This window comes from Magnolia sinica, chromosome 18, assembly GCF_029962835.1.
Source record: "Magnolia sinica isolate HGM2019 chromosome 18, MsV1, whole genome shotgun sequence".
Classification (NCBI taxonomy): domain Eukaryota; kingdom Viridiplantae; phylum Streptophyta; class Magnoliopsida; order Magnoliales; family Magnoliaceae; genus Magnolia; species Magnolia sinica.
The window spans coordinates 1,063,116-1,135,204 of record NC_080590.1 but is presented as its reverse complement, the minus strand read 5'-3'; the positions used below and the strand labels follow the sequence as shown (position 1 = coordinate 1,135,204).

The 72,089-nt window shown below is 37.4% G+C and overlaps 3 protein-coding genes across 3 annotated transcripts; 2 read left to right on the top strand and 1 right to left on the bottom strand.

Annotated features, from left to right (window-relative positions):
• Positions 1 to 19,123: 19,123 nt before the first annotated feature.
• On the bottom strand, positions 19,124 to 30,869 carry LOC131234011 (carbon catabolite repressor protein 4 homolog 4). The gene is made up of 10 exons (XM_058230961.1): positions 30,750 to 30,869; positions 30,423 to 30,523; positions 30,262 to 30,302; positions 28,598 to 28,647; positions 26,536 to 26,605; positions 24,483 to 24,604; positions 23,576 to 23,703; positions 21,686 to 21,833; positions 20,675 to 20,822; positions 19,124 to 19,524 (listed from the first exon to the last, which is right to left on the bottom strand). The coding sequence occupies exons 1-10, from the start codon at positions 30,803 to 30,805 to the stop codon at positions 19,216 to 19,218; spliced, it is 1,173 nt and encodes a 390-aa protein (XP_058086944.1). The 5' UTR covers positions 30,806 to 30,869; the 3' UTR covers positions 19,124 to 19,215.
• A 14,524-nt stretch (positions 30,870 to 45,393) lies between these two features.
• On the top strand, positions 45,394 to 53,426 carry LOC131234008 (pectin acetylesterase 8-like). Its single transcript, XM_058230959.1, has 13 exons — positions 45,394 to 45,532; positions 46,471 to 46,592; positions 46,742 to 46,824; positions 48,154 to 48,283; positions 49,026 to 49,105; positions 49,243 to 49,329; positions 49,409 to 49,533; positions 49,867 to 49,927; positions 50,145 to 50,198; positions 50,287 to 50,364; positions 51,022 to 51,127; positions 52,503 to 52,648; positions 53,080 to 53,426. Exons 2-13 carry the CDS (start codon positions 46,472 to 46,474, stop codon positions 53,206 to 53,208), a joined length of 1,200 nt encoding a protein of 399 aa, XP_058086942.1. The 5' UTR covers positions 45,394 to 45,532; position 46,471; the 3' UTR covers positions 53,209 to 53,426.
• Positions 53,427 to 65,697: 12,271 nt separating this feature from the next.
• On the top strand, positions 65,698 to 69,246 carry LOC131234010 (pectin acetylesterase 8-like). Its single transcript, XM_058230960.1, has 12 exons — positions 65,698 to 65,827; positions 65,987 to 66,069; positions 66,156 to 66,285; positions 66,470 to 66,549; positions 66,648 to 66,734; positions 66,809 to 66,933; positions 67,038 to 67,098; positions 67,332 to 67,385; positions 67,464 to 67,541; positions 67,809 to 67,914; positions 68,443 to 68,588; positions 69,043 to 69,246. Exons 1-12 carry the CDS (start codon positions 65,698 to 65,700, stop codon positions 69,130 to 69,132), a joined length of 1,170 nt encoding a protein of 389 aa, XP_058086943.1. The 3' UTR covers positions 69,133 to 69,246.
• The last annotated feature ends 2,843 nt before the right edge of the window (positions 69,247 to 72,089 follow it).

Below are 72,089 nucleotides of genomic sequence, written 5' to 3'. Positions count from 1 at the left end.
AAAAAAAATAATGACAAAATATATAACATAATTAAAGTAAATATGTGTAAGATAACATTATATTATATAATTAATACATAAGTATTTAATATTATTTATAAGATTATGTTATAAGTAACAAAATAGAAAAGTTTTATTTGATAATATATAAAAGTTGTAATAAATATAATTTATTATCTTTTTTTTTTAAAAAATTATGTAAATGATGATATTAACAATTTAACATAAAAGTAATATAATAATTATATTAAATGTATCAAACAAAAGTAAATTTATTAATTTAGATAGTCAATTATAAAACAAGGTTAATTATACTGAAATAATGTTGTAACAAATAATTTATATAATAATAATAGTATCCAAAGTCCAAACTAATATCTTCCTTAACCTTATTCAATTTAGATTTAAAAATAAATAATAATAAAATTCTGAATTTAGATTTAAATAGTTAGATAAAAATAATAATAATAATAAATTTTAAATTATTAAATAATAATTTAATTACATTATTAATGTTATATTATATAAATCAGTGTGATAATTTTTGTTCTGTAAAAATTAAAATCCAAATTTTAATTCTAAAATTTGAAGAGTTAATTAAATTAAATTTAAATGAACTTAAGTTTAAGAAAATTTTTAAAATTTTGGAATTGAAACTAAATTGATTAGATTTCTATATTTTGGAATTTTAGTGATTAATGTATATTTAAAACTTTATTAAATTAAAATTTTAATAAAGTATAATATTAGATTTTTAACTTTAAAAAAAAAATCTTTTCCTTGTAGTTCAAATTTTTTATTTAAATTAAAATTTAAATAATTTATCGATTAAACCTAAATATACATTCACAATGAATTATCAAAGAGAAATTAAAATTTGTTATAAAATAATCAAGTTATTTTAATATATGTGTGTGTATTTGTCAAGTTTATGTGATAAATAAAATAAAAATTTTAATTTTATAATTTAGTGAATAAAAATAATAAATATTTTGATGCTAATATTTAACATTATTTAAGTAAAAAATAATAATTTAATTAAAGTTAGAATTTAAATAAAATTTCTTGTACATTATTTCAGTGTAATTCCTAAATTAAATAATAGTAAAAATAATATTTTATTTAAGTATTTAAATTATTAAAGTTTTAATAAAATGATATCTAAAATTATTAATTAGAAATAAAAATTTATATTGTTGATATTTTAGATGGTAAAACAGTAATTTATCTTACATACCATATCAGCCCAACAACACGAACAGTAGAAAACCTTGATTGGAAACAGCTATGGTTAAATAGACTAACCTGAAATCCAAACCATTCATTAAATAGACCACTTAGGTGTTATTTTCTTTTGATAGATGGTGTCCTGAAACTCGACTTCTCACGCATCCAGCGAGTGTAGACAGCAAGTTAATGCTATGTGTTGCGTCAGTGGGAGAAACTCGTTGAGAGCGTAAGCGTGGGTCAGGTCTAGCATGCGACACTAAGTAAGTCGTGGGCGTATGGTTTAGTCCAGAAATCGACGATCCAAATATCAGGTGGGTGATTCTCCTCCATTTATAAACTTTCTGATTTTATTTATTTTAGAAAATTTATTTATTTAACATAATGACTTCAAATTAATATTGTCAAATTCCTTTATACGTAATATCTACTTTTCTAAATTTTAGCATTTACTGAATCTGATTAACTTGTAGAGTTAGATTTTAATCTAACTTTTATTTCTGAAATTTGATGTTGAGATTTAGACCTTAAATCTGTGTTAGAGTAATTGATTTAAATTAATTGGTTTAAAATAATATTAATTAATTTGATTTTAGCTTGATGTTTCAGTAAATTTTAGGAATTTAATTTTTACGGCATCGAATTTCTGCACATTTGTATAGAACTTGTATTGTTGTATCGAGATTTAAATAATTAAATTATTTCGCTACTGATTTTGGAATAATTCATGACATGCATTCATCTCTACTGATTATGGAATTATGGAAAAAGAAAGAAAAATGAGGAAATGATTGTGGTATTAGCAAGTAGGGCAATCGTGTCCCTTGGGTGAAAGACCCTAAAGCCAGCAAGTAGGGCAATCGTATCCCTTGGGTGAGAGACCCTAAAGTTAGCAAGTAGGGCAATCGTGTCCCTTGGGTGAAAGACCCTAGAACCCGTTGGATCCTTCGGAGTCTCCTTTGTGTACGGCGTATGAGTACAATTGTGTGCGCGGACATACGTCAGAGGTACAACTGGAGCAGTAGTCTGACTAGCTAACGTATAAATGAGTCCCTCACCATGAGGTACTGGTGTGTGGCCGTTAATGCAACGTGGTCATACACCTAGGTACGGTGTTGTAAGATGTGGTGATTATTTAATTTTATTCTTGAATTCATGATAGTGTGGCATTCAGTACGTATTTATGATTCCAGCATCGCATTCATGTCATATGAAATATTTAATATTTTGATTCATGTTTTGAAATTTCAAAAAGTACTTTTATTATTTATTCGTTTGATATAAATTTAGAAATTTCATATTTGGTTGGATAAGATCCCACGAGCGGTTGTGCTCATACCCAAAATAACAGTGTTTCAGGTCTTGGAGTTTAGTCGAGGCGAAGCAGAGTGAGGATCTAACCATCGACTTAGTGGTAGCCATATCTGTATTTGTATTTTAAAAAATAATAATAATAAATTGTATAGCAGGAACTTAGAAGTGAGTTGAGGCTATAATAGTTAAAGATTGTATTTGATGAATATTGTTTATTGTAATGAGTTTTAATTAAGTGTGGTTGTGAATGTTTAAAATTGAATCATGTCCTGAGATTCGGAGTCGGGTCTGGCCAACTCGGGTACCGAATTTTGGGGCGTGACACATTCTCTTGGTGAACCACTAATTCAATGGAAATTTAATAACTTTTCAGCTTGATATAAGCTCCTTGTGGCCCAAATAAAAGATAATAATAATCGTTCACTCATAGCTATTTTCTTATAATTTGTTCCACATAATCTAGGAATATGGCTCATTCTTTGGATCATAACCTTTTATAAATTGCCGAATTCCAATGGATTTGGCACATACTTGATGGTGAGCCCTATAGACAACATGCTCATAATGTTAAGGATTAGAATATAGGTCTTCATGAGTTAAGGGGTAGAGATTGTCATGTATTAAAGGTTGTGGGAGCCATCGTGGGATATATGTCGAATCGACTTTGTCCATTCTCGTCGTAATTTCATTAAAAGTTATGATTCAAAGAATGAACTACATCTACCAATTAGGTGGACCACATTACAAGAAATTAATTGGCAATAAATGATTATTGTTATCAATTATTAGATTTTGCGAAACCATAAAATGGTTAGCTATGAAGGAAATGAACAGATTGGAACTATCTTGCAGTTGGCCCGATGGCCAAATGGTGGCCACAATATATACCTTAGGGCCTGTTTGCCCAGGCAGATGGGATGGAATTGGAAGGGATTGGAAGATAGATCCCGGGTTTGGCCAGGCGTGCCAAACAAACACGGGATCCTAGTCCCGGATATAGCAATCCCTTGGATCTTAAGACAATCTACTGGCATCACCATCATTACCTTTAAATCCCATCAAATCCACCCTAATCCCTTCAAAATTGTCTGGGACATAGGGATTGGAAGGTTTAATCCTGGGATTGGCCGGACGTGCCAAACGGACCGGATATAGGAATCCCATAGATCTTGCACTAATCCACTGACGCAGCTATCATTACCTTGAAATCCATGCAATCCACTCTAATACCATCCAATCCCATCCAATCTGCCCGGCCAACCAATTCCATGGGATTAGGTGGGATGGAATGGATTTTAAGGTAATGATGGTGGTGTCAGTGTTTGTCCCTTGATCCCATGGGTTTGCGATAGCCCATGGGATATACAGCAGCTTGTTTGGACCGTCCCAAATGGATGGGTTTGCATCTACACTGCTTCTTGTGGTGTGCCCCACTCACTGTTTTATATTTGCCTTAATACAGATTTATTGCTAAATGTAGGCCCGTGAAAATAATGGACGGAGTGGATATCTCATTGATATCTTGGTGGACCCTTCATAGAGGTGAAAAATCACATCCTAGGATTGGCAGAATCCATGTTAGCTAAAGGACAGTGTTTACGAGGTGAGGTACATCCCGCCATCCCAAACGGGGGATGGGATGAGATCTAGCAAGATAACCCTCCTAATCCTAGGATAGCCCACATCCCGCGCCCGGCCAAACACGCCCTTAAGGATCAAAGCCATGAAGCTTCTCCCACATTCAACGTCCGTATAGATGCTGGGCTCCAACCGGAAACATTTTATTTTTAAGTAGTTATCAGAAGACAAAACGGAAAGGAATTAAAAAAAAAAGGCTTCGCAAGGGGAGGTCAAACATGTAAAAAACCCATAACTTGGCCATTATGATAAAAATCCCTTTATCTGCGTCAGATATTTAAAGATAGTACTGTAGATTTTTATCAAAGTGTGAATTTCGGACCTCATTTACAATAAAACATGACTCACCATACATTTATGGCTAAAAATGTTATAATAGTGATTGATGGGCCATCAAAACCAAAATGTACAAACTGTAATGACTGTAATAATTGCCTCGACTTCGATTTGGTAGTGACTCCTACAGTACTGATGTCAGTACTAGAAAGGCTATGTGGGCCCACCATGATTTTTGTGTTTTATTAGTCCATTTCATCAATCACTTCGATCACTTTAAGGCATGAGCTAAAAAATGAGGCGGATCCAAAGCCCAAAGCAGTGGGGATAAGGATGCCCGCTGTTGGAGCCTCCCAGGGTCCACGGCAATGTTTAGTTGCCATCCAACCTGTTCATAAAAACACAAAAAAAAAAAAATCAGCTTCGTCCAAAACTTTTTTGGTCCTCCGGAAGTTTCTAATGGTGGGTGTTTAATCCCATAAAAGGGATGAATGGTGTGGATAAAACACATACATCATGGTGGGGGCCATGGAGCTTTTCGAGCACCCTGTGGGGACTGGAGAGGTCAGTACCGAATCCAAGTCCCCAGTTGCCTAGCGAAACTAACGTCTCCACCACCTGAATGATCTCACACCCATTTTCCCTTTAAGAATTAAAAATAAATAAATAAAGATGGTTGGGATCATGCCAATTAAATAGATTTGGCAAGATTCATCCTCACCATCCGATCAATGGCTAATAAAATAGATTTGAGATCAATTGTACTGTCAATGTGCAAATCAATGTCTAGGTCTGGGGTTTGAGCCCAGCTTATTAAATAAATAAATAAAGATCACTTATGCTAAAAGATTCAATCATTGATCTGGATCATTAGTCTTTTGCAGCCCACCTTTAATTCCCTAACCCTCTCAAGAACTACATTGATCAAATGATTCTAAACATTTGATTAATGGTTAGGAAATGAAAACCCATATTATTTTTATGGGAACAGATCCTTGTCATTGCTCTAGACCGACCATCATGTGTGGGGCTGTCAGCAGGTTGGTTGGGGTCATTTCCTAGAGTTCGGGTCTAATCAGATTTGGGTCTTGTTGGTCCAGTCTCATTTTTAAGGAATTCAATTGGATTTTGGATACCCATCATGTCTTTTGACACAGTTTCTATTTGGATTCAGGTTGGGCCCACATCAAATAATGGCATTCACATGGTCAAGATGTTTGAATGGATGGGTAAGATCACACGTGTGTCAGTGTGACACATGCAAGGTGTTGTGGGTCACAAACCTCAATCATGCTAGATTAATTTAGACCCAACCCGACCAGATTTAGTCGAGTCCAGACCCAACTAGAGCCATTTTCAACCAGGTCCAAATTGGCAGGCCCCAACCCACCGTGAGAAAAAAAAAAAAAAAAAAAGAAGAAGCCATGGGAAGCGGATTGCCTGCTGCACCGGCCACTGGGATATCCTTGTGGCACGATGTGGCTCAAGCTCTGTGGGGCCCACCAAGATGTATACGTTTTATCCATGCCATTCATCTGTTTTGCCAGATCATTTTAGGGCACAGATCCTAATATCAAGTGGATATGACAGCACAGAAAACAGCAGCAATTGAATGCCCACCGTTGAAAACTTTTTGGAGGCTAATGTGATTTTTTAGTTGCCATCCAACCGATTCATAAGGTCACACAGACCTGGATAAAGAGATTATTATTAAGGAAAAAAAAAAAAAAAAACATGAGCTTAATCCAAAAGTCCTGTGGCTCCCGAAAATTTTTTAACGGTGGGTGTTCAATTCCCACTAGTTTCTATGGTATAGTCCACTTGAACTTTGTATCTGCATCATTTTTTATTTTTTTTGGCTTATACCCAAAAATGAACCGGCAAAATAGAGGAATGGTATAGATAGGGGTGTGGTCCTTCAATCTCCATCGCTTCATATGTGGGTGTGGCTCACTTGAGCTTTGGACATGTCTAAAATTAGCTAGCAAAATGAATGGACCAATCGATATAACACATACATCACGGTAGGCCCTACAGAACTTACCGCTGCAGGCAAACTCCGAACCACTTGTGGGGGATAAGTTGCCACGTACCGTTCAGTAAAAACTGTCATAAACTAACACCTTATATATCTAATAGTCCAAAAGAAACCACGACCATTAGCAGGGTCCCCAAGAAAATTAATAGTACCCAGGTGCATGAGGTGGGCCACGAAAACAGTGCAACAGTCTCATGAAGTGGGCCTAAGAAAACTGTACAACAGGTGCATGAGGTGGGCCCAGGAAGAAAGATGATCACCATCCATCCGAAAGAGACAGAATGATGTCCTTTTAGTCTGCTTTTTCGTTTCGTATGAAATCTCATGCATCTGGAATCTACGCCAAATAACCAATAGGATCTCTGTAGCATCGCTTTTTTTCCTTTCTTTTTTTTCTCGTATCCAAGCCATCCATCGGGTGGACCTCATCTTATACATGTTACTACATAATAATAAAAATGTTCCATTCAATAGGTGATGCATGATATTAGAAATAATCTGACGCGTTAGAAAACTTTTGACTGATTTTTCACAATGGTATATTTATTCAGTTAATAGTGGACCACCTGACAATTGGACCGTCCTTATTCTTCGGATAGGGAATCTAGATAGTGGTACCCATGTGATGGATGACTTGGATACTGCACGTGTCTTCCATGCTGGCATATGTGGTGGGTGTGCATTAGCTGGGCTGTGCCCTTCTTGAATCAGGGAAATTCGTTTCAAACGAGTATTAAACGGCGTTATGAAGATTGAAGCGTGGCAAGTAACTGGGCCCTCATTGAAATGGAAAAGAAAATTGAACATTCAGTGCGGCCATCTCGTTCCCACCATGTAGAATATCTGAACCATTCCAAAGGTGGGCCACACCGTGATGATCACCTGGTTTAAAAATCAGGCCAGATCTCTAACGTAAAAATCATTGAACAGGTCGGATATTCTATATTTGTGGGAGTTGTTGACCCAGAGCATGTGATCATAAATCCATTACACTCATGAGGAATGGATTTTACCTACTAAACATTGTGCATGGTAATTCGTGGGTGGTAACTATCATGTGTACGCTACATCCATGGAAGTATGTCGTATATAAATGAGTGGTTCGAGTATACCTACACGTAGCCCCACTATTAATCGGCTAAAAAGTAGGGTGCGGCTTGGGTATTACCCTCGCCAAGACCTAGCTACCTAGGGATGGACGGTCCGTCAGGGGCTCTGTGGGTCCACCATGATGTATATGTTTTATCCATGCCGTCCATCTACTGTGACACATCATTTTTGGGCATGAAAAGGAGGTAGATTGAAGGCTCAAGTAGACCACACCACAAAATTGAATTCCTATAGTTGAAAACTTCTTAAGGCTCACCATAATGTTTATTTTCTATCAAATTTATTCATAAGGTCACATATACTTATACGGAGGGGAAACATATATATTAGTTTAATCTAAAAATTTTGTTAATGAAATTTTCAATGATTAACTTTCAATTCAAATTGCTAAAAAGTATATTTTTGTCAACTATGATAATAGAGTGAAAAGTGATATACCGTATGACTGATTTAACAAAAAATCATCTAAACAGTCACTGGTAGTCTTCCCAAATTCCACCAAATTTTCAATTAATTGCCATGTGAAAAGAAAAAAAAAAAAGAAAAAAAAAAATTTCTGAAACTTATGATACCGCAATTAGTTGTGACTCATGGCTTATTGAGCTCCAAATTATAAAAAATAAAAAAAATAAAAAAAATAATAAAAAAAAAACATATACACTTTTATTAATTGGCAACGAATTGAAATTTCATATTATTTTTCCTAAAACTAAGATGTTGCACCAAATTTCATGAAATTTTATAATTAATCAATCTAATTTGGCATAATAAAAAAATCATGATATTCGGTGCAACCAATTGCACCCATAAATTTTTAAAAAAAATAAAAAAATTTAAAAAAAATAAAAACATAAGTAAAAATAATGTTATTATCATAATGAGAAAATTAAATAAACCAGTTCACTTGTTGACCAAACACTAGCAATTAATATTGTAATTTATTTTAGAAGATTACTTACAATTGTCGCGAAATACCTTAGCTAATGTCAAACTTATATCTTCTTGATACGACTTAGTACGAGACATTTGAGCATAGCGAAACTGTAGAAATATTGATAACATCGCATTTTCTTCACTAGCATCGGATATTCAGCGATTTACAAGTATCGAATTATGTGATAATATGGGGTCCTCCAATGAAAAAAAGACGTCCAATTCCCTATCAGACAATTGGGCCAGGAATTGAGAAATACGGTTCCAAATGCTGTACTTCATGTACATGTCCGGCACCATCCAAGCCGCAGCTACGTGACAGTACATGAACTGCTTTTGCCTTCCTCAGGAGGTAAGATACAAGAGACTTAACGCCTCGCGAACCCAATCGTGTCGAACTCCTCGCCTTTCCAAGCTGGACCAACGGTCCATTTTCTTTAACCTTGGTACTCTCCGGATGCCGAGCCACAACAGCAGAAGCTCGAGCTTTGTGTGCATGGGGAGGATAGTAGTTTGAATCTGGATGGTAAGGTAGAGGGAGGGTGATCACCACATTGTAGGAAGTTGTGGGGTCAGCCAATCCAAGGGTGATGATTGGGTAGGATGTGGGGGCCATGGCAGGAGGTCAGGTATGGAGGAGAGACTGAGAGATTGTGAATGGTGGGGAGGGTGGTCGAGAGGAAGAGCTGCTTATATAGAGGGGAGGGTAGTGGAGGGGTAGAAAGGACAGTTGAGGGTTATCAGGATTTTGTTTGTTAGTAGTCAGGAAAGCACGTGATGGGTGGGACCCAGATGTTGATGAGGGTAGTTTTGTCATTTTCAGATGGTGGACATTTTGGCCGTTGAGGAAGGCAAGAAATGGAGAGTCGTGATTGGCTATTTCGTAGGGTCAGGGGCATTTTCGGAGTTAATTGAAAAAGCAACGACCACAAGTTCATGAGCGTTCCCATTAGAGAAATACTTTTATACTCTGGCAGAGTATGATGAATGATATGCAGGCACTTAGAAATTACGAAAAAATGGAGTATAAGTTTAGATGTGTCATGAACTCATAATTATATTCATTTGATTGTGTGGCGATTAGATTGGTGGATATTTACTGGACAGTTAAAATGAAAATGTCCAACGGTCTTATTTCCATGAACCAAGTGTCCAAGAATCAGAGCTTAGAATTATTCAGTGAAACTCATCTTAACATTGTGAACAGAAGAAAGTGGTCTGCACAATTTAGTTGGTTTTATTTGAGTTAATATATTTCAAGTGTATACGTTCCAAGTGGCCGCGTATCAAGCGTCATACGCAGCCTGAGTATATTATATATAACTCCTCTTGGGATTTTTCTTTTCTTCTTTTTCACAACCGCCTTCGAGTTCAAGGCAGTTACAGTACCTAACCCGTCCACTCCCAGCGACCTCAAGAAGAATCCTGTGGCAGACAGCCATTCGTGTATGATACGATTGATGTAGGATTAATCCAGTTCGTTCATCCGATGGGCCCATCAATATATGCACGATGGTCCACATATCCAGTAAAGCTGGGAGATATGGATGAAAAAAGCAGACTGAAAAAACGATTGATGAAATGTCCACATTTTATACATAAATAGAGTGTCATTCTCTATACAATGGTATATTCACAGTGGCCCAGCCTGATGAATGGCCCTGATCTTAAACACTCAAATAGACACATTCGCACAAGTGGAGGGAGTAGGATTCATACTCACATAAGATAAGCATCCAATCACCAGGTGGGCAGAGCATAAACACAATGTACACATTCAAATATCTCCAAATTCATGTGTAGCCCACCTGATGATTTGATTGGTTGAAAAATAAGCTTGGAAAGTTAAATGAAGTGAGGGGAGCTGAAAATAAGATTCATATTTTTAGTGAAAATAAATTAAAATTTTCAAATAATTTGATCATTGAAAATCATTAAAAAAATCAAATTCCAATGATAAGGGTTGAAAATAAGTTTAATCAGATGGCTCATTTTCAAAACTAGTCTTAAGAAGACCATTGATTAAGCACTTGAAAGAAATGGAGGCATGGTTTGGTAAAATCAGATTCATAAAGAAATCTGCAGTAAAAATCCTAAAAATCTAAAACCATTGTTTTGTTTTGCATGAAAATGATGGTGAATAGGGATGAGAAACAAGTGGGATTACATAATGACTTGTGGACCACCCAAAGTGACATACCTGGAAGATGTGTGGCTGTCCATGTCATGGACCTTGTACATTTGTGATTAATCGATACGGCAGCCCATAATAAGTCAAGAGGCCTGACAACATCAAAGTCTCTACCACATTCTAATTGAAATCTCTGTTCAATAGAGACCTAAAACTCATTTCATCTCAAATCATTTTAATCAACATAAACAATAAATTACAGATCTCTGATAATATATAATTACTCAAGCTTCTTTGAGCACAGAGGTGTAACCATGCATAATCATAATGACTATTTTTTCCAGCGTTGTAACCCACTGGATTAAAAACCCAGAAGAAAAAAAACAAACAAACAAAAAGAGAGAGAGTGAGAAGTGATGTTTAAGTAGCAAGCAGAAGTCACTTATTCATTAGTCTATAGTCACCTTATCTCTTTCACCACTACAAATAATTCCAGTGACCGTCCACTAGATATCAAGATTTTTCCTTGCATGTTAGAAAACATAATGTCAAGGGAGAGTAGGGTTTTTTTTTTTTCTTTTCTTTTCTTTTCTTTTCTTTTTCTTGAAGAAAACATCACATACAAAAACGTTTATTTCCCCTTCGATTCCTCATCTAATCCATCATAAAACTTATTACAATCATAAATATAATAAAAATTAAATTTGGTTAATCAAACATGCCATCGTCACCAACCAAATTAAAAGGGAAATTTTATAGGATGGCTATAAAACCAATCATACTTTGTGAGACAAGATGTTAAGTAGTGAAGGAACAAAACACGTTCATAGCATAAGTGTAACCCAAAAGTGGATAAGTGTAACCCAAAAGTGGATGTTGAGATGAATGAGTGGCAAGACAGCAAATGATAAAATAAGAAATGACGGCATTCAAATATATATATCACCAAAGGGTAATTAGACGAGGGACAATAAATTTAGATAATTTGGCAATATGTAATAGTAACCATGAATTGTGCTAGCTAGAAGTAGTGAGTTGTAGGAGTTACAAGGTTCAAAAACTGCAAGAGGAATGCCGAAAAGGCAGTAGATGTACGGGTCTCTTTGCCGGGTGTTCTGCCCGTGGCTTTAGGCAGTATTCACATTTGGCATATGCACCCTGAAGGAATAAATAAATAACTTAAATGACTTATAGTATAATTAGAGTATGGTCCTTAATAGAGTAGAATAATGGAAAAAGGATTCATATAGATGACCATAATTACTGGCTTGGGATAAGACTCAGATGATGATGACGATGATGAAATATGACATCTTTTGAAAAGCAATTGCATGGAGTCTAAGAATTCTAATTCCTAATATTAACAAAACAAAAAATAAATAAATAAAATACTAAAACATTTATTAATATGTTTTTTTAAGGCTGAGGTCCTAACATGAGAGGTGAAGGTTTCTATCAAGGGCTCGTCTAAGTTGACAGAATCATATCACCAGTATCTCTCCACATCTAAAGATTCTCAGCAGGAATATAGCAGCAGTTTACAATTCAAATATCCAAAAGTCCACATGGAAAAATGGGGTGTTAAGACTGAGATTACATTGAGCTTTGCTTAGTTCCAGGCCTATACGAGGCATACCATATCTACACTCAAATGAGCATGCTAGCAAGGCAGAAATACAGTATCCAAGCCATCCATCAGGGGTCTGATTGTGAAGATGTTCTCTACAGAAATCAAGTTGGTCCAGTTAGAAGGTGGGCCAAAATATTGGTAATGATTAGACGGGCTAGGGAGCATCAGCTAAGTTTTTTTTTTTTTTTTTATACCGTTGTTCCACAAGCTGTGACCCACCCTAGTGGTGGACTGATCTGATCCTTTAGTCTAGAAAGTTGTACCCTTATGATGGATGGATTGGATCTTGCACCAATATGCCATGCTGGCACTAGTATGACGTGTACTCAGAAGCTACATTGTACGCACGTGTGAGCTTAGCTAGCTTGAGATATAAACATGTACTTACTCTCTGGTGGCCTTGGCTCACACGGATCTTCTCCCAAAATTTTAATTGGCACCCATTTTTTCATCTGTGATCTAACCAACCAAAATATAGGTTTTGATTTTTACGATTGTTTTTCTCATAAAAAGAAAGAGATGTTTGCACGGAGGTTTTAATTTCTACACACGGATTTTAATTTTCGTTGGATTTTAATTTTCTTTACTTGAAGGAGTTCATCACATTTCATGATGGGATTTCCTCCCAGGCTCAATTGGTCGTGAGCCTCACTCGACCGGTCGAGGGTGATGGTTGACTAGTCAAGCCCTGACTCGACTTAAAGTCCAGCGATTTAGGTTTATTTTTCCCGTGGTGCTCAACCAGTCGAGGAGGTGCTCGACCGGTCGAGAACACTGCTCGACTAGTCGAGGTTACGTAGATTCAATCCAGATTTTGCGTGGACTACGGAAATTATAAGCAGTTTCGCAAGGAATGCAAAAGGAAATTTCCTAAACTATAAATAAAGGTGCCTAAAGCTTTTCTAAAAAATACAAAAGGGTTTCCTAAAGCTTTGCAAAGGTTTGTCAAAGGGTTTAGGGCTATCAAAAGTGTGTATGTGTATGTGTGTGTGTGTGTGAGAGAGAGAGAGAGAGAGAGAGAGAGAGAGAGAGAAATTAAAAGAGAGAGAGGAAGCTTATGGAAGGGAGTCGACGTCTCAGCGCTTTTACGTCTTCATGATCGGTGAGATTTCTCCGTTTTCTTTTTATTCTCTTATTGTTTATCCACTCCTGCGTGAGCGAAGAAGATTTAATCCAAGTAATGTGTACTTGTAATCGGTTGTAACGTTCTACTTAATAATGGATTGTTGATATGGACGAGGTCTCGTGGTTTGTACCTCTTTGAGTTTTTTCCACGTAAAATCTCTTATGTCATGTGGATTATACTTTGATTGTTTTCATTGCTTTATTATCTCATAATTCTGGTGTTTTGAGAGAATAGATCTTAAGGTTTTGTGCAAGGCCCCTAACATTTCAGTCAACACTAATTGCGTATCAGAGATTTCGTTGAGAGGAATAAATAATCTTGATAACTTGTAACTTATAAAAACCATGACCTCTAATTCGTAAAATCATTTATTTTTTCTTTTTTATATTGGCAACCAAACAGGCCAGGCTTTTGATATTAATTCCCCGCGAATTCATTTCCTTGCATGGCTCGACCACTAGTCACATCCAATCAGATGGGAAGTAAAGGCATGCTACACATCCATGACAAGTAAAAAATACGGTACAAATCCTAAATGGTAAAAAACAGAAAGAAAAAGAAAAGGACAAAAAAATTTAAATTAAAATTTTTTTTAAAAAAAAATCATACTATCAATCCAAGACCAATCATCGTGTGGAGCCACCTTAGATTACAATCTGCTCAGAATAACTTTGGGCGATCCTAACCATCCAATCAATGGCCAGTAACATGAAAGGTCTAAAAGTGGCTTCAATGGTTAATTTGGACTGTCCATTGTGTAAGCCCCACCTCAGTTTGGTCACTCTCTCAAAATATACTGAAATCAAACGACTTTAAAATGAATGATCTATGCCAATTGTTAAAAACAAGGCCTAATCACTGACATAGATTGCCCAAACTATAAAACCCACCTTGTCTGTATCTCCCAATACTCAATTTGATTGGACGGTCATCATCAATTTGATAGATCTTGAATAGAACAGGTCCAAAAATTATATATAGATCATCCAACGTGTGCGCATCTTAAATTGCGGAATCTCTCAAAGGATCATTCTTATGGCCAATCAAAACCATTCAATAAATGACCCACAAAGCTAAAGGTCCATTGACCGTACCATCCTATGGACCCTGCATTTGATCGCTCATGGGCCAGATTACATTAAGAAGTCTTTCCCAACCAAATTGGCCAATGAAGAATTGCATCTTCGTTTTCTTTTCTTTTCTTTTCGTGAATTGATCAAAGGAATCTCTATCCACGATGGCACACCAATCTAAACCATCCAAATCCGGGTCCCTATTTTGAACCCTGTTTAGATGATTTTAGCACTCTGATTTTTCCCTGTGAATTTGGACTGACCATTTTCTTTTTCCATTCATCCATATGATGGTCGGCCGGACAGTTGGACCGCCTAATCACTGTGACTTTCTACCATGGACAAGTTGTAGCTTATACGGTCGAGCCGTGTTCTGTCTTTCACTGTTGGATGATAATTTTCAAAAATACGCTGCTCAGATGATAGCTTCTATTGAAAAGGAAACCCGCGAAACCTACGAAGAAAGAGATTAAAAGATGAGCAAACATCGGCTTGCCTGGTGTGACCTTAGTGGTGTGTTGCCGTTAGTCCCACTGTAATGAATGTGTTATATCCAAACCGTCCATCCAATTTCCAAGTTTATTTGATGGCACGATATTAAAAATGAGGCATATCCAAAACTCAGGCGGACCACATCACAGGAAGCATTGGGGATTGAATTTTTACCATTGGAAACTTCTAGGGCCCATAGAAGTTTCGGATCAAGCTGATATTTGTTTTTTCTCTTCATCCACATTTGGGTGACCTTATCAACCGGTCGAATTACAAATCAACATCATGGTAGTGCTTAGGAAGGTTTTAAAGGTGGGTGTCATTGTGCCCCATTGCATTATGTGGTGAGATCCACTTGAGCTTTGGATCTTTATAATTTTCAGGCTCATGATCTAAAATAATCTCTCCAAGCAAATTAACGGTGTGGATATAGTTCATAGATTATGGTGGAGCCCACAGAATTGGTGACGTCAATGCACTAACTAAGTCGGTGGTGCAACACACCGCGAAAGCTGCTTAAGTAGGGGAGTGGAATAGGTGTGTTGTCGGGTAACACCTTTGTTACCCTTACCGTGTGGGGCCTACTTTGATGAGTTTCTGTATATCTACGTCCTCCATCCTTTTTATTATATTATCTTAAGACGTGACCCCAAAACTTAAGCAGATCCAAATGTTAGGTGGACCACACCACTAAAAACAGTGGTGAATAACCATTAAAAGCTTTTTATGGGCAACAAAAGTTTTGGATTAAGCTGATCTTTACATTTTCCCTTCATCCAGATCTGTTTGACCTCATCAACGGGTTTGATGGGAACTAAATAGTACAATGGACATTACTATAAGGCCCAGGAAGTTTTAATGGTAGGCGTTCAATCACCACTGTTTTTTATAATATGGTCTACCTGAGATTTAAGTCTTCTTCATTTTTTGGACTCATGCCAGAAAATGATCTTGAACAATAGATGGACAGCATGGATATAAAATAAATGGATTAAGTTGAAACCTTCCTGGCTCCAACTTATGTTTACATGACATCCGTTTATAAGATCATATCCATTAGGATGAACCGAAAACACAAAGATAGCCTGATACAAAATTTTCGTAGACATATGAATGTTTGAACTTTGATAGTTCATTCTCTGATATTTCCTCTTGTATGGCCCACTTGAGTCTTGGATCCCGATCATTTTTTGTCACATAAACTAAAATAATGTCACAAAAAGGATGGAGAGGGCGGATTTATCACCAACATCACGGTGGTCCCACCTAGTTCCCAACACAGGAACTTACTGCCAAAGGTTTTCCAGGAAATCCACCCCCCGTCTACCATGTGCAACAACCTCGGTGTTGTTGTGTTGCCATCGTGCACCCCACCATGATGTAAGTATTATATTCACACCATCCATCCATTTGGAGAGATTATTTGATGGCACTAGCATGAACATAAGGCAAATCCAAAGCTCAAGTGGACCATAACACATAAAGCAATGGGGATTGAGTGTCTACCATTGAAAATATTTAAAACTTCTTAGGGGCCACAAAAGTTTTGGATCAAGATGATATTTATTTAGTCATTTCATCCAGGTCTGTGTGACAGTATGAAAAATAAACATCATGGTGCGCTCTAGGAAGTTTTCAACAGTAGGCATCATTTTCCACATTGCCCTCTGTGGTGTGATTCATTTGAGAGTTTGATCTGCCTAATTTTTTAGCTCAAGATTTAAAATGATGTCTCTAAAATGACAGACAGTGTGTATATCATACGGAATCGAGAATTTTCCCAATAAAAAGTAAATGGGTAATGCCGGTTCCGCCGGCTTTGCTTTTGTTTACATCGCACATGCATACAGTATAATTTTTTTCAAATTTTATTATCCAATGGTGGAAGACGGGACACGAGTTGACCGTATGTTAGGGTTGTATGTGCTCAGCCACAGTACCATTCCCACACGCACACACACACACACACACACACACTATATATATATATATATATATATATATATATATATATATATATATATATATATATATATATATATATATATAGTTTGTTGCCTCCAACCCCAATATTATTCCTTTTTTTTTTCCCAAATGCTTCTGAATAACTAATACAACTGTTGTAAAATATGCCCTTTCTCGCATTTGATTTGGTCTGGTAAGAATCATTGGACCCACCCATATGAGATCCAAACCATCATCCAGTCAATTCCACCACAGCCCAAAATCATCTCTATTGGATAATCCCAGCCATCCAATCAGACTGATTGATTGCAGCCATTGCTCGTATCTTTTTTACTCTACATTCGCAAGCAATCAATTAGATGGTTGGAATATCATCGATTATGGTAACTTTCAAGAGAATGCCTAACCAAGGCGTGGAGAGTGGATGAACAGAAGAGACAAAATATAAATGCCATAAGGATGGGCTAGTCACCCACTTCTGATGGTTGGTTTCACAAGAGGCTCCTGGTCATTTAAATTAGTAAAAGAATAGGGTTACATGAACAAAATCTCCTCTGTTTTTTTCAAGGATTAGATGAACAAGATCATGAAGCAGTTTCCATTTTCATTTGACTCTAAAACTGTAGTCAACCTCTATTAAGGACGACATAAAAATGTGTTCATCTCATTTGATTTAATCGTAATTATATATCAGAGAGCAACTTTTTTGGTAGGGATTAAAAATATAGCCAACAATTTATATTAGCTATGATCTCAAATACATAACTGATATCAACTAAACAGGGCCTAAGATTTTTCTACACTTTTTTTTTTTTCCTAGAATTCCCTCATTTATACAAGGGAAAGTAACAAGTTTCCATGGGCTGTTTGGACGCACCCTCCAAAGGGGTATTTTAAGGCCAAAGCACTGTATTGATCGTAACGGCTGCCAAAGTTGTGAATTTGGATGCACTCCAAAAACCCCCATCTCATTTTCCGCTTGAAAAAATAGGTGCTAAAGTGCCAGCTCGGCAAAAACCAATTGCCACCTCTACCAAAAAAGCAAGCACAGCGCCCCTCTTTTGAAAACACCCTTTTGAGGAAATGCGTCCAGGCAGGCCGAATATAGTCTGTGACTGCATCATTGTTTGGAGTATCCCTCGTATTATCCGTATCTCCAGCTTGGTAACACTGGCAGCAATACTGATAACACTGGCACTATTAGAAATTCCATGTATTGGTGATGTCTCACTATGCCAATGTATCGACATAACTAATCATTTTGACTATGTAAATTCCAAGTGTGGCTTGGATCGCCAATGCATCGCTAATATTTTCAACAGTGTAAACTCCAGGTATCGCTTGTATCACCAGTGTATTGGCAATATTTCAATAAGCCAATATATTGATCAAAAAATTATTTATTATAAAAAAATCATTTCAAACTTTTTTTTTATGGGCACATGGTTGTATGGAGTAGTTAAATTGTCAACAATTACGATATTATTGTTATCCCAACATGAGTGCTATTGACACCATAATTTTTTGTTTCCTTTCCAATTGTCAATGATTTCTCGACAAAATATCGTGTTGTCAATATTCTAAATATTCTGAAATATCTATGGATGTTTGGATGGAAGGTTGGATGGTTGGATGGATAGATGTGGTTGATGGGATGGTTGGACTGATTTCTCACCACAACACATGCTTTTATACGCACATTAAATGGCAACTTATTATGTATGTATTCTTTTTACAATTTTTAAATTCTAAATATGCAAATATGCGTATTTGAGCATTTTCTCAATTTTCACAATAATAATAATAATAATAATAATAATAATAAACATTTAAAAATAAAATTAAAAAAAACAAACAAACAAAAAAAAACTCCACAGTTCTCCCCAATGTTTCCACCCATTTTCAGAAATCAGCGATATCAATACTATTTCCATATCCCCAGCCAGCGAAATTTGTAGCAATACTGATACTTCGACCATTGGACCATATACAAAAGTCAGCAATCAGGCTATCCATTAAACCGTTTCATCCAAGGGCTTCTTCAACTCACATTTATATCACCAGTTCAAACTACAACTACCAAAATCTCTCTCGTCACTTGCTCCCGCAGCATCTCCCCTTATATTTCAGCATAAAGCTAATCAGATTATAACCCGAATTACCTTTCCTGTTTTCTTTTCTTTTTTGTAAACTTTAAAACTCTTAATTTAACCAAGATCAGCTACAACAAATGTAAATGGGTTAGAGATTACCCATGGGAGTTCATGGCCTGATGACTTCAAAGTCGGCGCCAATGGGCAAATGATCACTTGGGTGGTCGTAGTTTGGCAATCCACCAACAACATCAGGAGATTCCGGTCCTGGAAGTTCAAGGAAACTGATTGGCTTCAGGCTGCCAGAATCTGAAAAGAATATGTAATCAAGAGTTCCAGTGAAATCAGGAGTGCAGTTTGTGAATGGTGGCTCTCCTCCAATAAATGCATGGAGGCTGCACAACGGCATCGGTCTTTCTTCATCAGAGTCTGTAGGAGAGATTGTTGAAGAGCTTCTGGATACAAGGTACTGGTAGACCTGAAAGCAGAGTCCATCCAACTCTTAAAAATGATCATGGAATCTCGATATTTCTAATGGAAAAGATTGTTTGTCACAACCACTAACAGTCCTGTGTCCAACACCCAAAAACAGTGACATGGCACTCGCACTACACATTTGGACTGTTCATTAGGTGGTACCTACAGTTGATGGCCATAGGTCCAAAAATACACTGATTGCATAACCCTAATCCAAACAGAGACTCATGATGAAATCTGGAAGTGTTACAAGAAGCATGTATGGTTGTGACAGTTGGATCGAAAAATAAAATACAGTTACGATGAGGTTCAGGGATATTCTAGTCATTCTTAAATTTTTATTGAAACATATGGTTAGGATTAGAAGTAGAGGACAGTTAATATATTTCTTTTGCTTCAAGAAAAAGCTAAATATGAGAAGTCGAATGAAAAAAAAAAAAAAAAGTATGCAAATAGAGATTCTCTTCCTTCTGAGAGTGATTCCGGAACCTTTTTGCTGTGATACTATGCTCGTACAAGGTGTGGTGCTTTGTATCTGATAAGTGTGATGCTAATCATTATTGGACGATGTGATGTTAGCCAACTTGGCAGCTTAAGACCTGGATCAGGAAATCTATTCGTTTGAACCACTGAGATTGAGATTTTGGGCTGGTCATGACCATCCAAGGGCCGTCATCCCAGATCAACTCTAACCCATTGAATGCAAGCCATCAATTTGTTTTTTGTCTTCGCCTCTTTTAGCACCTACTTGTAGGCCACTGATCAGATGGTTAAGATCACCCAAGCTGTGTGGTTTCCCATGTATGACCCTCCGTTATAGGGCCCACCCGATGAACAATTTCATGTCTACTGTTTGGATGATAGACCAAGAGGTTTACATTTGTGGCAGACAGGAATCAGCTTTAAATAGTGCCAGGAAGAGTAAACGACAAAAAAAAAACCGCTGATAGCATAATTCAAGAGAACTTTTTTTTTTTTTGAAAGATGATAATTCAACAGAACTTCCATCCAATAAATTAGGAGACAAAAAATATGCGATAAATTTTCAACAACTATACTACAATAAAGTATTTTCCATATTTATTACAAATAACAGATACGCAAGAATGAAAACGATCGCTAAAAAGAAATAAGATTGGGGCAAAACAAACCGTATCTTCAGGGGTAGAATTGAAATCACCAGCAACAATCACTGAGGGTGTACAATTGAATTTGTTTGAAACCATTGCCTTAAATTGAGATAGGCGTTGTAGAAGATATTTAACTTGTGCAAGCTTGACATCAGCCCATTCTGGATCCCTACAACATCCAAACTTATCCTTATTTCAAGATGCAACAAAAAAGGCAATTAAACAAAAAACAAAAAGGTCAAAACAAGAAAAAGATGCAACAAAAGCACAAAATAGAAGATTTGAAAATGACAAGGAGAAAGGGGGCCAAGAAAAGAGTACATGCATAAACAGTAGGGGTGGCAATGGGCCGGGTTTGGGCCAGGCCCAGCCTGACACTTAAGACCCAAGGCCTGAGCCCAAAAAAGTCTGGGCCTGGACCCAAACTGACCGGGCCTGAAAATTGATAAAAACCCCTATTTCCCACCTGAATGTTCCTAATCTATCCATTGATCAAGTGATCCACATGTGCACAATGAAATAGACATTTTAGAGGAATGAAACCAAATATCTACATTCGAGATGGAAGGGTTGCCTAACCGAGGATTGGAATGGCATAACTATAGGATATATACACATGTATATATATAATTGAGTCTGGCCAGGATGGGTCGAGATAAAGTGACTTGAGCTAAGCCCGACACAGAAATTGATCAGGCCATGCATGCAAGGCCCAAGCTAGTAGGTCCAAGCGCAGCCAAAAGACGGGTTGGGCAGGCTACCAGGCCCACTACCACCCTTAATAAATAACCAGTCATCACAAGAAAGGTCAAGACTATTTACTTATTTTTTTATAGCCACGAAAGATCAAGAATGTAGCTTGTTCTTTTTTTCGTTTTCTTTTCTTTTTTTTAGAAAGGTGCATATAGCTTTTTCTTATATTGCTATTATTTCAAATTTTCAAATAATGGCCTGGGTATCTTGCGGCATTTTGGAAGGAAAGAACAATTAAAGAGATGAGAGGCTGTACATTTAAATTGCTAAGCCACCTACCAATAAATGTGTGTGTTTGCCACAATTACTAGATGGTGAGGACCATTAAGCTTGAATGCAGCCATTATACCCACACAGTCGCGTTTCAATCTTACACGAGGATCATTAGGATCTCCGCGATCATTCAAATCATCCTTTTGAGGTAAGCCTGAAAACAGAAAAAATTACCCAATTGAGCCATCAGAAAATAGTCAGAAAGCCAATCCTACTCCAACTGGAAGCCATCAATTGAAAGCCGCACCAAACTGCATAAAATTCCTTCTATGCAGTTTATTCAAGAAAAAGGACTGCTCAGAAACTGATTGGTAAAGAACATGTAAGATTCAGATTTTGAGATGATCTATAGAAGTGAGCACAACCAGAAAGTTGGCTGTGCATATCACAGACCAACACAAATACTCATCACTTTGTTTCTGCCCCATGCCTACTGTAAGTAAAGTGTTAAAGAGAATCTATAATTTGCTTCTACTGAAGGAATAGCTACTGCACTCCCTTCAAATGTCCCGGGGGGGGGGGGGGGGTGGGGGGTAGCGCAGTATGTGAAATAAAGTCAGCTCGGCAAATCAAGAATTCCAGAAATTTTAATGTTTTAACCATACAATATGAAAGAAAATACAGGATACTAAAAAACGTTCAAGGTACACCAGTGCATGTGGCCAACACATGATCTCCCTCCCTCCCTCTTGTTTACAGAGAGGATTTGGGTGGGAAAACTGGTTCCCACTACATTTGTTCCTCATACACTGACCCACCAAAATTGGTTCCTAACGTATTTGTATAGTAGTGAATGTATATTGATCTCAATATCAGCCACACACTTTTATTTATTTTCAAAATTAAATTTAATTTTTTGTAAAAATTTATAGGACTGATTTAGTTCAACTAATTAATAAATCCAATGTACTAATAAATTATATTACATCATGAAAATATTAGTGGTTTTTATATTTATTATTTAAATATTTAATTTAAAAATAATTAAACTTTGTAAAAATGTTTGAGAAAATATTAATAACTATCCCTAGTATTTTTTTGCCAAATGTAGTCGCACAGGAAGAAAACGTCTAGAAAAGGAAAGAAGCCTGACATTGATTGCCAATACAGGACCCCACTTACCGACAACCAACACACTTCCGAGTGTAACTATTGTGGGCATGTGTCAAAGAGCATTGAGGTGTCCCATTTGAAGGAACACCTAGCAGGGAGTATTAGAATGATGTGAACTACACATGTTCTGAAGGAGGTGAGAGCACAGGAGCTGTTGCGAAAAGGGGTGAGATTGAGAGATGAGCACTCTAAGCATGGAGGGAGTTTAGGGAGGAATTAGTGCGTTTGATGCAAGGTCTTGGGGCAGTAGAAGAGGAGAACAACAATGACCATGAGTATAGACGTGCTATTGGGGAGTCCTTACGGGAAGAGTGAGATTCAAAGCAGACTAGGCAGTGCGAAGCAAGTAAGCCCACTTTCAAGGGGCCTTATGCAGAAGGTTGGTGGCGACAGTGGAGCCGGGGGGGGGGGGGGGGGGGGGGGGGTTGGAGGGGAGGTTGGGGGCTAGGTATGCGCTGCATTAGTAGTGTAAGAGTGCCGCATGCACCCTCGGATCTAGCAATGTATAAGGAAGAGTGGAGAAGTAGAAGTGGTTGAAGATGCATTTTATCATGGGCTCATATGGTGGACTCAGGGCTTTTGGAAAAGTTTACCATTTTCATCATAAATAATGGGTCAAAAACATCAATTTGTATAGGAGAAGCATCTAGATATATACCATTTGTGAAAAATAATAAATGAAAAGAAAATAGAACATTGGTAGGAAGAATAATAATAAGTTGCACATGTACAAAAGATGATCACGTGCACGTGGATTGCAGAATGTCAGGAATTGAAACATACCTATAGATGTAGCCTTTCTATTTTCTATATCTACCGGGTCACTAGGTTTATTCCCACATTCTGTTTCATCTTCAACAGATTTTACAAGATCATTGTATTGTATCAACTCCTCCAACATCAATTCTGCACTGAAAAAGATGGCAACCAATGAGTTAAACAAAATTAATACAAAATACCTAAAATAATACTTAGTTGTTTTTCTTCTTCTTCTTTTTTTTTAGTCTTTTTTTTTTTTTTTCTTTTTTGAAAGATAACGAGAACTTTCATTGATGAAGCGCTGAGGAAAATAATATTTAGTTTCACCAAAGAAGTTTGGAAACTTGTCAAATCTGCTTGCAAATGGCATAAGAAAGCCTACATCGGCTTCCCAGCAAGTCAAGTCAGAAATTTTTGAAAGATTTCAAGAAAGCTCACCCTAATTGCCTAAATTAATGCTGAATGTCTTAGTCTCATGCTCTGTTATGCATAAGAAACCAAGTAGATCTTCAACCTCCACTACTTTAAGACTGTCTTAGGACTAGCTTTTCTTGAACCTCCCAAACCTGTACCTTCCACCTCATGATTTTTGCGAAATTATTGTCTACCACGTAACGTGTATTGTGATTTGTGACTCTTCATTTTGTTTCCTTTTTACCATTTAAAAGAAACAATCAACTGAGGAAATCAACACCTTGACTCGTCTAGTTGACTCGAATCAAGCCATGCATAGGTTGAGACCCAGAGTCTTCGCTGTATGGTTTATACAAAAAAGTGGGAATTACATACCCTGACCAGATGTCAAGTATCTCAAATAGAAACCCAGCTCACATGTGCCAGCCAGCCAACCCAAAATACAAGTGGATCCACATAATTCTACATAGGTGGGACCTCTGTTGTATATTTTAAATAGGAAGACAAGGTTATATACCTATTGGGTTTGTAAAAGATGCCGCAGCCATCACGTTTCTGTCCACTTCTCTGAATATAAATACTCGAATACCCTTGGCTCTCCATTTTACCCTTATAAAAGGTATCATATTCATCTAACTCCTGGAATGATACACAATATTTTTCAAATTCAGAAACAGTGGAGCATTGAAGCCATCTTGAAGGTATACAATAGAAGGGAATTCAAGCTGCAAATTAGTCAAAATGCAAGTTCCAAAAATCAAGGGAGTGTTTTAATGCACTATGGAACTGAATTTCATTTATAAAAATAATAAAGTGGAAACGACCAAATTGTAGTTACCTTCCATTTTGAGGGTCTGACCTCCGAATCACAATTATATTACTCGCAAGTTGGACATAAAGGGTTATGCATTCTAAATGCTATAAAACATCATTAGCCTCTGTCATTTTCTCTTGGTTAAACTGAGTGATTGCAACTCAATTTCCTTGTGCATCCAAATAAAACCCAAAAGTTCTGAATATAATTTTTGTTATAAGAATCATGCTTTCAGCACAAAGGATTGAAATGCTCAGCTAAAAGCCATGCAGATGGAGAAAACAAATTACAGATAACCAGGACCAACTCATAAAAATTGTTCCAGCAAACCTCTCATTCACATCCAAGATCCTGCAAGATAAGACAAATATAGATAATGATCCTATAACACCAAAAGGTAGTGCATCCGGCAACTAGTGTCACCAATTTTAACTTCAGCCACAAGCCATTTACTTAAATAATAAGGCTCAATTTTATATGCAGTGGATCTGCATTGGCATGAAACTACGATCAAAAGAGTATAAGTAAAAAAGAATGGTGAATCAATCACTAACCACTGTTTTGCATACATTACAACACTAACAGACGACACAAGTAATGTAGAATACGATCGACTTGAGATCAACAAGAAAAAAATCAAAGCAAACAAAATGATATCAAATACAATGTAATAGTAGCCCAAAACCAGAGCATATTCTGATTGCAAACAGGAGAGAATCTGTTCGGAAAAAACTGTCTTTGATCAGCATATACTGCAGTTAGCTTCTAAAAATCAATACGTTGGATAATCAAGTGGCAATATAATATTTAAATGCATATTTCAAACATGATCTCTTCTTTGTTGATCAACAGGAAAGAAATGGGCATGATTTGAAACTCTTTATCACAAACTTGTAGCGAATTACAGTAGGGACTGTCGACTTGAAATTCAATGTGGTATGATATTCCCACAAACCACGGCTTAGATCTGCTAAAAGATTTTCATTCAAGCATTCACTGAGAATTAACCACTGTTTCCATTTAAAAGTTATCCTAGTGTCTAAGAAAAGAGTTTAAATCCATTTGAATGGACAATGAATTCTGTAGACCTGACTTGAGCAATAGCAGTACAGATCGTCTTGTAGATCACAAACTTGTAGCGAATTACAGTAGGGAAATCAGCAATATAATATTTAAATGCTTATTTCAAACATGACCTCTTCTTTGTTGATCAACAGGAAAGAAATGAGCATGATTTGAAACTCTTTATCACAAACTTGTAGCGAATTACAGGAGGGACTGTCGACTTGAAGTTCAATGTGGTATGATATTCCCACCACCCACGGCTTAGATTTGCTAAAAGATTTTCATTCAAGCATTCACTGAGAATTAACCACTGTTTCCATTTAAAAGTTATCCTACTGTCTAAGAAAAGAGTCTAAATCCATATGAATGGACAATGAATTCTGTAGACCTGAACTGAGCAATAGCAGTACAGATTGTCTTGTAGATCAATTCAAAGCATTTCTTCATTAAAAGGGGTCTTCCCAATTCAAACAATCTGACATTGATTTATGGATAATCAATAATTGCTTACATTCACTACTGTTTCATCACATGATTCCTAGGCTTATTTTCCTAGTCTTCGACAATCCACATCAAATCCACAAGCTAGATTTCTTTTCCCGTCTAAATTTACAAAACTGGCTAAAGTTTTCAGGTGTCGGGAGAACAGAGACAATCCCATTAACAGTAAAAACTAGGAAGTAATGTGGACCTGTATGCAGAGGAAATCAGCATCAAGGCTATTAAGAACCGTCAAGATTGATTGGGACCGAGCTTTCCACCTGTGACATGACAAATAAAAAACTCAAAATTTACCAAAAATGTGGCAGTAACCGCTTGCTGTAAGGGCAAAGAAAAAGGCAGCTAGTCCCACAAGCATTGGCCAAAAGACAAAAGTTTATTTCCCAAGTATTAACACTATTAAGTACCCATACTCCTCAAGGTGGTAATGGATTGACAGAATAGGATTTAGTTTTATATCTAGTGCACCTGCCTTATCTTTATTAAGTATTAACACTATTAACACCATCTGATATAACCCAACTAGGTTTGGGTGATCGGCCATCACCGTGGGTTTGCTCCCTACGGGTGTGGGTTCGACTCCCCTCCTCGGCATTACCCGATACACGTGGTTGTGGATGATTGCCTGTATCCACATGGAATAGTCTCACCTCAAAAGGGGCGGGGACACGCTGTGTCTTCAACAAAAAAAACAAAAAAAAATAAAAAAATACACAATCTGATATAGGCAGTAATGGATTGTAGGAATGTGGATGGAAAAAAAATCGTGGATGAAATTGCACACCTCTGTGACACATTTAAAAGATTGGTTTAGGGTTTTCCTTTTTTCTTTTTTCTTTTTTTTATTTATTTTGGGAAAGGTGGATTGGTTAGGGCTTTCACCCTCGGCCAGAGGAAGTTTTCTCCCTAAGGTCACAGGCATTTTCTCTATTCAATCACTCCTAGCTATATGGCATCAACAAAACCATGTATGCTTGTAAGGGGGGGAAAAAACAACCTAGATTTCATCCAAACCACTAATCTCAAATAGATATTGATCCTTGATTATCCTAAAAAACAAATCTAGTGTGGCATTACTGTAGCATGGTAATGTAGCGTATCCTGTAGCACTTGGCAATATGCTACAGTGAAAATCCTCTTAGAAACCATGAAACCCTAAAAAGCTATACAGTATCCTCTTTTAGGACTTGGGGGCATGTGTAATACACTTGGCGCCCACCAAATAGGGCATAGGACCCACATATTGGGCCTTTGGGACCCAAATCTTCATCCAATGCTTCTTGCAATTGTCCCAACTTGCATTGTCTTAACAGGAACAACTTGCCAACAAGCAAAACAGAAGGATAACTACTATCCTTTCATCTTACTAGGGAATTCTCATCTATATTGTCAAAACCATTGATGGTTTAGGATCCAAAATATGTAAGAAACAATAACAGAAATTTCTATGTCATACTTTTTGAAAACTATGATAGAAGCATTATGTCCTGATTCTGCAATTGTCAGAGTATCCACCAGGTACATACTCATCCCAATTACCACATGAAAAATCATACCGACACATTAATGGTCTTTTTGTGCACAAAAACCCATATGGATTGTGAACCATTTGAAGGAGAAACATCGACAAGTTTCATTGACCATGCTCATACTATTGTATTGGTATATTTTCAATTAGGAATGAGCTCTTAAGAAAATCAAAAATCACGGAGAGGGAGGAAGGGAGAGCGTCGTTAAGTGGATGATTTACCAGAAAGACATGGAGTGGTTGAGGCTCTCTATGATTTCGATTCGCTTAAGCCCCCATTCCCTTTTTTTTTCTTTCTTTTTTTTTCTGAAGATTAGGTGGGAATTTTCTTAAAGGCTCACCAGCAACAGCTGGCAAGAAAAGAATAAAAAGGGGCACAATTTTATTAAGAGCCCATTACTAACTGAAAATATACTCATACAATGCTATGGGCATGGTAAATTAAAATAATAAAAAGAAGAAGAAGAAGAAGACAAACCCCTCCCTCCCTCTCTAGATTTTGAAAATATACTAATAAAATGCTATGGGCAAGGTACACCAGTGCCAAACCAAATGAACAGCTACAAAGATATAAGTTAGCAAATATAGAGATGACTATTTGTGAGATCCATGTCACGGTTAATTACTTCATTATCATGTTGCTCTTTTTCCTATTCCCCTCGGATATTTCACCAAATTATAATACCATGGCTACACTAAAATATACAGGATTCCGAAGATTTACTTGAGGCAAGGTGATGGAGAATGTGGAAACAGAGAGCTCTTCACGTACACCTGAATAACAAAGTGCAAACCTTGAATATCAGAAACAGGCAGTGGATAAATAATAGATATTTAACCTTTGTATCCTTTTCTTCTCTTTTTATAAAATTTTGTCAATTATCCAAAAAAAAAAAAAAAGAAAAGAAAAGAAAAGAAAAGAAAAGAAAAAGAAAGAAAAAAAGATATTTAACCTTTAGAAAAGTTTATTGTACATCGGAAGGTCGAACTTATTTACAATGAAATATCAAATTTTCTAGAATCAATGCTTGATAGATGTACTTCTAAAAGCATCGGATAAGCCTATGGTGCTTGAAAGAAAACCGTTGCTTTTTTTTTTTCAAGAGCTTGAAAGAAAAAGAATGTTTAACCAATTATTCAATAATACCGAATTTGTGACAAGATGAAAGGCATGCAGAGGAAGCAGTAACAATCATGGTCTTTCTGACAACATGGAAAAGTAGCCTGTAACTTTTTCCACTGTACTTAATAAAATTTCAGTCATCTTTCAAAGCAAAAAAGAGTTCCCAGATATTTTACAAGTTATCTAGTAAAATGGTGTATCATTGATTCATTCTGAATGAATCCAGATTTATGACCCAACTTGCTTAAGATGGACCAGGTTTGTATTCTTCCATCAAGTGCCAAATGCAGGAGGCACCAATCTCTTAAAGGGTCAAATCTTCCTTGCACTGTCCATCTATTGAGTATACAAGTGATCCTTTGATTTCTTCAACAATGAAATCTATCTTCCTACCAGTGTTCAACGCTCTCTCCATGAAACTCCCAATTCAAGGCCACGCATTCAACGCACGCGGTCAGCAACAAGTGTTGGTACCCACATTACCACCCACCATAAAAGATGGTTGGTGGGAAACTAGCGAGTATTTCAAATTATGAATTTTCAGATGCTGATTTTGTAATTCGCGCTAATGTCCCACCTTCCAAAATTATTCAATGCTGATTTTGGAAAGAAATCTTTAAAATTACTGGTAAAAAATTCTTTAAAAAATGTGAGGATCCAAAATATGTAATCTTTTTTTTTTGGACATGTATTTGATAGTGTAATGGGTCATTGTTTAGTAAGAATGTTGTTTGTCAAGCAGTGTCAGCTTGATAAAAGTCAACAAAAATAAACCCTGGTTGAACAAAAATCAAGCATGCTTTGGTGAATTAGGGTTCATTACATATCATCATCATCAAACCCTGATCCCACTAATTGGGATTGGTGATTACAGCAACAATGATGATGATGACGATGATATGTAATGGGCCCTGATCCACCAAATCATGTTTGATTAGTGTTCGATTAGGGCACTTTAGATCAAGATGCAACAAAAAATATGGAAAAATGAATGAAAAAAAAAAAAGTGACAGTTTACCCCTTCTTCCGATATTACCCGAAATGGTCCATTTCACAACGGTTCACTGAATCCTGCTCAAAATGTTGCATTTTGATCCTCAAAACAGGCATAGATCTAGTTTGCATTAGTTCCCAAGCTTCCTTCATGGTTGAAATGAATAGAGAAGTGGAAAAACAAGAGAAATTTTGAAAATAAAACATTCATAATGAGCCTTTTATGGCTATAATGTTCCTGTAAAGAAGCGATCGTGGCAAGAACGGCATACCTGAGCTAAAATGTTGTATGAAACAACACGGAATGCGGAGCCTGCAAGGTGACAATTTGACAATTTTAAAAGTTGGGGTTGGGAATTAGACAGTTATCATATCATATAAGAAATTCAAAGCGGATTTCATTAAATGAGACAGGCAGACAGCAAACACATACTGTTGGAATTATCGGTTTTAGTAATACTTCCTCTATCTTCCAAAGAGATGAATTTGGGACACAAGGGTTGGACAGCGCCGCTCATCTTGCTCACGCAATTCCTGTTTTTTTATATAATAAATAAATAAATAAAACAACTATCAATCAGAAGCACCATTTCTGAAGTTCTTCTTCTTTAAAGAATCGGTTAGAAGTGATTCTTTTTTCAAGAGCATTATCTCAAACATGCAATTACATTGGTTTTTCTCTCCCATTTGGTGGTGTGTGTGTGTGTGTGTGTGTGTGAGAGAGAGAGAGAGAGAGAGAGAGAGAGAGAGAGAGAGCTACCTTTGTGGGGCGGAAACTGAGAGGCGGGGAAGCAGTTTCAATCCCTTCACGAACATGCCTTCATTTGGGTGGGGAGTTTGAGATTGGGGTGAGCACGGTTTTAAGACTCGGTGACTCGGACCGACTCGTTTGGCCCTGAGTCAAGTCGTAGCCCAGGGTGACTCGAGGGTGACTCGTCTGAGTTGGGCTAAGTTAGGCCCAGTTCTCAAATCCGCAGTGTTGAGTGCAAAACGGGCGGGATTGGTCCTATCGAAGTTCCAGCCAAGCCCAAACCCAAACTCAACAAGACCCAACACGAATTCCAAATTGAGAAGCCCAACCTGAAATCCTCTGTACTCAACCCAACCCAACCTTCCCCCTCCAAATTACATATGAAGTCCTCTCTACTCAACCCAACCGACTTGAATTTGTTCGACCCGAAACCTACGTAAATTCAAATTGGATTGCCATTTTTGCAACCCCAACCCAACTGGTGGACCTTGACAACCTCATCTAGTCGGGTCGGGCTGACCTGAACCCAAACCAAGGTAGGTTTTTCGTGGGCCGGAGAGTATGAAAGGAAATGCACTGCTAAGTTTTCTTGGACATTCGTTCGTCTCATATACTATCTACCACCTGATGGACGGCATGGTTATGTCCCACGTGTGCCAGCATGGCAAATGTTGAACAAGTAAACGAGCTTCAGTTATTGACACACGTGGGAGTACCTCCTGCCCTTCATCATTGTCAAGGCAAAGCGCTTGTAATAATATTAATAGTAACTTGAGCTGGTTTACTATTTGGCCTGTTTGGTTTTTCAGTGGTAGAGACTAGAGATGAGTAATGATTACTCTACTAATTGTATGGTGACATCATCTATGCAATGATGAATTTATCAAAATCATTATAAAAATGATAGTTTTATAATGAAAAATATAATTATTATAATTTTCTTTACTTGTTTGCTTTATAAATTTATTTTACTCTTAATTTATGAGCTTTAATTCTTGTTTAACCAAACACTTTGAAATAATAATGATAACTCAATTACTTTGCATTATACAGGAAATCGAACATCAAACGTTAGGGTTTAGCCCTGGGTTAGGTCAATAAACCTGACCCACTCCTAAGCCCGGTTCAGGCCATGTCAGGTTGATCATCTAATTAAGCTCAGCCAGAAAATTAGCCCATTTCATTAAACGGGTCAGTCTCAAGTTTAGTTCTAAAGACCCGGCTCACTCCTGTAAGATATTAATGGCTAGCCTAAGAGACCCGAATTGACTCATAGGCTGTACCATCTTTAGTTTGGATACATGGGCTGCTTGAAGGGAAGGCTGCCAAGAAGGTGGACCCATCTCAAGCAAAATCATAATTTTGAACAGGTCTATAACTGGAACAATTCAAAATTCCGGCTAAAGCCAATACCTGCCGCAACAGCCTTCCTTTTAACTATACACCAAAAAAAAAAAAAGACTCTCTTATCAAATAAACTCTTTTTTCCCTTAAGAGCTCATAAATAGCTTATGATTAACTTCCATTAAAGTTTATCATTCAAAAATTTAGACGACCATTAAATTTAACCATTTAAAATGATATTTTTATCCTTGATTTTGCAAATATAAAATAAATTAGTATTTTATGGATGACTTAGATCTATTATTCAGATGTTCGTGATCAAACATGGTCCACAGTTGCACAATTTCAATCATGGGATTGTGTTAGGCCCTACATAACAAGGGGCTTGGGTCTCACCCAACACAATGAAACCTTAAGAAAAAAAATAGACATTTATATCATCTATGAAGTTAAATGCAAAAGTACCATTTCAAGTGGTTAATGGTCATCTTTGAATGTCAAAGGTTACACTTAATGGCCAATTCCAACCGCATGATATTTTATGACCATATATGAAAAGAGATAGATCATTTGACAATAAAAGCATGATGCGTCCAAAACTCTACTTTCTTAGATCATAGTAAGTGTTTCATTTATTTAGTACATTTTTTCTTTAACTAAAAAATTAGAGAGCTATGTCGAACGATAAAACAAATAATAGTTTTCATTCTTAAACATTGGCCAGATTGGGTTAGTCGAGTTGGACCCAATGACAATTAAATGGGCTGAGCTTGGTTAATTTTAAATGGGTTAAATTAAGCCATAGAGTAATGGATGGTTGGTTAGGCTAAGGTTAGATTTTTTGGCCATTTTGCAAATGGCCAATCTAAGGTTTTCAACTTGTCCAAACTCAACCCATGCCGAGCCCATTGCCATCCTTAGTATTTACTATCCACTAATAACTATGGTTCGTCCGCACCTTGCACGCATCTTGCACAAGTCTGAGAATTTTAGTCCGAACCCAAGTGATGAGGCATTGCCTGAAGGGCTGACCTAACCCATTTGAAGTCAGTAAGCCAAGGCTGCATCGCCGGATCCGAACATGATCCAGTGCAGCCCATCAATCGAACCAGTTAGGGTCCAATCCAAGTCCAACCAGATTACTTAAATGGGTCTCTTTTTTTCTTTTTCTTTTCCAAAGAATGCCTCATTTTCTAGCCTGAACCCAACCCGACACATGTAGTATGGCCCAAAATTAGTTTTGAGAGTAGGTTGGACCAGCCAACCCAGCCCAATACACATACAGGTGAGCCTCACTATGAAGGTAACCGGGTCCCAATCAAACACTTCCAACTTTTTACTGTTGAAATATACGTTTGAACGTGGACCCTTTATCACATTCTCCAATTTTCTCCTCAAATCTAGTGGCTTTAGAATGTCCAACTTTCCTTATATCAGGACCTGAAAATAAGATATTAAAAGGTATTTATTACAAATTAATAAATGAATTTACAATATTAAATTTTAGTAAAAATGAAATTATTTAAATTTGTTAGATATTTATTTCGTAAAAATCCTAAAATTTATAAAACATGAGAAGTTAAAATTGCCGAGATTTTGAAAATCTCAATGATATTCTCGCAACAATATCAGTTAACGAATTTTTCATGAGAATATAGCAATATTTTCAAAATCTCAGGGATATTTGTAACACTGCTTCAAGCGGGAAAAGTCACGTGTGGAGCAGACCAGGATATCTAAAAAGGGTACTTTTGAATGGCTAGACACATGCAGATTAGGTGTAGAAGTCGATGTCTGCTACAGTTGTAGACTGAGGCAGTACCCAATCTGTGCTCCTGTGTGCGTTTTCAAATCTCAACTGATACACGTGTATGGTATAGATACATCAATCTATGCCTTTCAAGCAGTGGGCTCATTTTGTTTGGGAAAAATAATCTGATGCAGAGGCTGTATTTGTATTTTTTAATATACCCATATCTTTTCCACCAATGTGTCATATGAATAAATATTGGAGGTGGGATGTGGGACGACAATCATCTCATTTGATGATTCTTGGGATGTACGGTGAGCATGAGGAGGCCCAACACATTCACGGTTTGGATTGTATGTCTATATTACGTGTGGTCCCAAATATCTGGGGCATACAATAAGTACCAAACACTTCAAATGTACGTGATCATTTCTCTTAAATAATAAGCAAAAGCTAGCATTAGTGGCACGTCATTGGGCAAGTTACTAATGGGGAATGAGTTAATCATTTTCTATTAGGAGGCCAATGGACAACAGTCCTCTACAGCACAGTCCTCTACAGCACCTCGTTTACTTAACAACTTTGAAACCTCCTAAGCTCCAATTGTACTCTTAAAATCATTGTACCGATGCCTTAAAAAACCAATCAATTCACAGCTCAAGTGGGACACACTAAGAGAAATAATGGGGAAGATGCCAACCATAGGTTTATTGTATTCGATGTAAGATACAGAGTTTGCCAATGATATTGATAGACTGTTCGATGTTACTTTCGATGGCATCAAACAATACTTGATCCCATTAAGAATTTTCGGATTTTCTCTTGTTGGTCGCTGGACTAACTGGGATATTTCTTGATGCCATTGATGAGTGTTCAATGACATCGAAGATTAGTTTGATGTTATTGAATATGACTCGATATAATTGGACAAAATCGGATTTTTATGTTTTATCTCTGGATAGTTTAGGTGTTAGTTCGATGCTATCAACATAGCTTTGATGCCATCGAATGAAAATTTTCAATGACATCGAAGTGTGTTCGATGACATTGATCAGATCGCACATATTCATGCAGAGTTGCGATTTTATGAGATTTGTTTTCGATTTTGCTTAGAATCTTTCTATATACTATATATATGGGTGTAAGTAGGATTGTGAGATAATTCTAAGGTTTCTAATTCATTCGAAAGGATTTTAAGGGTGTAGCAAAGGTTAATTTAAAGTTGTTCAAATCAGGTAAGCTTTCTTCCTTTTTAAATTCTGTTTTCATAGTGATCAATATTGCAGTGCCATGATTTTTTCCTAAAAGAATTTGTTCATGTTAAATCGTTGTATTATTTTTGTGTTTGCTTGTTACGATTGTATTACTCTTATAAATTTATCTTTGTGTGCTTCTGTAGTCCCCTAACAAGATTAGTGTGTGGGGTCACCGTGCATGACATGCATCTTTCATCAAACCTGTGAGTTAAGTGCAGAACAGCCTCATCTAAAACTGTGGACCAAACATCATGAACTCACGAGATTTTGGTGCAATTGAACATTGCTCTCACTGGAGTTATTTATTTTTATTTTTTAAAATCAGGCCAATCTTTTGTAATGTACAATTCAAATAAGAGGTCCCACTTCATGGATAGAGTGGTTTTACATATACAATATAATAGGCCCACAGAGTTTGGGTGTTCTCGGCAGCTGATAACAGGTGTTGCAGATGGGATAATATTGCAGAAATGATTGTCATCCTTCCCATCAGCCTTCTAAAGTCCATCCAGTCGGTCCATCAGAGCCATTGTGGTCGCCCAATCGCATTCGTAGGCACGCCACATGATCACAAGCATGTTGCGTGGTCATCACACAACATGCCACATGGCACAAATCCAACATCATGAATGTGATATATGGATGCCCACTATTCTTGGAAACCATCTGCCTCTATAAATCCAGCTATGCAGTGGGGCACTGGGTTAAGAGTCCATTTAAAGAGAAGGCCCCACAAGAAAACAACCGGCGGTCCAATATTGATTAATGCACGTAAAAGAGTAGGCAATGTCACACGCAGTAAAGAGCTGGTCACGGGCTACATATTCTCTTTCTGGTAAGTAAACATTATCTCGTGTACATTAAATCCAGACGTTGATCATTGGTTCCAAAGTCAGAGATGTTGTTCAGGGTCTCCTTCAATGTCCATCTCTTTTATAGTAACCCTGTGGTAGTGAGCTGTCAGAACACCCAAGCTCCATTGGACCCGCAGTGTCATCCACTCCGTCCATCAGGTGTACCTCTTCATTCAACCATATGTCTTAAAACTCAGACCTATCTATAACCACTGTGAGCCACAACATATAAAATTATGCCTGAGACATCTAAATCACTCTGTATATCCTGTTTGAGTTTTAGGTCATGTGAGTGTTTCTTCATCCTAGTAATGAATAAAGGGTTGGATTACACAAAAAATCTATAGTGGCCCCACACAAAACATGAAACATTTCCATCGTGTATTCCCATCCCCATTTTTACCAGAGGAGCCACGTGATTCAGCTGTGAATGGTACTCTTGTTTGACTGCAGGGACTTATATCCAGGGCCACACTTGATGGATGGAGTGGATGCCACACAAACAATAAGGTGGGCTTGTATCAGTCTTTTTTGTCGGTATTTATCATTAAATAAATTATTTAAATTTGACTATTAATTAAATGAAATGAAACTTTTATTAAATTTCTAAAAGAAATTTTTTTATTTCTTTTACACCTCATGCATATACAAAAAGATCAATAATTTAGATGGCATGCCCAATATAGCCCGTGGTCGGAAGATTTGTGGGTCCATAAATATGCCAGTGACAAATCCATTCCGTCCATCCATTTTGCAAGACCACAATAAGACAGAATTCTAAAAAATCAGTTACATTCAGTACGCAGGTGGACCACACCACATGAAAAAGTTACAACAGAAGCGTCCATCATTGAAACCTTCCTGGAATCTATCATTATGTTTATCTTCCATCCAAACCGTTTCATAGGGTTATTACCACTCAGATAAACTGTAAGCACAAATATCACACTGATACTAAACTTCCGTGGCCTCCACAAATTTTCCAATGGTAGGCATTCGAACCCCCCTTTTTCGTTTGGTGTGGTCCACCTAAAACTTGGGTCTCTATAATTTTTGAATTCCTGTCTTATTGTAGTCTTGCGAAACTTATGGACAGAGTGGATTTGTCAGGGTCATCTCTGTGGACCCCACGTAGCTTCCGACGGAGTGGATTTGTCTCGGTCATATCTTGTTAGCGGTGAATGATACCTTCAACGGTCAACTTTTGGCCCGAAGTGTTTTTTTATCATATAAGGAAAATGGGTTATTTATGGTAGAGCAGAGAGGGAGAGTGGAATACGATAGGATCTCTGCCAAAAGGCTACCTAAACAGTGGCTTGGTACGTCGATCACTTAATGGCCAGTTATTTCATATTCTGGCAACGGTTGACAATCATATATTTAAAATTCGTATATGTGGCGTAAATTAACTCAGATTCGACCGTCCAGTCTGTGGGACCCATTGTAATTGAGTTAATATCTAAAACTGAGATTGATTGAGTGATCCTAAATTCTGATGAATGAGCACTCAGTTTGTTGAATCAGGACCATTGACTGCTACTCATTTTGACCATCCATTAGACACCAACCAATCGATCATTCAGTTTTCGGTTTGCAGCTGTCTATCCGGAACCATTATCTCAGGGCAATTTCTTAGTTCTCGTGTATCAGATATCAGTCTCAGCCAGAGTATCAAAGCTTCTCTTTTGTTTAATCATTAATGCTGGTGGTTGATGGTTCATATGAATGCACTTAGAAACTGTGCACGTGCACTGCAGTAAATTAGGGGAGCGGATTAGAAACTGACAAGGTCAGTATCCAAATGGCTACTGAAGTGACGTCACCAAGCTCTGTGGGCCCCACCATGATGCATGTGTTATATCCATACCGTCCATCCATTTGGAGAGATCGTTTTATGGCATGATAAAAATAATGAGATAGATCTAAAGTTCAAGTGGACCCCACCATAGAAAAAAGTGGGGACAGTGACATCCACCGTTCAAAACTTCTTAGCGGCCACAGAAGTTTCTGATCAAGCTTATATTTTTGTTTTCACTTCATCTATCTCTATGTTAAATTATGAATAGGTAGGATCTAAAAAATACATCATGGTGGGCCCTATAAATGTTTCAACGGTGGTTGTGACTGATCCCACAGTTTACTGTGGTGGGTCCACTTGAACTTTAGATCTATATCATTCTTTTTCAAATACCATAAAACGATCTCTACAGATGGTTGGACGGTATGGATACAACACATGCATCATGGTGAGGTCCACAGAGCTTGGTGACGTCACTTCAGAAGCAATTTGGCTACTGACCTTGTCAGTAACTAATCCGCGCCCGTAAATAAGTGAGTTAAACTCATCTCCTGATTGGAAGACTAGAGTGCGGATCAAGGGTTGATTATTCTACTTGAAACCGTCCATTTGAACGGTCTGGATCATGCACATATGGCTGTTAGGTAGGATCAACTGGGATGATATTTCATCAACGAGGCATCTTCCTGGCACCGACTAAATGAGCGGTCTGGATCATGCACACATTGGTAGCACATCCCTCACATGAATAAGTTGAATCGCATACTATCTCACGAATGCCACCTGTAGACACGCATATGCAAACGCAAAACCAATACGGCAATCTATGTAATATCTGAGCCATTGATTAGGTGGAGCCCACGTCGATGTGTCTAGAAAGTACTTACAAAATATTTATAGTATCTAGAAAGGTATGGCTAACGTTAACATTCACTTTTTGACTGAAATAGCAAGTGGACCGGTCGGATTTTTTTTAGATAGATAACTACGCCACATTCCTATATGATAAACAGATCAGATATTCCACATGTGCAAGTATTTGGCACGTGTGGTGCTTAGGTTTGGACTTTTGGAGATGCGAGTTGGCTGGTAGTACTGGCAATGCGAGTTTGCTGGCAATCCGCGTTCGCAATGCAGCGTCCTTTTTTCTTTCCGCGTTGATATGATGGGTGTCGTAGACTTCATATCCGAGCAGAACGTGAAGCGCAAGCGATTCGCGCGAGGATCCATTCAAATAATGAATCTCGCTACAAGTGGCAATACGTCCAACATGAGCGAGATCGAAGCCGATCGTTACGTTGGCCAGACCATTCCCTAGGAAAATTAACGGTTGGAATGAAATGAGTGAACTGGACAAGGTTTTAGGAGAGAACATGCTCGCATAATAGAGAGCCCCACCTGTTAATGGACTGGATCTGACACACGTATGAAAAAATGCCACTCGTGGGGCAGTGCATCCCTTCTCCCGCAAATCCCTTGCATTTCTCTGAGAATCGCTATAAAGAGTTGCTGGTTCCAGGTGCGACGCACGTGGTTGCAGCTTTCAGTCATCCACTACCGTCAGGTGTTAGGCTGGATTGATCGGAACCGGATTGGCTGGTGTACCACACATCAGCTATACACACCAGCTATATAGCTGGTGTAGATACGTGTCGTGCGAAGAAGAGCGCCGACGATCCTCGAGCTCCGAGTTGTACGAACGGTTCAAATGAGATCAAAGTTACGTGGGTCTCAAAATGATGTATTTATTATATCCACACTGTTCATCCATTTTTGGAGATCATTTTAAAGAATTAGCCAAAAACTTAATGATATCCAAAGCTCAAATGGACCACACCAAAAATAGCATCAGGATAATGATTTTCACCGTTAAAAAATTCGTAGGGCCACATAACATTTATTTTCCATCCAATCCGTTCATGGCGTCACAAATACTTGCATGAAGAAGAAAAACAAATTTTATACCAATCCGAAACTTCTCTGACCCCCACAAGGATTTCAATGGTAGACGTTCAATCCCCACAGCTTCTTGCAGTGCTGTCCATTTGATCTTTAGGTATACCTTTTTTCTCGAGCTCGTTCTCAAGCCTCAAGACGAGCTCGAAAAATTAACAGACGGTTTGGCTGTAACACATGCCTCATGATCTCATGATGTGACCCACGGAACTTGCTAACGTGAATACACCAGTTATACAGCTGGTGTGTGGTACACCAGCAAATCCGCTTCCGTATTGATCAAGGTGTGGCCCACTTCCTACCACCCTCTCATTTTTTTTCATTTACTGTAAGGTGCATTTTCAACACGGCCAAAATGGAAATGAAACATCAGTCGTGCTGTCTTGTAACTAATCACACGAAGTCTAGAACGCCGCGGGGCCTCTTTTCACCGTTGAATAGCACGCATGTTTGAGATCTTGGCCACTCATCAGCGGGTGGGTGTGGTTTTTTTTTTTTTTTTTCAAAACCCTCGGTGGAACCCAACCTGCCTGGGTTGCAACCCTAGGATAGGCCAATGACAAAAATTATAAAGATCAGATGAATTTGTGTGATCAACAACCTTTGAACATGGGCTGTTGCTCCTCTTAGGGCACATTTGATGGGGGAGGGATATGATTATTTTACGATGATTACTCTTATAAAAATAATTTTAATATTTATCTGTAGCATAGTCTCTTGATAAAATAGGTGATTTTTTTTTTTTTAATTTTATTTTTAAATAAGTACTTGTATTATGTGTCTGTATGGGCTTGGATGCAAAACCATGGACCCGCGTTTGCTTCTTAGATTATGATATGAGTTGTAATATTTTGGATTATTCGGTATAAAGATTGAAAAGTAAAGTTTTAACAGCTCATATTCAAACTCAAAGAGTTAAATGGCAAGGAGGTGGTGAAATTATAGACAGTGCAGATCACCATCTAAGAAGCAAAACATGTCCAACCCCATCATTTACAGTACATTACCTGAATTATGGGGCACCTTATATCCTATCAAAACCTGTTGTGGGCAGCTCAAGCAAGCAGGGGGCCACCATATTTTCAGGAGAGAACCATTATTATTTGAAGAGTATATACAAAAGATCAGCCAAATAAAAACTCTGGTGGGCCACAAACGTAAATATGGAAGGTTTTAAAGCTGTCCCTATCCCAAATGCCCCATTTGGAATGAGCAACCTCTGATTTTTGAGATACGGGGTGAAACAAAAAGATCACACATCAAGGTGGGCCTCATATATCATGTTGTAGAAGAAGTTTACTGTACGTATGCGAAGGATGCAGGGGCCTCTCGTACCGCGTGCCAAACCGGCCCTTAGTTTCTCCCGTCCACCAATGGATCAGATCTTTTTATTTCTAGGAAATTCAACAAACATGAGTTTCGGTGGGACCATGAGGTGGGCCATAACGTTTTTCTAGATTGTCCATTTCTGTGTATTTCCCTCGCCCCCATCGTGGTTGAGTCGCATGATTTTGTAGCCAAATCATCTAGACGGTGGGTCCCACCTTATACACAACCCGAGTATGCTAGGTGTACTCCTCCTCTCTTTTTTTGGTTCACAAGCTTTTTATTCGTGCATTGAATATAGACGCTCAAGGAGAATACAGCGACGGTGGGCGTTCAATTGCCAAGGGGACCAAGAACGGTTACCAGGTTCTATTAGTCCGGGAGTTTAGAGATCTGGGCCATTCGTCAGGTAACAAAGGGCCCTGTGAAAATGCCATGGCCTAAAACGAATGTTTGTTTGCTGATCAGGCACGTCAAGACACCACGAATAAATGGGCGGTTAGCAAAAGGTACACTAGTCCAGATTCAACGTACACGTGTGTTGATAAGTGTACTGTCCTATTTTTTTTTTATGGCATATTCGCATGGCACGACCTAATGGATGGCCCGGATCTCTAATACGTGTTTCCATCTGACGCCGAAGCAACTCATCCGAGCTGTCATGTGGGCCGCACGCTCCTTTTAAAACGGCCCTTTGTCTTCTTTAAGCAAAACCCTTTTCTCTTCGCCTGTTTTCACGTGAAGTGAGTAGTTTGTGCGGTGAACGCCGGCGTAAGTGCATTCCTACTCGACCAGATAGAGTGCTAGATATTTGAAACACATGTATGTCAATCCGAACCGTACAATTTGTGGGACCACTTTGGATAAAATAATGACAAAAATTACACAGATCAGACGATCTCAAGCATATAGTTTTTCTTGTTAAAATTTAGACAACCAACCATCCATTCCATAGCCACGAGGTGGACGATTCGGATCATTTGGTCAGTATCATTTTCCGACTATGCTTCATTCGCACGGATCCAATCATCTAAAATGGTTCATGTGTAAGCCACACGTACGGTGGACGAGTCAACACCGTTTATGAAAGGGCATTGAACTATCACCGCATTAAAATTTCTCTCCCAGGCTATGGTGTTTGTCGCTTATTCGTTCTGATTCATTTTCTTGCGAGTAGCCAACCTGTACAAGATCTGTACTCACCTTCCGATGGCCTCTAAGGTAGATGGGCCATATGCAGAAATCATATAGATTAAAAAGCTTTTGGGGACCGTCACTCCTTTTACAATCCATTTTTCCTAGAGATTCTTCATCGAAGGGTCAGCATTGTCCAATCAGTATGAAATTTAGGATTTGACCCATCCAAGGTATGGCCCACCTGATGATCGGTTTGGATCTTTGAAAAGTCGGTCTCTATTAAGAAAATAAAATCAACTTGAGCGAAACATCATCCTGTTTCAATCCTCGGGCCAATGCATTGTACACTAGCGTCCTGGTTTTAAGTTCAGAAAAGCGGTGCCCATTTTGGCGGCGATCCAAACCGTTGATATCATGACCCCCACCGTAAATGGTCCACGTACCAAAAATCTCAAAGAAGTAAGAACTGTAAACCTTTTAACAAGCAGCCAACAAAGGAGCAGTTGAAAAAGAAAATACAGCAATGGTTCTCATTCGACCAACAAAAAGGACTAGAATTTTCATAGGTAGGAACTTCCAATCCAGGGCATTTTTGGTGAGTGGACCATCTGTTGTGAGCCCCATCACATCAACGTATTAGATCGCTAAATCATAGCTCCATTTGTACAAAATGAAAGCCCGAGCATTGTAGACGTCTCCCTCCTCGGTAAAAATACGATCACGTCGCTTAAAAATGATCCCGCTTAACTCCGTATGAATGGCCTGGCCTTTGTTTTTTTTCAAAAATGGTGGCCCACTTATTAGGGACATCTGATATTTTAAGTAAAGGACACATCTTTCTTTGACTTTTTAGAATATCCAACCTCCGCTAACAGACATCCTCGTAGCTCATCCTCCTGAGGATTAGTTTAATGGACCAATCCATACTTGTCTACGTGGATTTTACGAAAAGATGATCTGAACCGTCCAAATGATGCAGAATGAAGTCAAAATCTAACCCTTTAAATATCATTACATTTGAATATCCAATCTCCGTTGGCCTGAAACAAATATCAGAAACAGAACATTCCAACTATCTATTTCTACCTGAAATAATCGCGTGCCCTAAAATCTTTCATCCGTTCTAAATTTTGTATGGTCTACAATCCATTATAGGACCCACCAGATAGACGTATCGGATCACTATAGCATGCATTCACTTGGGTCCTTAATGATGTAAAAATACGGACCACGCAACCTCCTCTTTTTACTATCGCATACATGCATGATACCGCAACTAGCGGTACCGGACCATTTTTTTCCACCAAAATACCACTTCTGTAGAAAATCAGTACCATTTAAACGGTAGTATCCACTACAAATATCAATTGAAAGAAAATTCAGTCTGGTTCGTTCATCATGTAGGCCACACAGTTTGAATCAACTTATACTGACGGTTTGAATCAACATACAGTTTGGACCCACATATTGAGTGAATCAGCCTGGCTTTCTAGGAAGGGTGATCTTTGTACTGGGGAAATCGTTTTCATGGTACTGATCTCCTAAATAAGTTCCTTTTATGGCGGGAGAGATGTTACGGTACCACAAGTTGTGGTACCGTTGCGTGCAGGGAAGCAGTGACAGCTGCAAACACAACGAAAAACAGCAGTTAGGTTCTCAGATTCTCCACGCGCGACGCCCACTCCGCGTGGCGGCCCTCTACCATACCAACTAGACGCGAGTTCCCTCTCACCCCTGTCGGCGGTAACTCAAATCTCTGTGGGGTACACCTATATGTAAGTGTTAAATCCACTCCATCCATCAGTTTCTCCATATTATTTTAATATTATATCCCAAAAATGAGGCATATCAAATACTCAAATGGGCCACACCATAAGAAACAGTGGGAATGGACCCGCCTACCATTGAAACCTTAATAGGGCTCACCGTGATGCTTACATGCCATCCAATCCATTCATCAGGTGAATACAAAATGCAAATATCAACCTGATCCAAAAAATCTGCTGGCCCATGAAGTTTTCAATTGCGGGCATTCATTCCACACTGTTTCTTGTGTTAGGGCCCACTTGATTTCGGATCTGCTTCATATTTGGGTTTTCATCTAACCAGAGAACAAAAAAACTGATGGACGGAGTGGATTTCATAAATATATCTTGGTGGGCCCCACAGAGCATTGGTCGGTAGCGTAATCACGAGTTACACCACCAATGGCACTGCACGTACCAACCTAGCAAACGTGTCAATTATCTAATCTGCTATCAAAAGCCCATGAAAGGACGCAACCAGCAACACGTGGTGCTCAGCTCTGGCACGCGTGAGCTGCGATAGCCAGCAAAGTACACTCGCGCGACTGCACTCCATGCATCTATCTGCAGCATGACGACCGTCGTCTAAGAGACTCTCATTCAAGAGATGAAAAGAGGATTGCCGACGACTGCTTCTAGATTTTCAATTAGTATCTGAGAATCTGCGATAATCACTAATGATAATTAATTAGTAGCTGATTTAAATTAAAAAAAAGAAAGCTCTGAAACCAAAGCATATCAGTGTCGGGTGTGGGCTTCTCCAGCTGGGAAGCGCAAAGGATATCAAAGTAACATGGCTCTACAGTGATTTATTTATTATATCTACACCGTTCATATATTTTTAGAGATCATTTTAGAGCATTTTACAAAAAATGAATCATATCCAATGATTATCTGGACCACACCACAAATAGCAGCAGAGATAATGATTTTCACCATTAAAAAATTAGTAGGGCCTACCGTAACGTTTATTTTCCATCCAATCTGTTCATAAGGTCACAAAGACATGAATTAAGAGGAAAAAACAATTTTCATATTAATCCAAAACTTCTATGACCCCAAAAAGGGTTTCAATGGTAGACGTCCAATCCCCCACTGCTTTTTGCAGTGTGGTCCACTTGGTAGTTACATCTGTCTTATTTTTTTTTTCAAACTTTAAGACGAGCTCGTTAAATGGATGGACGGTTTGGATATAACACATACCTCATGATCAGACCCACGGAACTTGCTGGCGTCAATACAGCAGCTTTATAGCTGGTGTGAGGTACACCAGCCAATCCGCTTCCCCTCTAGCTGGCGAGCTGTCGGGTCCGCTTATTTTAATATCTCCTGGTCCTAACATGTAATAGAAAGTTGTTTTTACTTTTCACTTCTCCTCTTTTATTGCCTTTTTTTATTTTTTATTTTTAACTTTGATTGTACTGTTTTTACTGTTATTAGATAGATATAAGCTGGAAGTAGCTTGTCAGATCTTTCGGTGTGGAAAGGAGACGAGCTGAACCGGGTCTGGAATTGGATCCGGTTCGACAGAGTATCTTCCTTCATTTCCTTCTTTTTTTTTTTCAGGTTCGTTTTGGAGAATCTATGGTTTTGGTGGTTTATTTTTGGTTTTTGATTGATTCTTGAAATGTGGGTTCTTTTCTTTCTTTTCAAGGATATTGGTGGGAGTAATGATTTTTTTTTTTTTTTATTCTGTGGATGTTTTATGGCGGAAAAACTGTGAAAGAAATGTATAGAGAAAATGGCTTTTATCTGTTGGATGCTTTAGTTCTAAGGGAGTTGGGGTTGAATGATTTCATGCCATTTTATTGACAAAGGCATGCGTGTGCTATGAGAATTATGGGATTTGAGGGTGTTATTATTGTGTATCTGAAAGGGAGATATTTCGTGGGTAGGACATCAAATTACGAAAGATTTGGTAGAATGTACTTGAATTTCAGCTTCATTGATGATTTCGTGAAGTGACGGAAAAAAGGGGACTAATATGTTGAAAACTAAAATGATTTGTTGTTGTTGTTTGTTCTGCTAATGCTTGGACTGCATTTCTGGAAAATGGATGCCATGTTTCTTGTAATTGCGGAAGTTTCTTCGAGAAGAAAACCAGGAGCTTGGATGAATTAGCCTAAATCCGGTGGTTCTAGAGAATAGAAAAGATGTTTTCCATCCATAGTCCATCCATGATGTGATGAAACACCTGGTTGCAATTGCAAGAATCTGGTTTGAATAATAAAATCTGGCTTTTGTCTAACAGTTACAATTCAGCTGTAGAAAGCCGTGGCATATAGCCCATCAAGTCCTTTTTAAAAATAAAAATAAAAATTCATGATAAATGGAGTATATCTTGAATGTATTTTTGTCTTCCAACTATTCAATGGTAATTATTCAAATTTCCTCTGTTTATGTGAATGCATTGCCACTGCTACATATCTCAACGAATTTGGATATAAACATGAAAAGGTATACATAGTATTCTACTAGTTTTGATGCTCTATCTTATCTTGCAGAATGGTATATGCAAGATTATGCAGGAGGTTAATTTTTCTAGCCTGCATACTGAGCTCTCTGAGAGCAGATGCATTCCCTGTAGGGATTACATATGTTCAAAATGCTGTCGCAAAAGGAGCAGGTGTGATTTTTCATATCTTACGATTCTTATCCATTCGGATCTTATTGGTTCTCAAAGCATGAAAACTGATCTCTGAATTTATTTATTTTCTTCTTCAATCAGTTTTATAGTTTGATTACCTCATGTTTGAACTTGGAAATATCATGCAGTTTGCTTGGATGGAAGCCCGCCGGCTTATCATCTTGATAGGGGTTCTGGTTCAGGAATCAACAACTGGCTAGTTCACATTGAGGTACATCCTTTGTTTCAAAATGTCTTATCTTTTTGTATGTGGGAGATAGACTCTAAAAATCTTATGCTCATAAATCCTATTGAGACAATGGAGGGAGAATTTCTAGAATGGATGAAAAAACAAAAAGAATATCAATCTTGTTGGATCAATGGCCATGAAGCCCTCTTGATCATGACCCTTTGTGGTGGAGAACCAGGTAATCCCCACAATAGTTTGCTAATCGAGATGTTTAAAACTGGTTGTACTGCTATTAATATCACAAACTAATATTTATTTTCTGAAGCCAGTTTTCAACCGTTCAAATCAGCATTTCCAAATCATGATGGGGGCGTTTCTTTCTAGGGTATTGAAAATCGACAGTTAAGATGGTGGATTGGAGTCTATAAAAGGGGAATAGAAACCCCATTGCAATAAAGTGAAGAAAATATAAGAAAAGTCCAAGAAAACCCTTACAGTCTAGAAGAACTTACCACCAAAGCAATTCCCAATCTCATGACACTTCTCCTCATTTTTGGATACCGATTGATGGTCCATATCATGGAACATTCAAATCCAATGCCTGCTTTCATTTACTTTCAAGTGTAATTAACACCTTACCCCATTGGCCTGTTTCAGCACCAATCACCCTATCAAACCCATATCAGCATTTCTGTGCACTTGTAGAGTTTGTATTTCATACCTTAAGGCCTGTTTGGATGCACCCTCAGAAGGGGTGTTCGCGGCCTAAACGCCACTTTGATCCTAATGGCAGTTGATATTGTGCATTTTGATGTACTTTGCAAACCCCACCTCATCTCCTGATCAACAAAATAGGCGCTAAAGCATCGACCCACAAAAACTAATTTTGCCGGATCAACTAAAAAAGCAGGCTGGAATCCCCCTTTTTTGGAAAACTTATTTTCAGGTAGGCTCTGACTTATGGTAAATGGGATTGTAATCATGAATTGTCAAATCCTTGAAAGTAAGAGATATATGAAAACATGGAATCTTTTGACGCATCTAAACACCTAAGTTGTTGAGTGCCAATTAGAATTATGACGGCTTCACAATTGATACCTTGGTTGTTTTGGCCATTAATGGATAGTACATAATCTTCCGTTCTTCTTGAACCATTTGGTCATCTGAGTCAATTGAACACCTCAGAAAGTTTCTATTCACTACACCGCCATATTAACCAAAAACACAATGTTTCTAGTTGTTTTTGTTTGTACTGAAAATTGATTTGAATTTCTTATGTATTTCATCAGTCTATGGAGGTCTATTTAATTCACTTATTCAGTAGGTGCAGATGTTGCATGATTAAAATCATGTTCCTTTTTCTCTTCTTAGGGAGGAGGATGGTGCAACAACGTTACGACTTGCCTTGCACGAAAAGACAACCGTTTGGGTTCCTCCAAGAAGATGGTAACGGAACTTGCATTTTCTGGGATTCTAAGCAACAAGCAGCAATTTAATCCAGGTAAGACTTTTATCATCGTTTATTTTGATTGGTTATGTATTTGATGGCAATTATTTTGAACATGTTTTCAAACAATCATCCTCCCTCTGCTTTGTACCTGGCCTAAGCCAATGAATGTCTAAATATGCCATACAATGCTCAGCCTGAGAGTTTCTAGGATACCTTGATTTTCAGTTTAAAAAAGTGAGGCAATGATCTGGTGATCGAAACCATTGATATGATTGGCTACACTTTGGACGGCCCATGCACCCAAAATCTCCCACATGGAAATATCTAACCTTTGAAGTGGTGACCCGAAACTATATAGTTGGGACAAGCATACAACAATGGTCCACATTCAACCAAAAGAAGGTCGAAGATTCCATGTCAAGATCTTCCAATCTGGGGGGATTTTTGGTGCATAGACCATTCAAGGTTGGAACCTTGGATCACTGAAACATGGGTCCTACAGAAAACCTTCCCATACCATATAAACTCTCGTGGTGAGCACCGTATGATACTTCATGGATTCTGAAAATAGTTGTCAGAAAAAAAAAAGGGTAGACATGCCTAATGCACTTTAAATGTAGTCCTGTGCTTGAAAATTTGTCTTTTTCTTTTTTATGTTACAGAATCTGTTGTTTATATCCGTCCACTCTTGGACTAGAATTTTTAATCTAGTAATAGTTTTACTCATATTTTCTTAGAATCAACAACTAACATTTTCCTTGAAAAACCATCATATCTGTACCGCAATACCCAGACTTCTACAGCTGGAACAGGGTCAAGGTCCGCTACTGTGATGGATCATCATTTACTGGAGACGTGGAGGCAGTAGATCCCGTGAGTTCTTGATGTTTGTACACTTTTTCCAATTCAAAATAAGTTAAAAATGTTAATTACATGCATTGATGTTATCTTTGAAACTCAAGGACTATTATAAATTCCACTATGCTTTCTATGTTTGTGCGTCTAATCAGGCTACTGGTCTTTACTTTCGAGGAGCAAGAGTTTGGCTTGCAGTCATTGAGGATCTATTAGCGAAAGGGTTGAAAAGTGCAGAAAATGTACGGCCCTTGAAAAACACATTATTCCTTATTCATCAAGAAACCTTGACCTTATTATAACTTGAGAAAATGGTTACAGGCTCTTTTGTCGGGCTGTTCGGCTGGCGGTTTGACATCCATTCTTCATTGTGACAGCTTTCGTGCTCTTGTACCAATGAGTGCCAAAGTAAAATGCCTCTCAGATGCCGGTTATTTCATCAACACGTAAGATTGTAGTCCATACTCTGTTCTTGGAACTTGTTAGGGTTTGAATAACCCTTTCTCTGATACCATGTAGTTTGGGAGAAAATGTGAGATTAGAGTACAATTTCTCTCAAACCATAATCTTATTATTAGGGAAAAGAATCGTAATCCACGGCACCACCTAAACATATACAACACCATGCCCATAAAGCCCATATTATAATATAGCACCCGAACAGAACTCAATACACCTTACCATTAAGATTAACACTAGTCCCTTCTAAAGCCATGGAAAGAAGAATTTCAAGTTTATTGTGTTATTTTTATCACTAACATCGATAATGCACATGACAGGAAGGATATTTCTGGAACACAACACATTCAAGCCTTCTACGATGATGTGGTGAATGTGCATGTACGTTTTTGTATTCTTGCTGAAATAAGTCATTCAAACCTCAGATATCCATGCTATTATTTTGGGTCCTTCTCATGAAGTTTATTTTCAAGCTCAAGTCCAGTTGAAGATACATCAAAGAACTGCACTCTATTTCCTCTCCCCAAGTTAATTAATGGTCTTGCATTATAGATATCCTTGAATTTCAATACTATCCATATTTCTACATCTTGTACAGGGATCAGCGAAGAATTTGCCAGTATCTTGTACGTCTCAAATGAAACCGAGTATGGTAAGTCTCTCTTCTTCTTTTTCAATACCATTCTCCCACATTTTTCCATCACCTTACTATGTGCTAAAATGGTTTAATATGAATGCAGTGTTTCTTCCCACAATACATGGCGCAACAAATCCGCACGCCACTTTTTATATTAAATGCAGCATATGATTCATGGCAGGTAGTCATTTTTATTAAGTGGGACTTTCCTTAATTTATTTTCTATGGATCAATATCGGTAGTCATTTTTCTCAAGTGGGACTTTCATTAATTTATTTTCTATGGATCAATATCCTTCTGTCTTCAAATACATAGAATGAAAACTTTTTGTCGAACAAATGCTAAGATGGTTCATATCATTTGAGAGACACTTAGTCAGCCATAGAATCACTGCATAAAATTGATATTTTTCTTCTGAAAAAATGCAATTAGTGAGAAGGGTTGGTACCTTACGATCTATATGAAGGCAACACTGAAAGTCTTACATACCTCATCCACAAGACCTCCCTATCGATAAATCCTTGCTGTTTGGTGCTTCTTTCATGTACTCTCTTCCACAAGGCAGTGATGAATTCTCCCGTTCTGCACTTGGTTGACTTGGATGGCTTCTTGACTCTTTACAGTCATCATCATCATCATAAGCCTTATCCCAATTAATTGGGGTCATCAGCTACTGAATCCTGTTCTGGCATTCCACTCTATCAAGGGCCATACCTTCAGTAATCCTTTACAGTAATAGTAAAGAAAATTCATGATCTATCTATACATTTTGTCGATGTTTACCATAAGTTGAATGAATTATTTCTTAGTCTAACTTCAAATTCTAATGAATTTCTAGATAAAGAACATTTTAGCACCTGGTGTTGCTGATCCTCATGGCACTTGGCATTCCTGCAAGCTTGATATAAAGCAGTGTTCTTCCAGTCAACTTGAAACAATGCAAGGTCTACTCTATACCACTTAAAAGAATTGCTATCTAACTGTGAATGCTTCATGCATGGCCAAATATTCAACTGAGAAGGCTTTTTCCTGATTTTTGATGGAAAAATGCGATTTGAATCATAGGAATTCGTTGTGTTTTTATTTATTTATTTATATTTATATTTTATTTTTTTGTGTGATGATGATGCTATTTGCATGAGAAATCCTGATTGAGATTAATGTATTATGGAGGTATATTTGCTGCTTCCGGATACCATGTCAAACAACCAATTGCTCTAAAAGCTCGAGCTGTTAGAGGATGGTGTGTCAATGTATATCAAGGGACTTTAACATTTCATGTTCCTAAACCTTCCATGGATCTCCATTTCCATAGGCTGCAGCTCACTGAAATGAACCATGATGTTCTCTTTCTTCATGGGAGGAAGACTTCTTTAGATGCAGTTTTATTGCGACTGTCTTTTCCTTCCAAAAACCCTTATTGCTTTCCTTATGGATCTGTAGTTTTGAATGAACTTACCGTTGTGAGCTTCCTTCACTTGAAGAGTTGATTCAACATGCCATGGTAATGGTTCGACTTGAATTTTCTTGTGCAATTTTAACCTATGTATAAACATTCACTTTTTCATAAACCCATGGAAGACGCTCTTAAATCAAGATTTGTATCAGTTCAAATGATGAATTGATGAAATGTCTTTTACCCCTCATCAATGGCAAAATATAAGAATTATACAAATGAAACATGACAGAATGATCTACCACGCGTGTTATTTAATTGATTAAACTGAATTTATGTTTTCTAGGCTGCATCACAACGAATGAATTCAACCGCTTAATTTAGTTAAAAATAAATTACAAAGATTAGTGATGTTTTCCAGTATCCGTAACAAGTAACCTGCAAATTTCTGTTGTGTTTCTTTGAAGTCCAACTTGAAAGTAGCAAAGTTGCAATTTGAGACCTTCACCGTGAGTGCCAAGGAAATTACGGTTTGATCAGTTCATCTGTTTTTTATTAATAATTGCAATTCAACTTGATAGTGCATCCAAATACACCCTAGTCATAAACTTCAATGATGTTTGAATTGGTTCTTGGGCTAGAATTTTCAATTGAATGGAAGTGCGAAACTCATTTCAATAAAGAAGAAATCACCAAAGTGGGGCTAGCCCCTGAAATGCAAATATGACCATTTCCAGTCCAACTTGGAAATGTGAGGGCTTACAATTGCAATTTGGTCAGTTGGTATTATGAATTAATGGTGACAACCCCACTTTGGCTATGTCATGTACAAATACAATGAATTGAAATTCTTCTTTTTTTCTTTTGCAGTTAGCATGAGTTCATCTTTTTCTTGCTAATGAATTCGGGTAGCACTGTTACAGGTTTCCGTTTGGAGTTTTTAAGTGCCCTGACAGGACTTGGGACCTCCTCCTCAAGAGGCATGTTCATAAACTCATGTTACGCCCATTGCCAATCCGAGATGCAGGAGACATGGTTAAGAGACGACTCTCCTGTGCTCGGCAACATGGTAAGCTATACACCTTCCCTGTGAATTTGTCATTTCTCAGTGTCAATTCAAAACGGAGTTACCGAGTATGGATTTGAAAGCCATGAAAACAGCACCTGTCATGTTTTTGACATTTTAATAACACGTAGGGTGCATTTGGTTGCACCAAATATCATGAAATTTGGAGCAACCAAACGCACCCGTGATAGTTGCAAGACATAAGATTTCCTAGCTTCACAATGCCTTACATGTCTTGTCTACGTCCTTTTCTTTTTTTACTTTCTTTGGAAAACAAGTGTGCATTTCGACAATTGTACCAAAACGATAAGTTCAAATCTGTTCTTAATCAGGCTAGTTTGCAATCATCTCAAAATTACAGTTCTAATTACACAGAAATGGATGTTTGACGTCTGATTCTAATCAGCACCATTCTTGAAATGTCTGTTTTGCAGACAATCGCAAAGGCAGTTGGAGACTGGTATTTCGACCGGAGTCCCTTCCAGAAGATCGACTGCCCCTACCCTTGTGACAAGTCATGTCACAACCGCATTTTCGATCCGCAAGAACATCCGGGTGCATAGCAAACCATTACTTGAGTATATTTATATTCATGCATGCATCATCATAATTATTTTTATTATTGCTAAACAAGCTCTCAAATAAAAGCTCATTAGTAATAAATGGTTTGTAGTCATCTTGAAATAAACCAAGGCCACAAAATCAGTGGTTCTTGCTATATTATTGTTCTAATAATAGAATATTATTTCATTTCATATAACAAATTCAAGCTTCTTTTTTCTTCTTGTCCAATCACTTGAGAATTGTTTCCTCTGTAGAGTGACTGGTTCCATCTGACCCCAATTTTAAAAGGCCAAAATTGCACCAGTTGGATGGCTAGGATCATCCAACCCCACCAGTTTGTCAATGTACCATACAGATTCATCTACTACAGTGTGCATTGATGCAAGCTACCAAAATTGTTATAATCATCCAAATGGAGTGATGATTTTGGCCATGACCAATTCACTGTAGGCCCACTTGATCATGCTAGTGTAATGTGGGTGGGCCCATCACGACATGCCCCATCGCGTCTTGTGTAATGTACATCATATATGCTATAGCCTTCATGTATTGATCAAGTGAAGCCCACCATCAAATTTCAACTGAGACATTTTATTATTAAGGTTGTTTGGTGTAGAGCCAGCAATGGCCTTGATTGGCCCATCAAACTTCTGGACATGAGCCTGAACTTCAAGCCCAACAGAAGTCAGAAGGTCACCGGCTATGTATAACAGAATTTCTGCTTAGGCCCATTCCAAACCCAAATCCATGACCGTTTGTGGCTGCCTTGGGCTGGGTTTGGTGTAACTTTCAGGCCTATAGGCCATACTCAGAACTGAATTTCAGGCCTGTGGTTCACGACATGTACACCAATCCCTGACCGTCTATTGTTGATATGGATGAGTATGGCAGATCACAAGCGAGTTACACTGGCAAAATCAAATATAAAAAAATGATACTCTGGCGTAGTGATGGATGATACGCAGGCACTTATAAATTACTTAGAAACTGCTTACGTGGAATACAAGTTATTGGAATTAAAGTTTTCAAATTAGGAACCAAGTTTAGATGAATCGTGAACCAAAAATCAACCTAATTTTATTATAACTATCAGATTGGTGGACATTTATTGGACGGTTGGGAATGTAAAACATCCAATGGTCCTATTTCAACAAACAAGTGTCCTGTGTCCATATGATTTAATAATACCGAGTTTGAGACAGTGAGTTCTATGATGTAGTCGGTTTAAGATTAGTTAATATCTTAATCTCGTATAGTTTCTCAGTGCCTGAGTATCAGGTGTCATGTGCGGATGGAATATCAAATAATTCCCTCAAAATCAAATGGTTATTTGAGATTTCTGGTTTGGGCCCCACCGATGATTGGATGGGCTGATGTGATGCCCATAACCCTTTGGAGGCGAATTGCTTGTGCCACCCACCCACAGGAAGTTCCTGTGGTCGGAAGCTATGTGGAGCCCACAGAGATGCGATGATAAATCCATTCCGTCCATCACTTTCTCAAGTTCACAACAGGACATGAATCTATAAAATCAGGCAGATCCAAAACTTAGGTGGACCACACCACACTAAAAAGTGGGGATTGAACGCACACCATTGGAAAAATCAAGCTCATGAGTTTGACGGCTCGGATTGACGTACATATATGCCAAATGGGCCTTGGATGACTCACCATCCTTTGGTCAGCGGCCGGCGACTGGAATGCTCTACTACAACACCTGTTTTACTCAGGTGTCATCCTATTAGATTACATAACTACCACTGTGATGTAGGTCCCACATCAACTATCCAGTCCGTTCATTAGTTTCATCATCTCAATTTAGAACTTGAGGTCAAAAATAAGGTTGATCAAAAACCCAAATGGGCCACACCACAAAGAAAACAGTGGGGTGGAAACGGTCACCACAGAAATGTTCTTGGCCCCACCGTGATGTTCAAATGCCATCAAACCCGTTGATCCAAAAGGATGAAAGTGAAAGAATAATTATTAATTTGATCCAAAAGTTCGGTGGGCCCAAGAAGGTCTGAATGGTAGGTGTCACAATACCTGCGGTTTGTTTTGGTAGTAAAAATGAATTTTTAGATGAAAAATTTATTAAAAAAGAAAGGTGGTTTACTCTTTTAACGTATTTCACTGATATAGAGCTCCGGACGCGGATTTCCTGGAAAGCCTTTCCAAGCAAGTTCCTGCGCTGTAAACCTAGGTGGGGCCCACCGTGATTTTTGTGAGAAATCCACTCCGTCCATCCGTTTTTTGAGATCATTTTAAGATGTAGGACCAAAATTGAAAAAGATCCAAGACTCAAGTGTGCCGTGCTAAAAGAAAAGGTAGTTAGGGAAATTCCTACCGTTGGAACTTACCTGCGGTTGACAGTGATATTTACATGACATTCATACCGTTCATAAGTTCATTCCTACTGGGATGAACCGAAAACACAAATATTAGCATAATTCAAAACATCTATGCCCCACGAATATTTCAACTGTGGACGTTCAATTGTCACATTTTCGGCAGTAAATCTTGCTTTTTTTTGACCGCATGTCTTAAAATGAACTCAAAAAATGGATGGACGGGATGGATTTTTTACAAACATCACAGTGGACCCGACAGGGATTCCCAGCGCAGGAATTTCCGGCCAAAGGCTTTCGAAATCTGTCCGTGACTACAGGAGATTTTGGGTAACCCATATTTGCTACACTCGCACACACCGAAAAGCCAAGATAAACCGAGTCAATCTAGCCGTTCAATCGAAAATTTGAATTTCGGAATGCAAATACAAACTTAAATACTCTCTCATCTTCCATTTTCAAAAAACAGCAAGTATTATCTCTGGACCATGACACCCTGTTGGACCCCACATGCAGCATTGATTTGCAACTTGCAAGTGGGTTGATGGGTGGGTCTCACAAAGGTCTACCGTATTCATATATGGGCTGTTGAGTTATGAGCCAGCAAATCTCTCCTGCAAATAATAATTAGGAGAAACAAAGGTTTGCTAAGCGCACGCTCGTGTGCAATATGAATTTCATGGACCCGCCACCATGGCACATACGTGCAATATCCAATCAATCCATCAGTTGATCCAACCTTCCATGTTTTCCAGAAATATATCGGTCTACCCAGAAGTGGATGGATTAAAAATGATGGAGATACAAAGGTCAAGTGGGCCGCACGAAAGGAAACTGTGGTCAGGAAATGCCTACCGTTGAAATCTCCCAGGGTCCACCGTGATATTCATATGCTATCCGTACCGTTCATAAGGTCATTCCTACTGGGATAAACCGAAAACAAAAAAACATTAGACCGATCTAAAACTTCTGTGGCCCCACGAATATTTCAACGGTGGATGTTCAATCTTCACTCTTTCATGTTGGGCTCATTTTTGGGCCCATGTCCTAACCTCATCCGGCGAAACGGATGGACAGGGTGGATTTCTCAAAAATATCACGGTGGGGCCCACCTAGCTTTTCATCGCTGGAAGTTCGTGCTAAAGGTGGGTCCCACCGTGATGTTTGTGTTAAATACATAGGACTATTTGATGGTTTGGTATGAACACAGCCTCGTGTCCTCGACTTCACTTCTCTACGGTCTGCATGGCGACGTGGGGACCGAAAAGACATGCCAATGTGGTGGGGCCCACCACTACACTAAGCGATTTCACATCATAATATTGTACGTGGCCCACATCTTTGCACAACCATGGATTAGTAATCGGTGTCCTACTCATGGCTCAGCAGTACACTGAGTTTCAACACTGGAGTGTGTGGGTGTATAAAAAAAATAAAAATAAATAATTTTGTCCCACCTTGGATGGACTGTGTGGCAAAAGTCAGCTTGAGTGGGCCATCTGATGAAGTGAGGATCCATGTTCAACTAGAAAGGGTGGAGATTTTTGGGCCATTCTCCACCTAAGTAGGGACCCGACAGATCAACGGCTAGGATTATCAAACCATGGGATCCACTTGCAGAAACAAATTACTGCGGATGCGGATTCGACGAGAACTTCCTGCAATGGAAGGCTAGGTGGGGCCACCTAGTATTGTTCTAACCAATGGATTGGATCTTATACCTTTCATGTCATTGTGGCAAATGTGTGGCGTCTACGAGCTTTATTGCACGCGCGTGTGGGCTTAGCAAAGATCAGGAGAGATTATACAGAAGTAACGGACGCGGATTGCGTACTGAGTAAACTCTGTGGGATCCACCATGATTTACATATTTTATCCACTCCGTCCATCCATTTTAAGAGATAAATTTATGGCTGTAGAACAAAAAATAAGTATATCCAAATCTCAAGTGGACCTCACCACGGGAAACAGTGTGAATTGAAATTCTACCGTCGAAAGTTTCTTGGGGGCCACGGAAGTTTTGCATCAATCTGTTATTTCTGTTTTCCCTTAATCCATGTGTTTTTTATCTTATGAACAGGTTGGATGACAAACAAACATCACTGTAGGTTTCAACGGTGGAATTCATTGTTCCCACTGTTTCCTGTGGTGTGGTCCACTTGAGCTTTGAGCATGTTTCAATTTTCGGATCAACCACTAAAATGAGGTGGAAAAACGGATGGACGGCGTGGATAATCCACACACATTCAAATTAGGCCCAAATGAGTTTATTCAGTCGGCGTGGACAATCCGACTTCAGAGAATCAGAAGTAACCGATTCTGGTTTTAAGTGGTAATTAAATGAGAAAAACTTTGTTACTCTGGCAGACTGTGATGTATGATACGCAGGCACTTAGAAATTTCACATGTAGAGACAGTTATTAAAGTTTACGATTCCTAGTATGGATGTATCATAAACAGAAAATTAAGTTTATTATCTTTCTTTTGTACTGATGGACATTATTTAGACAGTTAAAAATGAGAAAATAAAAAATAAAAAATCTAACGATCCAATATCTACAAACGATTGTCCACGAATCAAAGGATAGGATTGTTCAACCAATCTAATCTTGGGATTATGACTTGGTTACAGTAGTCTACACATCTTAATCGGTTTAATTTGATTTAATACATGTCATGTCATGTAGACAATTTCTAAGTGCATGCATATCAAGCATCATACACAGCTGGAGTATTGTGTAGATACATTAATTAAAATTAAAAATCCATTTATCACCAAATCGAGTCCAACGGGTTGGGCCACAAGGTACATTCCACCAAGAAAATGACTTCCACATTTTATGTACATGTGAAATCAAATCCTTCCAATAGATTGGACCCCACCATGATATTAGTTAAGAAAAAAATCAGACCCATGTGCTAAACAGGTGGGCAAGAAAATAGAAAAAATTTCCATAATATGAGTAGATATGGATAATTTTTACATGATATGATCATAGTGATGAGACCCACCTACTAGACGGATTGGATTTTGCACAAACATGAAAATTTGGAAATTATTCACTGGTTGGGCCGTAACTTATAGTCTAACCGGTTAGACTAGGTATGGTCCACACCGGATGACTTCAAACCCTTTAAGTGGATATGAGATCCAAGCCTTCCAATAGTTAGGCGTTAACATGAGGAATATCCATTATGATAATGATCCATATCTAATGATAAGGTGGACCACACCATGAAAATAATTTCTACCCATTGATAAATAGAAAAACAGGTGTGGTCTACCAAATGAGTGGAAATTATAGATTTTTATCAAATCGATCCCTATGACGCTGCCAACCTATTGGACTAGTTGGATGACTGAAGTACATGAAAGATTTGAAGTTATCCACTGGCTGGACCGTAACTTATAGTCCAGCTGGCTGGACTTGAGAGCTTCTCCTATTAACAAAATCTATAAATTACAAACTTCTTTGTATTCTCCTTCCAACTCGGTAATTGAGATTATTCTTCAGGTATGTCAATCGCTTCTTTTTTTAAATTAAATTTTAGGATTTATTTTTTTTTACCGAAAAGTTCTTTTTAAAAAAATAAATCTTTTTTAACAAACAATCCCTCGACTTTTTGAAATTCCTGAAGTTGGTTTTTTTAGTGGTGAAATGATCAAATTGCCTACTCTACATTTTTTCAGGCTGATCCAATATCAGGTGAGCCACACGTGAATTCGGAAGTTTTTGGGCGGTGTAAATTGATTTTTGTTGTGTGGCCCACCTGATAATTTGGTCAGCCTGATGTTTGCTCATGTGATGGTCGTGGTGGGGCGCACCTGATGGGATGGTTGGATCTCATACACGCACCATGCGTCCACTGACCACTGTAGTTCTATAGAAAAAAAAAAAAAAGTATAGCTGAGCCGACTTTGGTCATTGGATCTCAAGAAAGGACGTGGATCATCGTCCTAACTCCTGACTCGGTCCTGGCCGGAGCTCTACGGGACCTACCGTGATGCATGTGTTTTATCCACACCGTCCATCCATATTTTTCGATCATTTTAAGGTATGATTCCAAAAAGGAAACGGATTCAAAGCTCAAGTAGGCTCCACCACAGAAGCATTTATTTGCCATCCAACCTGTTCATAAGTTTTAGATCAGGCTTATATATTTGCTTTCCATTCGTCCCGTTCCGTGTGGGCGTGGTTTGGATGGATTCCATCCTACCTAGGTGGGTGGAATCTCTGTGGTTCTGATGTGATACATGTACTTTACGTACATCCACATAGTCCATCCATTTTGGCAACTCATTTTAGGGCAGATGAAATGTAAGTATATCCAAATCTTAAGTGGACCATACCACATAAAACATTCATGATTGAATCCTATATCCAAATCTTAAGTGGACCATACCACACAAAACATTCATGATTGAATCCCCTCCGTTAAAAAGTTCATGGGGCCACTAAATGTTTATTTGCCATGCAACCTGTTGATAAGGTCACAAAGACGTCAACTAAGAAATCACAAAAATAACAGCTTAATCCAAAACTTTCATGGCAGATGAGAAGTTTTTATTAGTTGATTACCACTGTTTCTTGTATCAGGGTCTACCTAAGATTTGGTTCTATTTTATTTTTCTGATCATGCCCTAAAATGAGTTTTAAAAATAAATGAGCAATGAGAAAATAAGGCACATACATCAAGGTGAGACCCGTGGTCAGGAATCCCACCCACACTAGGCCAGTTCCATGTAACCCTAGGAATAGGTTGGATGACAAATAGGAAATTTTCAACAGCGGATGTAATTACATCCCACTGTTTCTTGTGGTGTGGTCCACTTGCCCTTTGGATTTGTTTCAACTTTGGCTCATGCCGGGAGGCCTGAGGTGATATGGCTACGGTTGAGTACACAATAGTTTTATTTCTGGGTGTGGCCAGGCCTCGCCCAACGGTACGTAGAGAAATTGACGGACAGAGTGTATGCCACGTAGACATCATGGTGGGCTCCATAATTTTTTCGGAAATTTATTGCTCTCTAGCCATGATAGCCGCAAAACGAATGATGGGTGTGATTCTCTGAATTTTCTTCCACTCACCAACAGAAGGCAAAAGTTTAAGTAGGACCATTTTACGTGGGGGCCACCGTAGGGTGTGTATGCCATCCAATCTCGATTCAGTCCATGCTCCTCGTAGTATAAAGGAATTAACGAAAAATTACACTAGTCTAACACATTAGTAGGCCACATTAAGGTACTCATGCGTACGATTAATGGTTTGGTCCATTCATCTTGTGGGGCCGACCTTTAATAACAATTGCTTTTGAAAGTCTCTTTGATTGAAGGCTCCTTACCTTCAGGTTAATAGCCAAATAAAGGAACGGGGTCCATATTAATTAGAACAGAGTTCTGACCAGTGATCTTAGCTGTCCATCAGGTGGGCCTTATTTTTGATAGCCACTCTCTTTCAAAGTCAGTTTGATTTGATGGTTAGGCCTAGGAAAACGAACAGTCCACATTAATTATAATTAGAGGTGTACACGAACCTAGCTCGCTCGACTCGACTCGGTTCGAAGATGAGTTCGAGCCGAGTCCAGCTGATTTTTTGAGCTCGAAAATGAGTTTGAGCTACCCCAACTCGACTCGGAACAAACTAGTTCGGTGACTCAGTTACTTTGATATTGATGTTGCTTACCAAGTGTTTGATGAAATGACTCAACGAGTGCGGATGGTGGCAAGGAATGTATATATATGAAACAAATACCATTCTTTTCTTGATTTTTATGTTGCCTAGAAAGTGTTTGATAAAATGCCTACAAAACCATTTCTGCCATTTTACTAAAACAGTGGGATTTTGAACAAGCAGTCCAGTTGTTTGTGAAAATGCTGCACAGACCAACTCGGCTCGATCTTGGCTCGAACTCGGCTTGAACTGGCATGAGTTACTGACCGAACCGAGCTAAGATGGCCAGTCAGGCTCGAGGACCGAGCTGAGGTCAGCGAGTGGCCACGCCGAATCAAGTTGAGGCCAGCTCGACTCGATGTATACCCCTAATTATAATTAGAGTTGGGCATCGAGTCAAGTCGAACCAAGTTAGGTCTAACTCGACTCGATTCGGTTTTGAAATAGGCCTAACCCGAACTCGATACCGAGTCCAGCATGCCTGACTCGATCTGAGTCCGATCTGGCCTGGACTGATCCGGACCAAGTCCGATCTGGTCAAAAGTACAGAGTCGGATTGAGAGATAAGGGAGGGAGAGAACAAGAGAGTGGAGAGGAGAGAGAGGAGGACGAGGAGGAGAGTGATGGTGGTGGGTGGTTGCCGGGCTTGGAAGATGAGGAGGATAAGGGAGGGAGAGAGAGATTTTGGGATCGGGTTGGGGTAGGGTGCGGCAGGTAGGGTTAGACAGTAGGGTTTCGGATCGAGTCGGGTCTAACCGGATCGAGTTTCGGGTTGAGTCGGGTTAAGTTACTAGGTAACTCGAACTCGACTCGGTTTGAGATCGGATTGGGCGAAGCCTACTCAGTTCGGACCGACTCACTCATTCGGTTCAGGTCAAGTCAGATCAAAATGAGTCGGATGAGTCGAGTTAGCCGGATCGAGTCGTCCGATGCCCTCCTCTAATTATAATAGAGATCCAGTCATTAATTTGAGTCATTCATGTAGTGGGATCTACTTTTGATTATCATCATGTTGTAGTATTTCATAAATTTTTTTTTTCTAAACAATGGGGGTCCACACAACATTTTAAGAAAAATAAATAAAATAGATAGCACCCCTCAAACAATGTGTATGTAAAATTAGATTTGTAGCTAAGTCCAAGAAGTTCTACACTTGGGGGCTGTTTGGCACTAAGGATTTGAGGGGATATCAAATCAATGGTTGCTAGGCAGGTTGGATTAGAGGGGACTTCAAATTCAAGAGATTTTAAATCCTCACTTTTTGGGAATCTAACCATCCCTCCATTTTGCTTAAGTTTCCAAAATCCTCTCATTTTCTATTGATTTTTAAAGGTAGAGAGTCACATGTGTACCATATGTGCCACCATGCTACTAATCGATTGGGCATGTGGACCACTAATGATTTCCCAAAACAATCAGATTGATATTCTGCATCACTAAAATTACTTAAATAGAATGATCTGGGCAGTCCAAACATTGTCCATGTAAATTAACGGTTAAAAATCATTGGTTAGTTGCTCAATTGTGATCATATGCTTGTGGCCCATATACTGAGGCTTGAAATTTCATCATTTTTGTGCCAAAGTATATAATTCAATGGGGTTAGTATAATCATTATGTCAAATTATATATATATGTTCAATTTTATTTAATTAAATTCAAATTTCTCTAAATATGCTACATAATTTAAATACATAGCTAGTTTTGGATTAGAGGGGATCCTGAATCGAGGGTCCCAAACACAACCAGAGTATTCCAATTTCAGGGTATTTCAAATCTAAGGGATTTTCAATCTGAATATTCTGAATTCACGGTGCCAAACGAGGCAACAATTAGCTACAGTTGGCTTTTCTATGAGGTTTTGTATTTTGTCTTTCCAACACTGTTAAATCCATTAGTTATGACTTTGAGAATGTAAACCAAAATATCTCTACCTCATTGCAATCAACTGCATAATGAACATTAAAAAGGATACTATATCAGCTACAAGATTAGTTTTCTTGCACAACACTATGGATGAAATTGATCTGCTACGGGTAGATAAGTGGTCTCATAGCACATGTGATTCAAACCGTGCATCGTGGTTGATCTAAGACTCGTTATACATGTGATCATCATGTTAGATCTCATTGATCATCTTATGATCCATCCCTACTTTAAATTTATTCTTGTAAGATCAAGTTTGATATCATGCCGAGATCTTGTCTTACCAAGGTGGAGATACCTCTCATACATTCATACACCTCATCATGTACTACTCATGCTGTGTACACTTGCACAATGTTTACACATTCCTAGCGGCAAAGCCTTTAGAAGATGCAAACCGCCATGATGAATGGATACCATAAAAAGTAAGCTATTTCATGACTTAGTTGGGCCATAGCAGCCATAGCACGAATAGAAAGATTTTAGGTGTGAATTCTACATGGTGTGGCTCACATGAGTTTTGGATCAAGTAAATTTTTGGTCTCTAAGAAACACATGAAAGAGATCACATGATGGAGGGATTGAATGTTATGCAAAAATCAAAGTGAGCCCAATACACCAAGTTGTAGAGTAAGCTTTTTCTACAATTGAATATATTTTAAGATGGCCACACACACACACTCTCTTCAAGAAAAAAAAAAGTATAAGAGGATATACAATGCTTTATTATATTTTTCTTTCAAGAAAGATAATTTACAAAATATTTTTATTTTTTATTTTTTATTCTATATTCTTAGAGAATCTTTAATTTTTAGAACATTTGATTTTTAAAGTGGGAATCAATATATACACCAATATTCTTCATAAATACACAATCTTAATATACTTTTAGTAACATGTGTTTAAATGTGTACTATTAGATTACGAACTAAGTTTGAAATGAATGTGTTACACAACATATTGTTCAGTACCGAAATTGTTACGTATTGCCCTGCATTAGGCTGTTTCAGGCCGATACAAGGCAATACATCCATATCGTTTACAAGAAACAACGATATGTATTAATTTTGAACAAATATTTCAAACTTTGATTTCTACATTGACAAATTGGAGGGTTTTTTTTTTTTTTGTTTTTTAAAGGAACTAATATATGCACTCGATATTTTTAAAAGAAATACATTTATATTATACTTTGGTAAGAAATGCTCTAGTGCTCTTAGAGCAATATAAGTTGTTGTGCCATTAATTGTATTTGTTCAATTGGACAGTCTAATTAATTAATTTGAACTACCTAGCCACTCTAAGACGCATTTTATGGACTACTACACAATTTTTACTAATTAAATAATCTAATCGATCATTGATTTGGCTTTATTTTTTCTAGTAATCGTTTTCCAAGCCATGGATGCAATGACTATGACTACCTAACAAAAACGATTCTTTAAAATCATTAGCAATCCATGAAGGGTCCTAACAAATAGATGAATCATGTTTTGATTGCACCTATATTTGTATAAATAATCTTGACCATCCACATTAAAGTCCATTGATCTAATGGTAAATATTTATTAGAATGGTGTAATGTTTGAATGGTAGGCTATAAAATGATATTTTGTATGTGTACTTCATTTTTTAGAACTTGAATTTTTTTAAATTTTTCTTTATATTAATTGGGTGAAGTTTTAGTGTAATTGATGTTTTAATTGTTACTTTTATTTTGTTGATGTTTTTACACTTGATAAACATTTAGTTTTTGAGAAAAAAAAATTAAGTGTATTATTTGATCTTTGGTGGAAGAAAAAATATTTAATTAATTTAAATAATTTTCATAAACTATTTTTTGATGTTTTAATTGAAAACAAGTTGAGTAGAAGTACATTGAATTTTCGTAAACTCGTATCACGGGTAGTGATTATACTTTTTGAATATTTTGTAGTAATAAATTTATTAAGAAGTACATCGAATTAAAAAAATATATATTTAGTAAAATGCAGTTGTATTTTAGTTTCATCAATGATTTAATGAAGTGAGAAAAATGGACAATAATATTTTAAAAATAAGTTATCTATGATGTTGTTTATTATACAAATATTTAAATATTGTTACTTGTTACCGTTTTTATTAACTGTAGAGTTTTCTCTAATAAATATAAAAAACTGACAGTTTTAAGAGAAATAAAAATTTATAAATTGATAAAATTTTAAGAGAATTAATAAATCTCAAAGAATAAAATACTATAAGATTCTGTTCTGATGAATAGTTAAGAAGGGATATGATAAATTTAATCATCCATCTTTGATAGGATAAATTCTCTAAAATACGAATATATTTTAAGAAGATATTTAATTTTTCATAATTCTATAATAGAAAGCTTTAAAAAATTGTAAAAAAATTTCAGAAAAGTAATGTATTTTTAGATTATTTATTGTATATAATGATTGAATAGAACTACATCGTCTCTGTTTTTATGAATAGATTAAAAGACATGCCCATTAGATTTAAATTTAGGCGCATCTACTCTTATTTTAATATTGAGTCTAAATGTACAGGATGACAAATCACAGAGCATGCAGGAGGCTAAATTTTCTCTTATGTGTGTTAATAACACTTCAAACAGATGCATTATATGTGGGGATTACATATGTCGAAGACGCCGTTAAAAAGGGAGCAGGTCTTATTCTTCACTTTTACTAACTCTATTCCATTTAGAGTCATTTTCATTCTAAAAGTTTTGGGTCTCTTTTCCATATATGAAAACTAGACATCAATAATTACTTTTTTTATCTTGTTTTTCATCTTTTTTATGTTTGTTATTTGAAATGTAATGCAGTTTGCTTGGACGGGAGCCCACCAGCTTATCATTTTGATAAGGGCTTCGGCTCGGGGATAAATAGTTGGTTAGTTCACTTAGAGGTAAGTATTTTACTTTCAAATATGTATTTATTAATTGATATTTTTACTTATTTCATGTATATAAAATGCCTAATTCATATGTTCAGGGAGGAGGCTGGTGCCACAATGTTACAAATTGTATCCGTCGTAGTACCACCAAATTGGGTTCATCTAAGAAAATGCAAAAACAAATCCCATTTTCAGCAATTCTTAACAACAATGAAAAATTTAATCCTGGTAAAATTGATTACACAAATGTGCATTTTGCTTACCATTCAAATAGTTACATTATTAATTTTTATTTTATTAAAAAATTATTATTTGTATAATCACATTATTTCTTTAGAATCATAAATCTTATATTAGTTCACCCACACTTATTTAAAATATCAACAGATTTTTTCATGATTGCATTTTTCAGATTTCTATAACTGGAATAGAGTTAAGATTCGTTATTGTGATGGATCGTCATTTACCGGAGACGTAGAAAGAGTAGATCCTGTAAGTTTTTCATGCTTATATACTATTGATATTATATTTTTATTAGGCTCAAATTTATAAACTTATTATTAGCATAAATTTTATGTGTGTCTTGTCAGAATACCAATCTTCACTATCGAGGAGCGAGGGTCTGGTTTGCCGTCATGGAAGATCTATTAAAAAAAGGAATGAAGAATGCAGAAAGTGTATACTCCTTAAGATATATATTCATATGGATTCATATAAAAACTTGCATTAACAACTTGAAAATTGGTTGTAGGCACTTTTATCGGGTTGTTCAGCTGGTGGGTTGGCTGCTATACTTCATTGCGATAATTTTCATGCCCTCCTACCAATAGGTGCCAAAGTAAAATGCCTTTCAGATGCGGGTTATTTTGTCAATGTGTAAGATCATAGCTAACTTATCCCTTAAAAAATTATAAGAAAAAATTTATAAAAAAAATTGATTTTGTTACGTACATTACTAATAATGATAGTGCACATGACAGGAAAGATATCTCAGGGAAAGAATACATACAAACCTATTTTAATGAAATTGTGACTTTACATGTATGCTTCTTCTTCCTTTTTCCTTTTCTTTTATATTTTTTTTATTCTAAAATAGCAATTCAGACCCATGATATATAATTTGTTATTTTGTATCTTTTTATATTATTATCTTTAAAATTTTAATGCCTTTAAAGATACACACTATTACTATTTCCCATCAACTTAATTAATAACAATGCTTTATTCTTATCAAGTAATTTTCATATCTATGTTTATATTTAAATCTTATGTAGGAATCAACAAAGAATTTACCATCTTCTTGCACATCAAAAATAAAGCCTAATATGGTAAGTGTCTCTCTTTCTCTCACTCTCTCTATCTCTCTCACATAAACCTATTAGATACTAAGTGGAATGTGAATGCAGTGTTTCTTTCCACAGTACATAGTGCAACAAATCCGCACACCGATTTTTATTTTAAATGCAGCATATGATTCATGGCAGGTAATCTTTTTTTTCTTGAATGGATCTTAATCTTTTAATGCATTAGTCATAAATTTTTAAATATTTCAAAAGAATATTCTAAATTATTATGATAATCTACTTGAAAGAAGTGACAACCTTTTAATTTAACATGAAAAATTTGTTTTGCTTGCTAAACTAAATGATGGAAGTAAAACATGGGTTTTACTTTTTATCTAGTGTTTCTAAACAAATGAGTATTAAGCTTCACCTATAGTTATTGACTTAAACATTTAATGTATTTTTCAGATAAAGAATGTCTTAGTACCTGCTGATGTTGATCCTACTAACGCATGGTATAATTGTAAGATCGATATAAAATCATGCTCTTCTACTCAACTTACAAAAATACAAGGTAACTACTCTTTAGATAATCTATATGGCCCTTAAGGACTTTGTTTATACTTATGAATTCTTCTCCAATTTATTTTCAATCTTCAATTATAATTTATTTTTAAATTTTTTAAGGAAAAAATACTCGTAGAATTTGAACGATTTTTTATTTATTTTCTGAATCTATTTCTTTCTCATTTGCTATAATAAAGATGCAAATTATATGTGTGAAAGAGATGTTTGAAATCAGAATGCCATTAGCCCAATGTAATTATGTGTATACAAAATGCATATTTATGTGCATGATAATGAAGATGATTATGAATTTGATTTGCATCATTAATAACGACTATTTATGTTTGATTGTTTAGTCAGAATTAAATCCTAAAACATTTCTCTTTGCATCTATACAATATATTTTGGGTTCACGATAACAGTGCTAGCTTGCTATGTGAATGCGCATTGCTTCATATCATTCTTCTTCTTTAAATTTAATTAGCAAGTGCATTTTCTTTTTCTTAGTTAATGAAGTAAGATATCATCATAACAGTTTTTAGGACGGAGTTTCTAACTGCAATGGTAGGACTGAGAACCTCTTTAGCAAATGGCATGTTTATAAATTCATGTTACGCTCACTGCCAAAGCGAGGCACAGAAGGCATGGTTCGGTGCTACTTCTCGAGTACTTGCAAATACAGTAAGTCTATAATTTTATTTTATTTTTATAATTTTTCATCTATAATATACTCGGATCTTTAACTTGAATGAGTGGGACCTATGATTCAATTTTCTATTGTATTTGGATCATGGCTACAGATATTTTTGATAGAAAATTTTTAATATAAACAATTGCTTGGAAATAGTGAACAAGAAGAGAAATACCTAACGGTCCACATTTAATAAAAAATCAGCAACATCTTTATTCTATTTTACAAGCATTGTCTTTCTATTTTTGTATCCAACAAACCAATATGGTCCCGAACGTTGAACCATAAGTCCCAGTTATTAAAAGAAAAATAAAAATATACAAAATATTATATTTTAATAATTGTTTCAAATTTATTAATTCCATCAATGCTCACTTTAAAGAATACATCATTATATTAATTTCATATGGAATAACGCTATTTATAAGAAATCTTATTTTGCAGACAATTGCAAAGGCAGTTGGAAACTGGTTTTATGATTTGTCTCCATTCCAGAAGATCGACTGCCCTTATCCATGCGACTCATCATGTTGAAGTGTCGTCTCCAAAATGCAAAAGTTTTAGAAGAGTAGAAGACTTTTCCCAACAACTATTTCATTTTATGCATCATGTTTATCAAAAGAAAAGCAAGGTCTATGAAAAAGAATAATAAAATTAAGAATTTAATTTGTTGCAAATTTTGTGTGTGTGTGTGTGTGTGTATATGTGTATGTGTGTGTGTGTGTGTGTGTGTGTGTGTGTATATATATTAAAAATATGCTTTTAAAATTGTACATTAGCGCAACTGTGCTAAACTCTGACTAGCTTAGCTCAGCTCGGCCCGTTCAACCACAGGGCTTGGCTCGAGTTCAACTTAGCTTGATTATTGAGCTGATCTAGTCAACTCAATTTGGTTTGATAATCAAATTGAGTCGAGCTCGGGCCAAGTTCGAGCCAACTCGCTGGGTCACAGACTTGGCTCAAATTTTAGGATTTTTTATTTTGCAGATTTTGGTTTGGAGTTTTGTCCTATTGAAGAATTTTGGGGTATTTAGAGAATTTGGAGTTTTGGCTCGAGTTGCTGCTGCGTGCAAGTCTGGTGTGCCGTGTTTAGGTAGGGTTGTTGTGGACAAGAGGGTAGTAGAGAGAGAGAGAGAGAGAGAGAGAGAGAGAGAGAGAGAGAGAGAGAGAGAGAACAAAGGTAAATTGGAGTCGGGTGTGGTGAGCGAGCTAGGCAGCGTACGGGTCAGCTGGGCGGGTGTAGGTAGAGAGAGGAAGATGAGATTCAAATAATAGGAGGGGGGAGAGGAGGAGAGGAAGAGAGGAGGGCACTTGGTCGAGCGTGTAGGGTAAATGAGAGAGAGAGGAGGAGAGAAGGGCATTTGTCACTAGACTCATAAGGTTACAAGCTTAAAAGTTAAGCGCTTTTTTTTTTTGTATTTATAGTACATTTATACTTAGTCGAACCGAATCGGGCCAAACCAAACTGAGCTAGCATACAGCTCGAGCTCGGCTCGATTTCAAAACGAGGTGGTATTTCTAGCTCGGCTGAGGTTAAATAGGATGTTTGAGCCAAACTAAGTCGAGGTAAATCTGTCGAATGGAGCTGCGGGCTTCATTTGTGTTCAACTCTACTTCTAATCATGAAATGAGTAACACATACAATCAACAATTTAAATCATTTAAAACAACTTAATAAATAATTGATTTTATTTTTTCATTATTCTTCCTGACATTTTTTTGTAATGAAAACTTACCTCTACTTCTATAAATGGGGGAATAAAGAGGATCAATCCCTATTTTATCATAATCTTTTCTTTTATGACTTTGAATCAAATCAGTATTTCGAGAGTTGAGAAATGTTGGACATCAGTCAGAAATATGTGAAGAAAAACAATAGAGGCACACCAACCAGTGATCCGACAATTATGCCTTTGAAATCCTCAATAGCCGGGCTCAATAAGATGACAGGCTCTTAGAAAGGGCTCAAACCTAGTCCAATTAATAAAGGGCCTGAAGTTTAAAGGTGAGCCCAGCTCTTAGGCTTAGTAGGCCAAACCAAAGCTAACTAGGCCTGGTCCATTGGCAACCCATGTCAACCTAGGTCAAGGTTTTCCAACATTGTCTATCAAGGCCTGAAACAAGCTGGAAAACATGCTACATGTCTCGCTATATGTAAAACAAGCTGCATTTGACCAAAAGAGGAGCTCAACATTTTGGAAAATGAGATGTATGTGGTACTTCAACCTATGGTGTTTTTGGTCATTTCGATTCTATCACATTAGTACAAGTCTCTTCGTATATGCATTTGAATGTAAGCCCACCAGTGTTATCGAGCAAGTGTAACATAAGGTCGGGTAGATCACTTCATACATTTTTATTTTATTTTTTTTTGGGTTAGCTTGTTAGTACACACCCATGTTAGTACACACACTCCATGTTAGCCACCCCCACTAGGGATCGATGCCAAGACCTCAAGTGTTGAAACGAGGTATCTCCATTCAGTCTGCCAGTTGAGCTATGGATTTGGGTGTGATCACTTCATACATTTGTTGCTTTGCCACTTGTTACAATGTCATTTTAAAAATAAGGGCAAGTTTAGGAGAGTGGATTTGAAATCCTTACCATCGTGTTTAGCACCCTAGATTAAGAATCATCTTTAATCTAAAAGTAGCAATGTACACCCTATATTTACAGGGGTTTGAATTTAATTACTAAATCAATTTTAATATCTCTAATTAGTGACGTATGTAATGTTTGACACAATGATTCTAATAAGCCCGCTGAAATATATGCTTTACTCAAAAATGATGAAATTTCAAGTCTCAGATGGGCCACAAGCACAAGATCAAGTCCGAGTGACTAACCAACAATTTTTAACCGTTGATTTACATGGACAATGTTTGAATGTTGCTGCTCATCATATTAAAGTAATCTAATTGTTTTGGGATATCATTAGTGGGCCATGTGCCCAATAGAATAAGTTGATTTCAAACCCCAGGGATTTCAAGCCCCCTGGATTTGGGATGTGGATTTCTTATGAAAGTCGCGCTTGGATGCTAGGTGGGTCCCACCATGATGTTTTTGATAAATTCACACCGTCCATCTGTTTTGGATGGTCATTTTAGGACATGTGACAAAAAATGAAGTGTATCCAAAATGAGCTCCCACAACGGATGAATGGTGTGGATTTCTCACAAACATCACTATGGGCCCCACCTAACATCCCAATTACTTTATGGTGTCAAACAACCAGTGGATTTCAAATCCCCCCAAATTCATGGTGCCAAACGACCCATATTAAGGATTGCCCACCCTTGAAACTATCCTCAAGGCCTTTTCCTTCTGTGTGTAGCCATGTCCATATATAGCCTTTTTCTTTCCTTTGGTTTATCTCCTTTTTCTCTCTCTTATTCTCTCCATATGCACATGTCATGCCTCTTAGCTTTTTTTTTTATTAAGTCACACACGTGCCAAAGATAATACTCGTTCATAACATTAATAGGCAGGAT

Bases quoted from the DNA above. Each gene is read 5' to 3' on its own strand.
- LOC131234011 (XM_058230961.1), bottom strand. From the start codon at position 30,805: ATGTTCGTGAAGGGATTGAAACTGCTTCCCCGCCTCTCAGTTTCCGCC. The intron at 26,606-28,597 runs GTAAATCTTCGG...GTCATGTCACAG, and splicing joins TCTCCATCACCTTGCCTCAA to GTGGAAAGCTCGGTCCCAAT. The intron at 20,823-21,685 runs GTAGGTGGCTTA...TGGATGTTGTAG, and splicing joins GCAAACACACACATTTATTG to GGATCCAGAATGGGCTGATG.
- LOC131234008 (XM_058230959.1), top strand. From the start codon at position 46,472: ATGGTATATGCAAGATTATGCAGGAGGTTAATTTTTCTAGCCTGCATA. The intron at 49,330-49,408 runs GTACGGCCCTTG...AAATGGTTACAG, and splicing joins GGTTGAAAAGTGCAGAAAAT to GCTCTTTTGTCGGGCTGTTC. The intron at 50,365-51,021 runs GTAGTCATTTTT...ATGAATTTCTAG, and splicing joins CAGCATATGATTCATGGCAG to ATAAAGAACATTTTAGCACC.
- LOC131234010 (XM_058230960.1), top strand. From the start codon at position 65,698: ATGTACAGGATGACAAATCACAGAGCATGCAGGAGGCTAAATTTTCTC. The intron at 65,828-65,986 runs GTCTTATTCTTC...AATGTAATGCAG, and splicing joins CGCCGTTAAAAAGGGAGCAG to TTTGCTTGGACGGGAGCCCA. The intron at 66,286-66,469 runs GTAAAATTGATT...TGCATTTTTCAG, and splicing joins CAATGAAAAATTTAATCCTG to ATTTCTATAACTGGAATAGA.